The 72089-nt window shown below is 32.3% G+C and overlaps 1 protein-coding gene, 3 long non-coding RNA genes and 1 other non-coding gene across 45 annotated transcripts; all 5 read left to right on the forward strand.

Annotated features, from left to right (window-relative positions):
* Positions 1-1535: 1535 nt before the first annotated feature.
* Positions 1536-4938, forward strand: LOC127899403 (uncharacterized). The gene is made up of 5 exons (XM_052432776.1): positions 1536-2945; positions 3046-3674; positions 3755-3856; positions 4123-4228; positions 4318-4938. Exons 1-5 carry the CDS (start codon positions 1536-1538, stop codon positions 4936-4938), a joined length of 2868 nt encoding a protein of 955 aa, XP_052288736.1.
* A 9765-nt stretch (positions 4939-14703) lies between these two features.
* Positions 14704-36919, forward strand: LOC112495580 (uncharacterized). 2 transcript variants are annotated; one of them, XR_008051034.1, is made up of 9 exons: positions 14704-14990; positions 15072-15292; positions 15580-15666; positions 17525-17630; positions 18891-19074; positions 20159-20384; positions 36295-36407; positions 36533-36580; positions 36720-36919. It is a non-coding gene; the product is annotated as an uncharacterized LOC112495580 (long non-coding RNA). The 2 variants fall into 2 exon arrangements; XR_008051035.1 differs by having other exon boundaries at positions 18891-19018; positions 36720-36918.
* LOC102631093 (uncharacterized) lies at positions 26960-34726 on the forward strand. Of its 40 annotated transcripts, none has more exons than XR_008051003.1 (11): positions 26966-27338; positions 28420-28539; positions 28637-28840; positions 29118-29707; positions 29796-29885; positions 30355-31065; positions 31628-32198; positions 32361-32482; positions 32836-32975; positions 33218-33884; positions 34112-34726. It is a non-coding gene; the product is annotated as an uncharacterized LOC102631093 (long non-coding RNA). The 40 variants fall into 40 exon arrangements; XR_008051006.1 differs by having other exon boundaries at positions 26967-27338; positions 29118-29885; positions 30355-30428; positions 30956-31065; XR_008051012.1 differs by lacking the exon at positions 29796-29885 and having other exon boundaries at positions 26968-27338; positions 30355-30428; positions 30956-31065.
* Positions 36920-52500: 15581 nt separating the features above from the next.
* On the forward strand, positions 52501-55416 carry LOC127899149 (uncharacterized). Its single transcript, XR_008051033.1, has 2 exons — positions 52501-53786; positions 54037-55416. It is a non-coding gene; the product is annotated as an uncharacterized LOC127899149 (long non-coding RNA).
* MIR3952 (microRNA MIR3952) lies at positions 52819-52981 on the forward strand. The gene has a single exon (NR_129338.1). It is a non-coding gene; the product is annotated as a microRNA MIR3952 (primary transcript).
* Positions 55417-72089: the final 16673 nt, after the last annotated feature.

The following is a 72089-nucleotide window of genomic DNA, read 5'->3' on the forward strand; positions in this document are numbered from 1 at the left end:
GTACAATATAAGCATGTTGTTAAAAAATTCATTTTCGACAACATTCTAAAAGGCACGTTGCTATCGAGAATGTAGCACAACATTTTTTAGTTTGTTGTCAATTGTTTTCAACCATGACATAATTTGCCATAGGTGAAAAATGTTTATATTTATAATTTCTCTATAGTAATAATAAAGCCTTTTCAAATTAAAAAAACTAGTTATAAAAAAGTAACCAACCAATTTTAAATAATAAGTGGTTATTCATATAATTTTTGAATCTATCCTATTAAATCATTAATTTATTTTTGTATAAAATGTAAATAATTTTTTTACCACAAATAATTTTTTTAAATAAAAAATGACATAAATACATTCAAATCTATTTATTATTTTCAACTAATGAAAATCTCTTTTGTCAGCCCAAAAAAAAAAGGGCACAAATCAAAAAACTCTACATTATCAATTAATAAAAAATAATATCTTAATTACTAATAAGACAAAACGTTAGCACTTGGTAAAGTTACCTGATCTTACTTTTTCACTTTCTCACTTTCTCACTTTCCAACATTATCTTTCTCTTTACTTGTCTTCTTCCTCTTGGTGAAAATCCCTCAACTATTCCTTCCCTTTCGTGACTGTCAAGAAGAAATAAGGTTTGGGTCTTCTTTTGTTCAACACACATTCTCTCTATTGGAACTTAAATTGAGTTACTCTTTAATTTTTTATCTAAAATTCCAGGTGTATACGTTGTGGTCCCAAGAAGAAGAAGCTTTTGATTGTGGTCCAGAACAAAGAAGACAACATCCTTGAAATTGAAAAGGTTTATATATATTTCATTCTTTATTGTTTTTTTGCAAGTAAAATAACATGAAAAGGTGTCTCTTTTACTCTTTGTCAATAATGGGTATCGTTAGTTTTACTCTTAGTCAAAGATGTCTCTTTTACTCTTAGATAATTGTTTGTTTATAAAAAATAATAATAGTAATAATACACTATTCGTCTGTTTTCTTCTTACAAAATAAATAAATTTTTTTCTTATTTACTTTTGTATTGACATTTAAACTAGTAAATAATATAGAAGATATTCAATTTAAAAAATAACAATTATACAAAGTCTTATGAAAATAAAATAGAAAGAGTCATGTGTAACTTTGTTCTTGTCTTGAATATATTGTTATGTAACTTTTTATATTTTCAACTTACTATTTGCTCATGTAAACAGGTTTTAATAGTTGCTCGAAAATGGATAAAGGGTGGGTTCACCTATCAAGGTATTATTTTGCCTTATTTCTAAATATTATTTTTCATTTTTCCTCTTTAAAAAAAAAAACAATTTGTTTGTACGAAATTAGTGAAATTCAATTAACTTTCCAGTTCGGTAAAATCTTTATTGTAGACACACAGAGGATTATAGGTTGGGAGTACGTAACTTTGTCAATAATGCACGTGCTTGTTTGGGAAACTTAGATGTTATAGTATGTCCCTGTAGATATTGTAAGAATTTACAACGCCATCATTTTGATATAGTCTACGAGCACTTGGTTATTAAGGGCATGGATCCGACTTATACAAATTGGGTCCTTCATGGGGAGAGTTCTACTGCAACAATGCAATACAGGGGTGAGGGGAATACATACACATCAAATCAATACATAGATTTTGAAATGACAGAAACTTATGGGATGTATAAAGATCAAGCATGTTTTCAAGAAGCAAATGCTACAGAGAATACATATGTAGAAAGAGAGGAACTTCAAAATTTAGTTAGAGATGCTGAGACTCCATTGTACCCAGGCTGTACAAACTACTCTAAAATGTCAGCAACTGTAGTGCTATTCAAGCATAAAGTTACCCACGGGTTATCTGACAGTAGTTTTAATGAGATGCTTCAAATTTTTTGTGATATGTTACCACCAGAAAATACACTTCCAGATTCTTTTTATTCAACAAAAAAATTGTTGAAGGCATTTGAACTTGGGTACGAGAAGATACATGCTTGTATAAATGATTGCTGTCTATTTAGAAAAGACTTGGAACATGCAAATACATGTCTTAAATGTGGTTCTTCTCGCTGGAAAGTTGATGAACGAACTAATAAAATTCATCAAGGCATACCTGCAAAAGTCTTGCGCTATTTTCCAATAATACCAAGACTTAAGAGGATGTTTGGGATCACAGAATTGGCAAAACAACTTAGATGGCACCAAAGTCATAAAAGCCAAGACGGTAAGATGAGACATCCAGTTGATTCTCTTGCATGGGAGACCATAAATAGAAAATGGCCATCATTTGCATTAGATCCTCGAAATATCAGATTTGGTCTTGCTACTGATGGTTTCAATCCTTTTCAAGATCTTAGCACGAGTTATAGTTGTTGGCCTGTCATTTTATCTATGTACAACTTGCCTCCATGGTTGTGCAAGTCCAAGGAAAACTTAATGTTGACTTTATTAATCCCTGGGCCAAAACAGCCCGGTAATGACATAGATGTTTACTTGGCACCACTTGTAGAAGAATTAAATGAGTTGTGGGTAAATGGAGTTAGGATGTATGATGCTGTGGAGAAATCAACATTTAATTTGAAAGCAATCTTGATGTGGACGATCAATGATTTTCCAGCTTATGCAAACACATCAGGATGGTCTACAAAAGGAAAGTTGGCATGTCCTGTATGTCGTACAAACACATATTCAGAGTGGTTACCACATAGTAGGAAACATGTGTACATGGGTCATAGACGGTTTCTTCCTCGTAAACATAGTTTTCGAAACAAGTGCAAATGGTTCAATGGACATGTTGAAGAAAAAGGTAAACCTAAATTGTTCACTGGTGAAGATATATATAAAGAAGTTAAAGATCTTGTAAATGATTGGGGAAAGAGGAGCAAAAAAAGAAAATGGAGCACAAATGAATCTCAATTATGGAAAAAGAAATCTATATTTTTTGAATTGCCATACTGGAAGGTGAGCTGTCATTAAATATGTTCTGTGATAAATTTTTGGTGCTTTACTTTCTTGATTAAAATTTAAAATCTTAACAAACTTTACTTTTTAATTTTTGCAGGACTTGGTTTTGCGTCACAACTTGGATGTAATGCATATTGAAAAGAACATTTGTGATAGCATAATTGGTACGCTTTTGAACATGAAAGGTAAGTCTAAAGATGGCCTTAATTCTCGCCTAGACCTTATACACTTGGACATTAGGAAGGATTTACATCCTAAAAAAGAGCAGAATTTTTATTGCTTACCAGCTGCTTCACATACACTTTCTAAGGAAGAAAAAGAACTTTTTTGCAAGCAGCTTGCTGATATAAAGTTACCTGATGGTTATGGTTCAAACATTACCAACTGTATTTCAGTGAAAGAACACAAGATAACTGGCCTAAAGTCTAATGATTGCCATATTTTAATACAACAACTTTTACCTGTAGCTTTGAGAGGAATTTTACCAAAAGGTCCAAGAAAAGCAATTCTTCGTTTGTGTGCCTTTTTCAAAGAATTATGTAGTAGAGTTTTGGATAGAAATAGATTAGAAAAGCTAGAGGAAGAAGTGGTTGAGACCCTATGTATGTTGGAGAGATTCTTTCCACCGTCATTCTTTGATATTATGGTTCATTTAACAATTCATCTTGGACGCGAAGCTCGTCTATGTGGACCTGTACAATATCGTTGGATGTATCATATTGAAAGGTAACTATTTAACTATACAGTTTATTATCATTAAAATAGAATTAATTATAAATCATTAATCTAGTTACTTTTTGTCCTAGGCATATGAAGATCCTAAAAGGATATGTTAGAAATCGTGCACGGGCTGAAGGGTGCATAGCTGAGCGGTACCTTGCTGAAGAGTATGCAATGTTTTGTGGCAAGTATGTAAAAAAGGCTGCTCAAATAGGATCCAAACATGGACGCAATGAGGAATTTGAGAACAAATTTTTATTAGAAGGGCGTCCAATATCAGGAGGTAAATTAATAACTCTTTTGGATGAGATGTTAAAGATTGCCCATCGTTGTATCCTATTCAACAGTTCAGAAGTCCAGCCTTATATAGAGTAAGGTTTTTAGTCATATCTATTACTAACATTTTGAATTAATATTTAATAGTTAAGTTTAATATTTTTATCTTTATTTTCAGAGAGCACTTGGAAGAATTAAAAGGTTCAGATAGACGATTTGAAAAGAATGAAAAATTGCTACAAAAGAAACATGTGGAAACATTTAATGTCTGGTTGCATGAAAAGGTTATCAAATATTTATTTTAAATTATTTTGGAACATAATATTTTATATAATTATTTAACTTATTCTATCAATTCTTATTGTTTTAACAGATTAAGGTTATGGAGAATCACATTAATGTGTCAAATATTTTGAAATGGCTTTCACGTGGACCAAGAGTACAATCAATGTCATATTCTGGATTTGTAATAAACGGCCTTCGATTTCACACGAAGGATGCAGAGAAATCAAGACAAAATAGTGGTGTTTCACTCGAAGCAACTACAATTTGTAGAGCTAGTGCAAAAGACAATACACAAGTGATTGGAAAAGTCACTTACTATGGGGTTTTGAGAGAGATTATAGTTCTTGATTACCATACTTTTCAACTCCCCATTTTTAGATGTGATTGGGCAAATATTGTAAATGGTGTCAGAGATGATGATGGTTTCACCTTGGTTAACCTTCATGAGGGGCAAAGCCAATTTGAAAAAGACCCATTTATTTTAGCATCGCAAGCTAATCAAGTATTTTATTCTAGGGAAACAAATTCTTCAAATTGGTATGTTGTTTTGAAAGCACCATCACGAGGATTTCAAGATTTACAATTATATGATGAAAGTGATAATGAGCCACCTATGTCAATTGAAGTGGGAGAACTTGAAATACAAGATGACAATGAGGATGCACCAAATAAAAGAACTGATGTTGATGATATAATTTGTGATGTGTAACTTTTTGTTTTAAGTGCTATGTTATTCTATTTCTTTCTTATAATAATTTTATGTGATATTGATTTGTCAACTCGTACAGCTGTAATATTTTGGTTTTACTTAAAGTATTGTTCATATAATATGTGTACTGCAGTTTTTTGTTTTGTTTAATCTATGCTTACTATTATAATAAGATATATAATTGTTTTCTTGTATTTTGTAGCAAGCATTAACAGTGGGAGAAGATGACAGGTGCAGAGGTAAGTGAATTCGTTACTTATTTTAATACATTAATTATTTTATTCATACTGTATTTCACAATATTACCTAAATATCAAGTTTTCATTATACAGTCATCTAAAAAAGCTGAAAAAAGAGCCAAAAAAACACTCGAGAAGAAAATGTAAGGCTAACAATTAACAGTCATGAGAACGTCGAAACATCTACACCTAGCACTAACAATGGCAAACGAAAAAGAGGCCCTACTACACTGGCAGTGATTCGAGATCATACTCCCTTACTTGTTGAATTCAATGAAAGAGGTCAACCAGTGGGAGTTAATTCAGAGAAGTACGCCACTTTTGCTGGAGTTGCAGCAAGAGAGCATGTGCCTATTGTGATCAAAGATTGGCGTCTAGTTCCTTCAAAAACTAAAGAAGATCTTTGGTCATTGATTAAGGTATATTTTGTATTCATATTAATAATAATTTATTGTTTTAACTACTAAGATGCTTCTTTATTTTACAGCAAAGATTTATTGTAAATGAATCCCAAAAGCACTTAGCACTTCGAAATCTAGGAGATCGATGGAGACAATACAAATCAGAGATAACAATAAAGATTAAGGAAGCGAACAAGAAAACGAATAGGTCACGTGCCCTTGCTCTTATTCGGCCGAAAATGTTATATTTGATGAAGATTGGGAAGCTTTTGTGAAACATAGATTGTCTCCAGAGTTTGAAGTAAGTAATTATATCTATTATTTATGTTAAGATAAATTCATATCAATACAAGACTTTATCTTTACATGATAGGAAATAAGCAAGAAGTTTCGAAATATGCGAAATGAACAAGAAGAGGTACATACAATGGGTCGAAGAGGCTATGCTCGTACAGAGCATAATATGGTAAGATACAAAAAATAATTTTGCTGTATTTTTATTGATTTTGCTATAATTTACAATTTCTATTCTTTTTATTGTAGAAAAAGAAATGTTCAGATCCAACAAAAATAACAAGGGTAGATGTATGGCTTGAGGGACATCGTAAAAAGAACGGTGAGCCTGCTAATGAAGCAGTTGGAAGAAGAATGGTTCGCAACTCTTGAAACCAAATCATATATTTATTACTTCTGTGACTTTTATTTTTCCATGTAACTAATATATAAATAATTTATGCTTTAGGAAAAGGTTGTAGAGTATCAAGAAATAGATAATAATCCGAATGAGAACATAGACATAAGAAATGATGCTGTTGCAAAAGCTTATGGTTCTGAAAAACGTGGACGAGTTCGGGCACGTGGATTTGGGGTTACTCCTACTGTGGAGAATTTGCATAATCGATCTACTCAAAAAGTGAGAGAACTTGAAAGCCAGTTGCATACTCAATCTCAAAGAGTGGAGATACTTGAACAAAAGTTTGAACAAATGACTGCTTTTATGTTAAAACAGGTAAATCATTTACTATTTTTATTTTTTTTAAAACTAAAAAAAATAAGATAAAGTATATATGCATCAACAATATTAGGTAATATAAAATCATTTTTATTTTACTTTCACTTCAATATAGTTACTTTTAATTTTACAGAATCTTGGTAGACCTGATGATGTGATGAGCGCTCATGAATGCACTCCTCGAGTAAGTTTCTTTTGTTCCTACCATATCCCACTTCTGTAGTTTGTGATAAGTTTTGCTATTTTATTTTATTTTATTTTTGATACTTGTAGTCACAACAAGGAAGTGGTACAATGCATGAAAATCTTGAGCTAGAAAATGCAAGCTGTCAACTATTGCATTGGTACTCAGATGATCCAGTTGAGGTTGTGGCTGAGGGGAAGGTTGCATCAACTGATCCTAAGGCAAGAGTCCATCACGTGCCTCTTGGTAGGGATTGTTGGAAAGTTTGGGTGGAGTCAATTACTCTTGGTAAGGAAGATGTTGAATTGTACAAGATGACTGATGAAGCTCGAACAATCAATGAAGCTTTGGGGAGTACTGTTGCTTGGCCTAGGAGTTGCATCAAATTAATTTAAACAAAGTAATAGTTGTGATTCATCTTGCTATGATATTTTATTGATCAACAAATATATATGTACACATGCATACACATACACACACATATATAGTTAATTTATGTTTTTATAAAATGCTACTTATTTTCTTTTCCTTGAACTTTGTTGTGCAGGAATTAATTTTGTTTTGCTGGAGGTTTCCTTGGGGGTATTGAGCTTTAAAGAAACTTTTTTTGTAAAGATCACTCAAAGATGTTTTAACTTATGTTTTGGTTGTTCATATCTCATTTTGTTGTTTTATATGTATTTAAGATTTTAGAAACTATTGTGATAATAATACTTCAAATGTATTAACTTTATGCTTGAATACATTTTTAATGAAATTATATTTTGGAAATGTGTTATTACTGTGCATATGTTTGTGTAGGACAAAAGTATACAGTGATAAAACTAATGTATGAAATAAGAAAAAAAGGTGCATTTAACAACTTGCAAATTAACAATAGGCAATGTTTAATTGTCTTAAATATTACAACTAGCAACAAGCATTCACTGTTGTCGAATGTTAGAAACAACAACGAGCATGTATTGTTGTTGAATGTTAAAAACAGCAACGAGTACGCTATTGTTGTTAAATGTTACAAATAACAACGAGCATGTATTGTTGTTGTATAGAAAATGACAACATCAAAAAGTTTGTGGTGAAAAGTGTTGAAACGTGAGACATCAGCTACGAAAATAGAGCGTGGTTACATGACAAATGACCACAGGCAAGGTTGCATTTTGCTACGTGAATTGTCCGTTGTCAAAGGTCATGGACATTCAACAACATCAACATCAACAACGTGCAAGTCCTCGTTGTTGTATGTAATTAACAACGTATTTAAATCGTTGCCGTATCCTTTTTTTCTTGTAGTGCCTTTTTGGTGGTTTGAATCTGTGTTCTCATGTATAGAACTCTAGCTCTTGTTCTTGCACCATATTGATTGGCAAGGGTTGTCCATACTTCACATGAAGTAGAACAATTCACCACAGTGCCAAGCACACCTTCACTGAGTGATGAGAGCAACCAGCTCAGAAGAATGTGGTCTTGTTTCTTCCAGATTTGGTATTCTGGATTTGTGGTGGTGATAGTAGTTTGATTAGGTCCAGGATTAGTGAAGCACCTGGGGGGACAAATATGGCTCCCATTTATGAAGCCTTCGAGCTCATTTGCTCTTATGCTGGAAATCACTTGTGATTTCCAGAGCATAAAATTGTTCTGTGTTAGCTTGATAGGATTGGTGAACACATATGTATTGCTGGTGATGTGTTGGGTAGGAGATGCATTCACTATGGTCATATTTCTGGTGTTGTTGTTTGGATTCTGGTCATCAACATTTTCTGGTTGATTTTGATTCAAGTTTTGGTCGTCTGGATTTTCCAGTGTTTGATTCATGTTTGTTTATGAATTTCTGCTGCTTTCCATAGCTTAAAGTTGCTCTGATACCAACTTAAATTCTTAATGAATTGCTTGAATATGCAAGCAGCAGAGAAACAAACGTGCCTTTCTTTTATTAAAAGAAGCTTAAAAAATAAAATACAATTGTTTCAAATATTTATACATAAACTAAAGACAACGGTTGCTGGCTCAAGGAGCTGCTGAAAATGAATAAGACAAAGAATGACAGCTGCACAGCCAATCATTGAAAACATTCTAGAAATTTCCAGCTTGCAGAGTTCACATGTTGATATTCTTCACCATAACAGTTTTGCCAGCTCATAGGATACACCTCACCTTCCTCATCAGCTGCTCTTTGGAAATGGTTGCTCAGGTGGCATGCCAGCAGGGCCTTGGAATCAAGTGCTGGTTCTTCACAACCTGAATTCTCAACAGGTGCATCATATTCATGTATGTTGTTCTGTGGTTTATGTATTAGCATTTGTAAATAACTCTAGAGTATTCTAATTAATGGATCTATCTTTCAAGAGCTACATTTGGCATATGAAGTTTATTGAATGAAAGCAAATCAGGAGTTGGTCTTAAAAGCATGTTGTTCAAGGAATACTATACAGACAGTAAAATTATTTGAGACAATTCGTACGGCTTCCCTTTGAGTGAAAAATGATCTTTCATTCGTTTTAGCATGTGTTTCATAATTCTCTCTCTTTTTTGGCCCTTCTCCTATTTTGGTTCCACATATTGGGAATTAGTTGTTGATTTGATGAAAAAGGAATTTGCTTTATTTGGATCCTAAGAGGCGGCAATCATGATCCTAATTCAATTTTTAGATTTCTTCAAAGAGTGCAGAGTAGGGCTCCATCAAAGTAATAAATTATTAAATGGATAACTTAACTAAGGCCTTAGCCGCCTTACCTTGACTCCTCCATTTAGTCATTTTCTCTTAATTATTAAATTATTAATTTTAGGTGGTGCGGACCAACGTTAGATCAATTTCTTGGCATGCATGATCTGAGAGATAGTGATGGCAATAGGGCGGGTTCAAGGTGGGGTTTATGATCCCCAAACCCATCCCATACACGAAAAAATTTTAATTGAGGATAATTTGGGTATATTCCCAAAAGTTTCAGAATTGAGTGGGGATTAAAACGGGAGTCGATCCCTATTTAATTTTTATTTAAAAAAAAAAGAAAGAATACTTTCTAAAGAAAAATGAATAATTTGTTTAATATTTGAGTCTCTTTTTTTTAAAAAAAAATTATATTTGTGGACATACAAATTTAAAAATAAAATTACATCAAATTTGAACAACCTCCAAATAAATGAAAACATAATTATTCCCAGTCTTTAACATAATTACAAATGATCAAATTTTACAAGAGAAATCAAAATAATGTTAAGCATCAACCATAAACTTGTAGTAGCTTCTCCGTAACCATCACCATTGATGCACATTCTAAGATTCTTCATAAACTTATAACAAGATAAACAAAGAAAGAAAATAAAAACATGTTTTAACAATTTCAACTAAATACTTGACAAAATAATATAAATTAAAACTATATACCTCTACAGCCTCTACGTTTGTTTCAATCTCTAATTCCTCATCAGGAAGTTTGGCATAGGCCGGAGAGGTAGATGCCACAACTAATTAAAAAAAAACACAAATAAAAACCAAAATCAAGTTAGTTATTAGTTAAGTTAAATAAATAAAAATATAAACCATATACCTCTGCAAAAGAGCATGTATCCAGCTTTGACTACACATCCAAGCTTGAGTAAATAGAGAAATTTAAAATTTAAAATTTAAAATTTAATACTATATATATATATATATAAATGTACATAATTTAAAAAAAATTAAAAATTAAAATAATAATATTCCGATTAATATAACTAGACATCAAGATTAAAAATATAAAATAAACTATATTAATAATATTCCGATGAATATAACCAACCATAAAAATTAAAAATTTATCTTGTCAGCCATGGATATAACCGATAAACTCTTATAAAACAAGGACTTTTTAATACTACTCCAATGAATATAGCCAGCCATCTAATTTGATAACCATGGTTTGTACTATTAATCAAACATTCATTTAAATAAATCAAAAATTAAGTTTTAAGGCCAAATTTAGATTGCCATTTAACTGCAATGCACAATTCTTTAATCACAGTGTAGTCAACTAGTCATCACAACTCAGCTTAACTCTGCTCTACCACATTCACTCCCTCTAAATTCCATATAAACAAGCAGAATCCACTAAATTTGACCTAAAATGTAAAATCAACAAATACCCAATACCACAAAAATATAAAAATAATCAATAATAAGTAGTCAACAAACACAATCACATCAATAAAAATCCTTAAATTTCAACATCACATTAGTAAAGATCCTTAAATTTCAATCAGAAGCTTCTAAGCACAACACCTTAAAAAGTCAAATTCATGAATTTAAGCATAAAAACTGGCAATGCTATAAAGCTAAAATAGAAAAGTAGCAAATATCCAAAAACATTTTACCAAAAAAATTAACCAAAAGTTTCTAAATTTCAAATAAAACTCACCAATAGAAGGGCAATAATAGACAATCAATTACACTAGCCACATGATGTGAAGACTTGAAGAAATAAACCCCTTTTCTTTTTGGCACATGGAACCTGTAATTACAAGCAAATAAAAACTATTGACACTACCAAGGATGGGAAACTTGCAAATTACAGAGTGATAAAGCAAAGAGTAGCGGAAACCGCATTACTGGAGTAAATAAAGAAATTGACACCGATGTCGCAAAGTAGCACCAAACGGTGTTGGATAGCTTAATAGTGGGAATTGGCGTCGGCTTGGAGGTGATGTAACAGCCGGGAAAGGAAGCTCTGGTGGAGACTTGGAAGTGGCGATGGGACTGATAGTGTCTTTAGTATTTTTTTTTAATTATGTTGAGTATTTTTTTAATTATTTGATTAAATTAAAATACATTTTGATTTAATAAATATTTTGGGCCCCCGAACCCAAACCCAAAATATATTTAGGGATTGGGTTTATCCCTAACATAGACCCATTTTTAATTTTAAAACTTTGTTGGAGGCCCATACCCGACCTAAATTGATCGGGGCCCATACCTGAATCATTTAAACCTAAATCCATATCCGTGGAGAATGTTGCCATCACTAATCTTGTTCGTTGGATGCTCCGGTACGTGTATGAAATGCCCATATCGGTACTGATTCTGAACAATCATTTTCTTAATTGATTGATATATATTTACAAAATTGAAAATTTAATGTTTTTATTTAATCAATATATCTATCGAAACACCAAAAATATTCTCCTCTTAAAATCTAAACATATTAGGTCTTATCATGTGCAAATTTAAAAATAAAAAAAGGTCATTTGTAGGCACGCTCATTTTTTTTCCCGTGCAGTTGCGGTTTAATAGTTAATTAAAATGACTATAAAACTGTATGGTTTAATTGTGAATTGAAAGTTTACTCTATTAAATCACATAATTTAAAAGCGTATCCGCATAAAAAAAAAATAATGAAGATGCCGGTATGTGTGTGTGTGTGTGTGTGTGTGTGTATTAGTTGTCTGATATTATATATAATTAACCTCCTTGCTGATAGGCAATGTCAAAATTATATCTCATCCACTCCCTTCTAATATAAAATGGTAAATTACTCATGTAATTGTTTTGAAAAAACAAATTAAGGCAGCCAATAATCGTTTGAAAATAAATTGGTAGGCTTAATTTCGTCCAACTTCATTAATTGATGCAAAAGAGTACAACAAAGAGCAATCTTGACAAAGTGCGTTGAACACGACATGCGTTATTTATTTTCAACAATATTTTCAAGCCTAATTAGGGGTGGGCACGGTTCGGTTCGGTTCGAAATTAAGTAGAACCGATTTAAATCGGTTATTTTATAAAAAGAACCGAATAAGAACCGAATTCAATAAGAACCGAACTCAAACGGTTCTTTTCGGATCGGTTCGGTTCGGTTCGGTTCGGTTTTTTCGGTTCTGGGCCTATTTTTAATTTTTAATTTTTTAGCCCATTGGGCCTCATGAATGTACTAATTTTTTTCAACAATTAATTTATCCTAATTTTATTACAAATATTAACAATAAATACAAAGTATTCAAAACACATTTTATCACTAATATCTTACTAACTATTAATAAGATACTCCCAAAATATGAAATATTAAAATTTCAAAATACATAACCAAACTCCAATACTCCATCTATATAAACATAATCATAATGTTATAAAGAGAAATAACACATGTTTTATTTGAATAAAATCATGTTTGATTTGAATAAAATTATTAACACATGTTTGATTTGAATAAAATCAAAAAATAATTCGGTTTTTCGGTTCAGCTAAGTGAACCGAATACCGAACCGACATTTCGGTTTTTTTTACAAACGGTATATTCGGTTTTTTTAAAAAATAAAAACCAAACCGAATTAGAAAAAACCGTCGGTTCGGTTCGGTTTTTTTAACACTACGGTTTTTTTGCCCACCCCTAAGCCTAATACTGGACGGGACATATTTTGCACGATAAAAATAAATTAGGCTAATGTTAAGTTACGAACACGTAACTTATAATTCTTTCACATAAATAGTGAGTAAGTCCATATCATTCACTATTTATGTGAGAAGATTATAAGTTACATGCATGTAATTTAGGGGGATTCAATAAATTAAGCCAATTGTGAAAAAACAAAATGCACAAGCCAACTTTCATTTGCTAAAGCTAAAAGGCCGACCAAGTTTATATTATGGGATTTCGACTTCCGGATCCTTTCTAGGCTTTGGGAGCACATTCCCCCCCACAAATTCGAATTCTAGGACAACTGACTAAAGAGCTCTGTTTACATTCTTCTCTTTATTATTATTTTGTTTAATAATGAATGAAGTGGAGCTTTCTGGGTCGTTAGAATGGAGAATTATTTCTCTCCTAATTTTTTTTTTAATTCTCTGAAGTCAGTCTCTTCTCTGCATCATTTGAGTTAATCTTTGATCTCCTTAATTTTTGTTAAGGAGGAGGAAAAATGTCATTTTTCAAGTAAATTCTGTATAAAACAAAGCACCTAAGAAAATTCGTTACCACGGGAGGCTGGTATGGTATGAGACCACAAGAAGCAAATTCGTTCAGATTGATTCCACGCTGCTGCTACAGTCTTCTTCGCTATGATTCTAATCTGGTCTTCTCTTCATTTCTCTTTGAATAAGAGACGAATTAGGAACATGACACGCGTCCTCTCAAGTGATGACGTGTTGTTTGACGATTGTGTTTTATTTACTTCAAATTAAAAAATTTAAAGGACGAGAAATAGTGGTGTGAAGGGGCAGCTGCGCGTTTACTAAGTTCAACGAATCGAATACAAACAGAGAAGAAAGTTCAGTTGAGGGAGCTGAGCTTCGAATGACACAAACCAAAATGCGATAATATATCAATTTTCAACCCTCGTCCTGCTCTGCAACAACTTTACGTGCCAGTCCTTTTCCCGCTCTTTCATCTCACTTGTCTCGTTTCGTTGGTACGTGTTCTCCGTTTATCTCGTCGCTAGTAGTCTCCATTAATTAATATTAACATTAGTAATAATGAAATAACATCTCAAACAGACTATTGTTATTATTGAATTATTTTATAAATTTAACTCGTAAATGATATACGTATTTAAAATGTTGACTGCTGTGTTTAATAATATATTCATTTCAGTAGTTTTACTTAGTTCAGCAAGCGTGCATGCGTTATTTATTTAATTAATTGTTAATTGCGTTTTTTCATTTCTTCTTCTTCTTCTCCTTTTTCGGTCATTTTAGTTTTCGAGCGGATGGATTATATTCTGCTAAGAAGTTCTCGAGCTGTGATTGTGCAAATTTTTTTTCCCTTTCAATTTAATTCAATTAGTTCCAGCTGGATTGGCTTCTGGGATATAATCAGTCAATTGATTTGCTATCTCCAGAGTTTTGCTGCGATATAAATTATAAAAAGAGACAGACAGGTGTGTAGCGTGTACAAACAAACGTACTTGAAGGAATTTATTGAATTGACTTTAAGAACACAACTGCGATCGTGTTTTTTTTTTCTGAAAAAAAAAAAAAAAAAAAAAAACAAAATGAACTTATTGTCTCTGTGATGTGAAAATCCAGCTCCTGAGAGCCGGAATAAAGTGTAAAACGGATTATTTAGTTTACTTTTGCAGTGGTAGATACTCATTTTGCCATGTGTTTGCTTTTTCTTTCAGCAGACGTTGGTATACCTGGTTATTCTTGATTCAACATCTATACATAGCCACTTCCGATGGGATGGGGAAACATTTACCGGAGACGCATGAGTGTACTCTCAATGGCTATATTAATTTACCTTGACTATAAGGTATTAAGTTTCTTGTTTATTGCTCATTGTCTTGACTTCAAATGAATGGCAATCTCATTTCCATTGCCGCTTTTACTGCAGGCTGTACAGCAAAGAGAGAAATGGATAAACAAGTCTAAGATATATGGCAGAGGGCTCATGAGCGCAATCCTAAGCGCGTTCTCAATTTAATAATAAAGTTGGAAGGCTTGTGGGTGAAACTTGGACACTACCTATGCACACGAGCTGATGTACTTCCTGAAGCTTACATATCTCTTCTGAAGCAGTTGCAGGACTCTCTTCCTCCTCGTCCTGTACAGGAGGTAGTAGTTTGTCTGGCTATTAACTTTGGAGGTCAACCAATAGTATGTGTGTGACTGAGAGAGAGAGAGGGGTTTCAATTCATCTTAGTATTGGGTTCTAATAATTGGTTGAGGAGAAAAATGAACCTTATTCATCAAATATGGAAGTGGCTGCATGATAATCTTTTTGTGCTTTTCTCTCCCCCTTCCTCCCCCCTTCCCCCGAGTGTGGGTGCATGCATGTTTTTCCTGCATCTTATGAGTATCTAATTACTTTGTCTTGCTAAGTGGTAAGTTCTGTTGTGCAGGTTTCTCAGACCATAGAAAGGGAATTGGGGGAATCCATGGGTGATATATTCATGGATTTTGTTGAAACTGCTTCGGCGACAGCATCAGTAAGATCCTCAAACTGTAGTTGGTAGTATTACACTAGTATGAGATCTTTGATTTAATTTTTCTCAGAAGGCATGGTAAAAATCAGTACCTTATTGGGGGAATCCATGGGAAATGGACTTAGATTTCCATCACTCCCATATGGATGTTCCGAAAGAAATAGCCTGTTTCGTTTCAGCTGCAGTGACTCAATTTTAAGTGGTTTGTGTTGATCTGAATTTTAAATTTCTTTTTCTGTCAGCTGGGTACATATTATGTTGTATATAAAGAGTCGTCCATTTTAACATGGACAAAATTGTTGTTTTGTCTAACATATTGATAGCTTAAGCATTAGTATGAACTTGAGGTGGCAGTTTTTGAAATATATATATATATATATATATAAAATTTGTCTCGAGTCTCTCTCGACATTCTTTCTTCTAATTTTGATCATTGGATCATAATCCTGACATCTGTGTTCATAATATAACTTTGTGCATTACTTCATTTTTTGGCACCTTTGGATTCCTTGTTTCTTGAATCAAAACTTAATTGCAGGTTCAATTCTGGACTTCTTTTAATAGTTTGCAAACCAAATGTAGTTTTGGAATCAAACTTAATTGCAGGTTCTATTCTTGACTTGTTCTATTGAGAGGGCAATCACTTACAACTTCTCATAGTTTGGTAAACAAATGTGGTTTGGAAGTTCATAAACTTGCTGTGTAACCTGTCTAGTATGTTTGGATGATACAAATTTCAATGACAAAAAACAAAAGTAAAATTTGTTACAATTTATACATACAATTACAATCTAAAATTTGTTGAGACTCTAGATGCATTTCTTTAGTAGTACAACTTAGAATTCTGACGAATCTGCTAAGCAGTAGCTCGGAAAATTAATCTGGAGATATCTACCCTTAATTATTTAGTTAGATTGAATTAAAAAAATCGAATAGATCATAAGAAAGCTAATCCTCAACACAAGTTTATGGGCCAAGTCAAGAAGAATACATCAGTAAAAGAGTGCAGGCAGCATCAAGTATAAAACATATGGTAAGAGACAGACTGTAACAAACAAAACTACCAGTAAAAGATCACCACTTTCATTTACCATGCATCTTAATCTTCTCTGATTCTTCAACCCGCTTAAACCCTCAAAACCCTCAAGACTGTGAAAGGCAAAGACAGTAACTTCAACCATTATTAAAGCAACTTCTTCTCAACCGAAAACCAACAGCACAAATGCTCAAAAACCCACTTGTAGAAACTGCCGAAGAGGATCATCATATGGCAGTCCAAGAAGGTCAGCTCTCAAGAAAACATTCACGCAAAAGCAATTCACCTTCACTGCACCCATCTCCAGTAACCCGCATGTGAAGATTATTGGCGGAGGCATGGCGGTTCTGGCTTGTGCTTTGAGGTTGGATAAAAGAGGTGTCAAGTCCAATGTTTTTGACATGGTTGCCTTTTCTTTTGTACTTTTGTGTTTTTGATGTGGGTTATGTTTGTATTTGATGAGAGTATATGCTTGTTTAATGGTAATTGAAAAAAATTGATTTAAAACAGTCTAGCATTTGTTGTTTTACATTGAATACTGTTTTCGTGAAAAGGGTTTTGTATATTGTTCATTGCCTGTAGCTATTGTGATAGACAGTGCGTATGTACCTTTGGCAAGCTCAACTCTTTTTGGAATGCATTATTGATTTGATTATAAGCATGTTTAGAATTGGGTTGTAGTGATTTTTAAGCTGTAGTTGTTGAGGAATGAAATTAAAACATTAGCTGCTAAATAAAGTGGGGGTTTATCAAATATTTTGGTCAACCACATCCATGTAATTATTTTTTATTTTTTCTTCTTAACAATGTGCTTTGCTGTATCAGGGGAATCCTGATTTGGAAGGAAGAATGGGAACTAGAATGATTGGTCGTTAACCACTGATATTTGATCATGCTGCTCAATTCTTTACTGTGAATGATTCTCGGTTTGGTGAGTTGGTTGATGGTTAGTCGCAGAGAGGTCTGGTATGACCGTGGGAAGGTGTGATTGGAGAGTTGAAGTAGGTAGATGTAGCAAAATGAATAAACGAATCAAATTTGAATCGAATCATAAATGAATTAGGTCAGAACTCTGCTAACTCAAATTCGTTTTGTTTATTAAACAAATTAAAATCTCAGGATTTAGATTTGATTTATTTATTAAACGAATATTCGGTTCGATTCGTTTAATTCATTTAGTAGAATTAATAAACGAATTGAATCGAATTTAGATTAGTTTAGTATTCATTTATCCTACAACGAATTCATAATGAATCGAACTGGATATGAATTCGTTTACAAAAATATAATTAATAAACAGAAATTAACAAAATAAATTATAAAAAAGACCACAAATTTAGAATCCTATAAAATACAAACTTATTATTATTATTTATTATTACTATATTACCTTCAAACTTTAAAAAATTTTCATGTATATATTTAAGGATAAATAAGTAATTTAATTAAACGAATGGATCATATTCAATTCATTTATGTTCCATTTATTGAACAAATACTAAATGAATAAACGAATCAATATCCTCAAGCCTAGATTCGATTCTCTAATTAGTGAATCGAATCAAATTCACCCATTTATAACGATTCATTTTTTTTTCAAAACCAAACCCATTTAACTAGCATCGAATTGAATGGAAAATTCATTCCATTTCCTTCTTTACCTCCAAAATAAATTGGTGTTAATGGAATGCACCCTCTTGCTGACTCTTTATTGGCCTTGGTAACAAATCTTTGTTTCGCTTTTGTGTTCCTTTCTTGTCGATTCTACCATGCTTCTTTGCATCAAAAGGGGAAAATTGTCTAATTAAATCACAATGGTAAGAAACTGAAGTATTGTTTTGAAGTTTGCTGGAAGGTAGTGTTGCTGCTTGGGTATTCCAAGTCCCAAAATCTTAATATTTTTCAGGTTTGACAGGAGAAGGAAGATAAGAGTGTATGAAACTAAAAGCTACAATTATATGGTCACATGATTTCAATTGCTTTGGTTGCATTGCTAGACTTAATGAAGCAGTGCTGATAATGATCATAACTGAGGAAAAGAATAACCAGCATGAACATTTTGCACCACTGTACTATGGATTATTAACTTGATTTGGACTTAGTTATTGCAACATTTACACAGTATATCATTACTTTTAAATTATGTAAATCATTCATACCATGGCTAAATATGTTTTGATGCTTGTTGCAGACCTCCAAGGTTAATGTAGTGAGAACTTGCTGGATAAGTAATCTTGAGCCATTTAATGGGATGTGGTACTTGGGAGAGAATGGGAAAACCGCATGGGCAGTTTGATGTGGTTATTACTGCTCATAATGGTGATTCAGTGCGGCCAGCCTTTCTCTTTCTCTCTGTGTGTGAATGTTATAGTCAGGTAGTCGTTTGCATTACGAAAATGAAGGTTATTGTTTCTCGCAGTTGCATGAATGTTACGATGCGCTTTGCTATTGGAAAATAGGAAAAAAGGAAAAAAGATATCTGATTTTACATTCTACCTTACAATGGATTAGGAATGGTGAAGAATCTCATTTGGTACTGGGAAACCCTTCCAAAATGCAAAATCCTGTATAGTTTGTTGATATTTTTTTTTATTTTGTGGGATACTAGAACTTCAGAAAGATTGGAAATTCATAAAATTTAATACAGATTTTTTCACTCTAAATTTTGAGAAAATGATAGCTAGATTACAACTAAGATTAATAGCAACTCTTAGCTATAAACAACTAGAAGGCTGGTACTAAATGCCAATTTTGAAATAGAACATGAAGCCGTAAGCTCCCCAAGCAGTGGCAGGAGCCCGGGGCTCTGATTGTGTGCCCGTTGAAGAATGAGCCGGCGAATCCTAAGCAGTGGCCTGGTTAGGGAAAGCCACCGAAGTTAGTCTCCATTGGGCAATTGTCACCGCTTATGGACCCAAACATGGGTGATCTATCCATGACCAGGATGAAGCTTGGGCGAAACTGAGTGGGTTAGAATAATATGAGCTGACTTTCAATCTATGCCATTCATTCAATGACTTTGGATATGTCCACAACTCATCATCTTGATAATGTCCTATCATTGTCTGGTAAACTTCTCTTATGAGTATTAAATAGGTTGTTATGAAAGAATTGAAATCATCTTTATAAATGTAACGACCAGATAGGGTTCTAGACCTAGAAGATGAGGTTATGTTTGTTTCCTTTCTGTTTCTTATTGATTGTAGACTGTTTATTGCCTGTGTCTGCTGTTCACATTTTGGCTTTGTGTTGTGTGTAATAGTTCCCTGATGTAATAGGAGGAAAATTTGCAAATTGGCTGCTTGGTTCATCTGGCTTACCTCTAATAGCTAGACAAACGAAGTTATACATACTTTGAAATATTAAGTTTTTTTGTATTATTATCTAGCCTATCTTTATTCAGTATCGGCCATTTATAAATTATTTCAAAGATTCGTGATGCATTTTCCTGGTTTGCAGAAGCTGGAACTAAGTTTTATATGGGCCCTTCTTGTCGCATCTGAGGATCCCCTTCCACCAGGCAGTGCAGTGCAGTGACTTTGGAGGAGCCTTTGTTAGAGGTGTTGATTCTGTCTCATGGATGGCAAATAACTCAACGAAGCTTTTGAGTTCTCAAAGTGATGGTTCTCATTGTTGGACCTTCTTCAGCACTACAGCTTACAGGGAAGGAAACAAGGTTCCACTGGTCAGTTTGTTTGTAAATGCATGTCTTGTTTAAATACTTATGATTATATGCTGGCATTGTCACACTTTTCTAACCAATAGGCTAGGCCTCTAGTTGAATCCATTCATCCTTCAGCTTGCAATCTCAAGCTATTGAAACATGTTTTTTTTTTTTTTTTTCACATATTTATATAGAGTTTGCAATAAGATTAGCTTTATCTCCCCTTTTATACTTGAATCAATATGACATTTCAAATTTTACAGCAAAATTCTGTGCTGCGTTGATATGTATATGTTGCAATTTAGGCTTTCTGCAAGATTTTTATGATTGTTTTCATATGGCAACTGCAACAGCATAGAAGGTGAAAACAGGTATGCTCGAGGGTGTTGAAGCCGTTGCTTGGCCTGCCGATAGGTTCTCTTCGGAAGCCCATTTGTACTTGAGTCCAATTATGGTAAGGATCCACTTTTATGGACATGACCTTACAATTTCATTTATATCACGTCCCATTTGGATCCCTTGTGACCTACTTGGGCAGCTACCATTTGCTGTTGCTGTTGCTGTTGCTTTACAATGATTGGTTCACTTGGACAATCACCAAGTATAATATTAATACATAGGTAACAAACAAGATTAGGCTCAACTGGAGCTCTTCAAACTAGTGAGACTTGAGTTTTTTTGGTTTCTGAGTTTGTCAACCACAGCCGTGTTGGAAATATTGAGGTTCTTTTTACTGTGCTTTGCTGTATCAGGGGAATATGGCTCGGGAGGACAAATGGGATAAGACCCTGCAAACCAAATATATGAGGCAAGCCCAAGAACAAATGAGAGCCATAGTCTCTTTGTTTGCATTTGGGAAATAGTACACGAAACAATAGTCTCTTCGTTTGCATATTTTTCCAACTTGCTGTAATTTGTATATACATTGTGGGGTTTAAAAAGTTCTCAAACTGAAAAAAGAAATCATGCGTTGATTTAATTGTATATGTCTTTGTTCGTCTTTTATTGTAATTCTGATTAAGATTAAATTTGTAAATCAAATAAATTACTGTGTGTTAAATATTTGTTTTTCCTTTTTCCAATTTTAAGGATGGAACTTTGATTACTTATAGAATGACAATCACATAGGCATACCAAATAAATTACTGTAGTTTATCTAATACAACTTTGTATTTATTTAGTGCAAACTTTGTGATTGATGTAATCTACATCATTATGTAAGAAATCTCTTATCTTTAAGAATAAGTAATAAAGTATTGGACAGCAATGCTTAAATCTTAATTGAGTCAGAGTCCCCCCAGGTACTCAACATTCTACTCACATGAACGTATGGGTGGGGGTACATTCAATAAAACTACATAGGTCTTTTCATTGTTAGCGCGGGAATTTATATGATTATGCTATTTAATTTTTTATAATTACTATTTCAAGTATAAATGTGAAATTTGATCGTTAGGATACGGGTCACAGCAACTTTGGTATTGTTTGTTGGGTGGAAGAAAAAAGTTGTATGGTAAGTACATACACTTAGTATATTATTATTGCTATTTGAATGCCATTGCTAGATTAATGGCAATGACATTGAAAAAATTTCTTTTGGGCCTACAGGAACAGGCTATCCTTGTAATTGTCCTATTTCCTTAACGGATGTGTCTTTTAAGTTATGCATTTGGCATATGAAGTTTATTGAGAGAAAGCAAATGATCAGGAGCTGGTCTTAAAAGCATTTTGTTCAAGGAATGCAATACAAACTGTAATATGATTTGAGACAATTCATAGAGCTTTCCTTGAGTGAAAAAAATTCATATGCTTTTTCAGTTTATTCAAAGAATTATGAGAATAACCTCGGGTATGTTAATTGAAAAATACCCAAACCGGACAATTCACATTCATACCATGCAACCCAGGTTCGTTAATTTTAAATTCCAATTAAATGTTCTAAACTATCTTCATCTATTTTAGCATGTGTTTCATAATTCACGCTTTCTTCTTCTTCTTCTACCTTTTTTTTATTTTTAATTTTTTTCCCTTCTTAGCTTCCATTGGGTTATTGATGTGGTGAAAAAGGAATTATTTTGATCGGATCCTAAAGCACAATCCTAATCCTAATTTAGAGCAGATCCTTAAAGCGTATGTTTCCTTTCCGTATGTTTCCTTTCCATTCCAAACCGTTTCTATTTTCCGTTTCTTCAAATATTTTAGATTACTGATCAATATAGTAGTTTTTCATGCCATGCCACGACACTGTTCATAGTATAGATCTAAGATGAGATTTATGGAGATTTATGTAGCCATCGTGACACTTACTGTATATGCAACTTAGGGTAGCACAATCCTTTTTGGACTGCATTCTTGATATGATTATTGCCATGTTTGTAATTGAGGAGTTGTGACTTTTAAATTAGTGAGGAATGGAATTAAAAATTTAATTGCTAAATAAAATTGGGTGCTTATCAAATATCTTAGCTATTATGCATTCAAAATTATACAGAAGCATAGTAGATAGAAATGCACCCGAAGTACCTGCAGATCCTGCCTCCAAAAGAGGACTCAACTCGAGTTATCCAAAGTTGTGAAACTTGAATTTTTTTTTTGTTTTGTTTCAAATTTCAGTGCTAAGTTAGTCAACCACATGAATGTAACTATTATTTATTGCTAATTTACTATTATTATCATTATTGCCATTATTTTCCTTTTAAAACGGTGCCTTTGCTATATATTATCAGGGGAATTATGGGAACCAGAAAATGATTGGTACTGATTCAAAAAGTCCCAAAATCGTCACAGTTTTGAGGTTTAATCCCACAAGAAAGATCATAAGCTAAAATTACATGGTCACATGATTTCGTGTCTATTTGGTATGGTTTATTTAATGGTTCTAAGTGCTTATTTAATCTCATAAGCTCTTATCATAATTTTTGTTGTTGTTTTATTATTTTTCTAATATAGCTTTTGAAGCTTAAATAAGTTATTTTGCATCTACCAGTAAAAGCTCAAATTTTGGGTTTTTGAGAGTAGAGATTGAAAAACTTTTTTTAAATGTTAAAATATTTTAAAATATCCCCTACTTATTTGACAATCTTATTTTATTCTTTTTATAATATAACTTTAAAAAATTTGTCTATTAAAATAATTTCATAAATTTTTAATAAAAGTTTTTATTGACAATCAAACAACTAAATTTGTTTGGCTAAAAGCTCTATTTATAAAAGTTATACTAGTAAAAACTCTACTTAAATAAGCTCTGTTTTCAAAGTTATACCAAACAGAGCCTTTAATTGCTTAGGCTGGGAGCATCTCCAAAAGCCTCTATAAATTTTACTATTTAAATACCTATTTGCTTACCTATGTGGCAAATAGAAGGGTGAAAAAATATGATATTTTCCAAAAGACTCTTCAAATAGAAATAAGTTAATATTATTTTAATCATATAATTAGTTTTTTAAAGGAAAAGTCAATAGCAATTAAAACACTCCTCTCTCTTTCTTCAATGAAAAGTAATAAAATATAAATTGAAGAGGGAGAAATTAACTCTCCAAATTTGAAGAGAGAAAATCAATTATTATTTGAAGAATCTTAATTGGAGTGTCTTTTGGAGCTTTAAATATTGATGTGGCTCTTCAAATAAGTAATAAAATCTTATTTGAAAAGCCTTTTGGTGATGCTCTTTAATTAAAATTCTTCAAATAAAAAATGATTATTTCTCTTCAAAGTTGAAGAATTATTTTCTCCCTCTTCAATTTATATTTTATTACTTTTTAATTGCCATTGACTTTTCTTTTAAAAAAATAATTATTTAATTAAAATAATATTAACTTATTTTTATTTAAATTTTTTTTAAAGAATAATATTTTTTTTTATTTTTTTATTTGTCACATAAATAAATAAATAGATATTTAAAAAGTGTAATTTATAGAAATTTTTAGAGATGTTCTGATAATGAAATGGCGGCTGGGATAAAAAGACAACTAACAAGAACATTTCTCACCACTGTATTATGACTACAATTCTTGCACAGTAAAAAGCTTATTTATTTTGGGAGTCCCTATGTTACATTTAATATAATATACACAACCCACAAGAACCACACAAATTATGGAATCTACATAATTATGTAGTTCTTGTGGGTTGTGTATGTTACATTAAATGTAACATAGCAAAATCCTATTTGAGAATAAATGCCACAATAATATTTTGCTTATTTACCAAGGCACAGATGAACTTTAAATTCAAAGATGGCAATTCAAAAGCAATAATATTCCAGCAGCTAATACGATAAAAGTCTATGGTTAGCATTAACATCGTGACACGGGGTACAGATACACGCTTACCATTGTTTTGAGTTGGCAATGGTGGAAGTGTTGGAATGGCTGGTGCAAAACTTCGCGGGTCCCTTCAATTTTTCAGACGGGGAAAATTGTGGATAATTCATCAACACGTGTAATTTAAACAGCTTAAAAAAATATTAATATTATCATTTGATATAATTATGAAACGTCAAAAAGTGTAATTAGAAAATTTTGCTAAAGTAGAGAAAGAGAATCAAATATCACAAACCTCCATTAGTTTAGTACTTTATATGTGCATTGCTTGAAGTTTTATCAAGTAAATCTCTTTCACTTATTAAACGTTAATTTTAAGTATTAATTAATAAACTAATAATGCTTAATTAAAAAAAAAACTAAGGGATAGCCGTGAAAGATTAATTGATTAGAGTATGTTCTTAAATTCAACTAAAAGGTCAATAGTGGCTATAAAGTACAAATATATAATTTAATAAATGCTTTTTTTTTTCAATTAACAAAAAGTTAAGATTGGTTCATATTAAATTCGTTATTATTAATCTATACTCTAATGGACTCATGTCGTGAGATATTAAAATTTATATACCATTAGAAGACAATGTCATTGCCAATAAAGAATCGGCGGGGAAAGAATCGGCCAATAAAAACAATGTGATTGCCATGGCTACCTATCGCTATCGGCGGGGAAAGAATCGGCCAATAAAGACAATGTGATTGCCATGGCTGTCTATCGCTATGGGCGGGGAAAGAATCGCCCAATAAAGACAATGTCATTGCTATGGCTATCTATCGCTATCGGCGGGGAAAGAATCGGCCAATAAAGACAATGTCATTGCCATGGCTATATATCGCTATCGGCCCCAGTAAAGAAGCCATGGCTATCTATCACTATCGGCGGGTAAAGAATCGGCCAATAAAGACAATGTCATTCCCATGGCTATCTATCGCTATCGGCCCCAATAAAGAAGCCATGGCTATCTATTGCTATCGGCGGGGAAAGAATCGGCCAATAAAGACAATGTCATTCCCATGGCTATTTAAACCCTTCTCTTCAGTTCTTCAGTTGAAACCTCAAAGAAATGCAGGAACCCTTCAATTCAAACCTCAAAAAAATGTGCCTCGGAAATAACCCATATCAGTGCTCTGTGTTCTGGTACGAGGATGAAAACCTCGCTCACTTCAAGTACCCTCTTCCATCAGGGGCGAAGCAAGAGAATGTGAAGGTTGAGATCGATGAAGATGGGAACTTGCTTACAGTATTCCTAAGCTTCCCAAAGAAAAAGGAAGGAGACACCACCACCCCCATAATCTCAATGAAATTCAACTTGCCAGCAGGTCTTGACCTGGCTGGGTTTAAGACTGCAATCGATGATGCCGGCGTTCTAGCTGTTACCTTCACTAAACTGAAGCCACAGAAGCCAGAGAAGAAAAAGCCGATGCCAAGCCCACAGAAGATACTGGGTTGGTTGCTTAAAGCTGTGCCTATTTGTTCCCTGATAGATTCCAATGTGTGTCATGAGATGAGTTCGGGAGGCTACTAATAAGCTGATGTCAAGTTGTTATTTGCTTCGCGTTCATGTTTCTTGTTCTCCTGTTTACGTATTACCGTTTGAAAATAACTCTGGACTGTAGAGTTCTAACTCTGGACATGAAAACCTCGCGTTCATGTTTCGCGTTCATTTCTCATAAAAAATGATAAATGTTGTTGACTGAAAAATAAATGTTATTTTATTTTATTAGTGTTGAATGAAAAAAAAAATGTTCCACTTTCGTGCATACGTATGCAGTAAGACAGCCCCAAGATATCGGAATAAAATGTCTGCTTTCAAAATTCTATACTATTAATGCATACGTATGTAATAAGATATCCAAATTTCTTCTTAATTTTGTCTCTTTTTCTTTTCTTTCTTTAAGTTTATTACCAAATTAAAATTTGTTAAGAAGGGAAAAAAAAATCCAAAAGAAGGTGACGGCTGCTTGGGGGCGAAGACGATAAAAGAAGGAGAATAAAAAAATTAATTTTTATTAAGTCAGTTATATAATATTAGATTACTCATTTTATTTTTATCCTTCCGATTCTACTATTTAAATCCAACCTATTGAACTATTCAAATCCAACGACTCACACGTTCGCATAATGTCCCTAATGTTTGGTAACTTAACATTGTCTTTTTTTTTTTTTTTTTTAATTGTTAGCGTTGGCACATTTTTTTATTTAAAAAAAATTGAGTGCACTGGTAATGGGTTGGGCCAAATGGTCCAGCCATAGCCTCACGTTTCTCCTTTATATCCTCCCATTTCAACGCATTAGAGAGTAAAGACAACCTTTGAAGACAAGAACAAGGTAGCAAAGAAAATAAAATGACCCCATGTCCATAGAAATCTACATTAAATTCTCAGGATTCTGCAGTTGGACATAAACAAATATTTCAAGATCACAGCAACTTCTGCAACTCATTCCTTGAGCTTCGAGCTGGCCATCGTATAAATACCTCGGTAATAAGTTACAACAAAGATTTACCTTCACTAAACTGAAGCCAGAGAAAAAGCCGGTGTCAAGATCAAAGAAGATGCTGCGAGGTTTGGCTAAAGCTGTGCCTGTTTATTTCTTGATAGTTTACATCATAACTGATGAGCTAAGTTGAGGAGACTACTAATTAGCTGGTGTCAGGTAAGATATTTGCTAACATCATGTTTATTAATTTGATGAAAAAGGAATTTGCTGTATTTGGATCCTAAGAGGGGGCAATCCTGATCCTGATTCATTTTTCAGATTTCTTCAAAAAGAATATTTCGGTAAAAGAGTGCAGAGTAGGTCACCATCAAAGTTTAAAACATAGAATAAGAAACAAGGTTATAACAAACGAACCTACTAGTAAACGACGACCACTTTCATTTTCCTCTGCAGCTTCATCTTCTCTGATTCTTTGTTAGGATCCCACATCGATTAGATATGGGACTACTTGGTAGTTTATTAATCCCAAGGCACCCTCCCTTAGAGGTCAGTTTTCGAGATTAAGTTCTACCTTGTGGGTTTGTAACAATTTGTATGTTCGGAAATGTTTAGTGTGCTTTGCCATTGGAGAGAATCAGTGAGCTTGAAGTAGGTGGCCAATTTGCTCTTTTTTTTTTTCCTTCACCTCCAAAATACATTTGTGTTAATGGGATGCTCTCTATTGCTGACTTTTTATTGGCCCATGTAACAAATGTTTTTCCTTTTTTTTCCTTTTATGTTTTTTTATTGTTGATTCTATCATGCTTCTTTGCTTGAAAAATGGGCAAATTGTCTAACTAAGTCAATGGTAAGAATCTGCAGAATTATTTTGAACTTTGCTGGAAGGTAGTGTTGAAACTTGGTTATTCAAATTCCGAAAATCATTATAGTTTTGAAGTTTGACCAGAGAAGGAACATAAGAGTATTTCAAATTAAAACCACAATTACGTGATCACATTCTAATACCACAATTACATGATCACTTCATTTCAGTTGCTTAGGCTATATGGTTGACTTAATGAAATAATGACCATAATGATCATAACTGAGGAAAAGAAGAACAAGCATGAACATTCTGCACCACTGTATTATGAATATAATTCCTTCAAAGTAAAAGGCTCTATATATCGAATATTAATGTTGAATTAGAGTTAGTTATATACAACGTCTTAGATGGTATGCAATTATTATTAAATTATGTAAATCAGTTCCTTTGTCCTTCATGCTATGGGTAAATACATTTTCATGCTTGTTGCAGACCTCTATGGTTAATGTAGTGGGACCTTGCTGGATCTTGAGCCATTTAATGGGATATGGCACTTGAGCAAGAATGGAAACCTCGTGGACAGTGTGATGTAATTATTATTGCTTGTAAATGGTGATACAATGCTGCTATCCTTGCTCTTTCTTTCTCAGCAGCATTTTATAGTCTTAAAATTTTGCATTAAGAAAATGAATGTTTTTGTTAATTGCAGTGGAAAAATGTTGAATGGGCTTCGCTATTGGGGGAGGAAAAAAAAAATCGATTTTACATTCCATCATTAGCTTGGATTCAGGAGTTGCAAAGGTTCAAGTTTTGTACAGCAATACAGGACAACCCTCTGCAAATCCAAACCCCTGTGAATGGGATCCCACTTCATGACAATTCTTGCGGGTTTTGAGTTGGAATACTCTGGCAGGTTAGAAGTTGTGCCAATTAATTATCTATAGAATTCATGTTATGTTACATTATATGACTATATAGTGTGGGATACTAGGATATCAAAAAGAGCTCAAAATTTCATACAGATTTTCTCCCTAAATTTGGTGAAAAACTGATGGATAGATTTCAACTAAGCTTCATAGCAATTTGTAGGTGTAAACATCTAGAAGGCTGGGACTAAATGCCATTTGATTAGGTTAGAATAATATGTGCTGAGCTTTTAATCTATGTCATTCATTCAATTGCTTTTTCAGATGTCCACAATTCATCATGTTTCCATGCTTCATGCTGCATTTATCCAGTTTGTAGAGGCTGGAACTAAGTTCTATATGGACACTTCTTGTGGCATCTGAGGATCCCCGTCTGCTAGGTAGTGTAGCAACATTTAAGGAATCTTTGTTAAAGGCGTTGATTCTGTCTCATGGATGGCAAATAACTCAGCGAAGCTTTTAAGTTTTGAAGTGATGGTCCTCATTGTTGGACCTTATTCAGCACTCTAGCTTATGGGAAACGAAACAAGGTTCCAAAGGTCTGTTTGTACATAAATGTGTGTCTTGTTTAAAATACTTGTTTTCACATGATTATATGATAGCATTGACACACCTTTTTTATCAATTGCCTAGACCTGTTGAATCCATTCATACTTCAGCTTGAAATCTGAGCAATTGAAACAAGGTTGTAATGAGTTCAATTTTGGACTATCCTTGTAGTTGTCTTATTTCCCTAATGGATGTATCTTTTAAGTGCTGTATTAGGCATACAAAGTTTATTAAATGAAAGCAAATCCGGAGTTGGTCTTAAATTGGTCGTAAAAGCATGTTGTTCAAGGAATGCAATACAAACGGTAAGTTTATTTGAGACAATTCATAGGGCTTCCCTTGAGTCAAAAATAGTCATATTACCATTTCAACTGACATGATATGTTCTTCCAGTTTATTCAAAGAATTATGATAAGAATCTCGGGCACGTTAATTGAAAAATGTCTAAAATGGACTGTTCAAATTCATGCCATAGAATCCCAAGTATGTTAATTTTAAACTCCAATTAAATGTTCCAATCTTTCTTCATTCATTTAAGCATGTGTTCCGTGATTCATGCTTTCTTCTTCCCCTTTTAATTTTTCCTCTTGTTCTGTTTTAGCTTCCATAATATTGGTAAGTAGTTGTTAATGATTTTGGAAAAAGGACTTGCTTTATTTGGATCCTAAGAGTGGCAGTCCTGATCGTAATTATGTTCTCTTTTCCATTTGATACCATTCATATTTATAGGTTTCTTCAATATATTTAAGAGATAACTACTGCAGTTATTTCATACAATGTCATGACACTGTTCACTACGTAGGATCTGTAGTAAGGAAAATATGAAATTATAGATCTAAGATGAGATTTGTGGAGGTAAAACCAACTACCTTACCTAAGTGCAGTGTGGCTATTACTTTAACTAAAACAAATGAGATTTGTCACTAATTTTTTAGTTTTTAACTGTGAATAGACCCGTAACAACTGGGAAATGTGGAGTATGGCCATTATGTCATGCGCCCTCTCGCTGACTCTTTATTAGCCCAGGTGACAAATCTTTGTTTTGCTTTTGTGTTCCTTTCTTGTTGATTCTATCATGCTTCTTTATATTAAAAGGGGAAAACTATCTAATTAAATCACAATGGTAATAAACCGAAGTATTGTTTTGAAGTTTGCTGGAAGGTAGTGTTGCTGCTTGGGTATTCAAAGTCCCAAAATCATTATACCTTTGAGGTTTGACCAGAGAAGGAAGATAAGAGTATATGAAACTAAAAGCTACAATTACATGGTCACATCATTTTAATTGCTTAGGCTGCATGGCTACACTTAATGAAATGTGCCAATAATGATCATACCTGAGGAAAAGAATAACCAGCACGAACATTTCGCATCGCTGTATGATGTCTACAATTCCTGTGAAGTAACAGGCTCTATACATGGATAATGGATTATTAATAGTGAGTTGGAGTTAGTTATATACAACATCTTACGTTGTATACCTTTATTTTTAAATTATGTAAATAAATTCATTTGACCTTCATGCCCTGGCTTAATGCATTTGATGCTTATTGCAGACCTCTATGGTTCTGGATAAGTAATCTTGAGCCATTTAATGGGATGTGGCACTTGAGCCTGAATGGGAAACCTCGTGGGCAGTTTGATGTGGTTATTGTTGCTCATAATGGTGATTCAGTGCTGCTATCCTTACTCGTTATCTCTTGTGTGTGGATGTTATAGTCTTACATTTGCATTCCAAAAATGCAGGTTATTGTTTTTTGCGGTTGCATGAATGTGAAAATTGTCTTTGCTATTGGGAAAAAGTAAAATATTTCTTATTTTACTCTCTATCATTATAGTGGATTAGGAATGGCAAATAATCTGGTTTGGTGCAGGGAAACCCTGCCCAAATCCAGACTCCTATGGAAAGGGTCCCTCTGCCTAACCATCCTGGAATACCCTGGCGGGCTAGAATGCGTATAGCATTACATTGTATGACTTTATAGTTTGCTGAGTTCTTATGTTTTTTGGGATATTAGGACTTGCAGACTTTTCACTGTAAATTTTTTAGAAAATAATGGCTAGATTACAAGTAAGATTAAGAGCAACTTGTAAATTTAGACAACTGGAAGACTGATATTGAATGGCTATTAGTTAGGTTAGAATAAGATGAGCTGAACTTTCAATCTATGTCATTCATTCACTGGCTTTAGATCTCTCCACAACTCATCATGTTGAGTATTACGTAGGTTGTTATGGAAGAGTTGAAAATATCTATATAAATTTAACAACCAGATTAGGTTTCTTGATCCAGAAGTCGAGGTTATGTTTGTTTCCTTAATCTTTCTACGGTTAATTGCCTATGTCTCTTTCTGTTTACATTTTGGCCTAGCTTTGTAATTATAGTTCCTTCATGTAATGATAGGAAATGTGCAAATCAGTTGCTTGGTTCATCTGGCTTACCTCAAATAGCTAGACAAATGAAGGCATATGCTTTGAAAGATACAGTTTTTTAATATTATCTACCCTATGTTTTATTCAGTATCAGCCATTTCTAATTATTTTGAAGATTCATGATGTATTTTCCTGGTGTGTAGAGGTTGGAACTAAGTTCTATATGGGCCCTTCTTGCTGCATTTGAGGACCTCCTCCCACTAGGCAGTGCATCAACTTTGAAGGTGCCTTTGCTACAGGTGTTGACTGTCTGTCTCATGGATGGCAAATAACTCAGCAAAACTTTTGAGTTCTCAGAGTGATGCTCCTCACTGTTGGACTTCTTCAACGCTGCAGCTTTATGGAAAACGAAACAAGATTCCACAAGTCAGTTCATAATAAATGTGTGTCTTGTTTAAAGTACTTGCTTAACCTGTTACATCATCATTATATGCTAGCATTGGCACACTTTGGTGCTGTGTAGATACATATATGTTGCAATTTAGGCTTTCTGCAAGATTTTTTATGATTGTTTTGATCATTTATTAGGAAATTATCCCAACTGCAACAGCAGAGAAGGTGAAAACGGGTATGCTCGAGGGTGTTGAGGCTGCACTTGGCCTACCAAAAAGTTCACTTCAGAAGCCTGTTTATACTTGAGTCCAATTATGGTAAGACTCCACTTTTAAGGACATGACCTTGTAATTTCATTTTTATCTTGTCCATTTGGATCCTTGTGACCTACTTGGGCTGTAACTATTTGCTGTTGGTGTTGCTTTAGAATGAGTGGTTTATTTGGACAAACTTAACAAGTTTTTGTGAGGACTTGTTTATAGTCCTAGTTCTATTTTCCTGTTATGCTCATTTGAAAAACAAGATGGAACATGTCATTCCAATTTATTAAATATATAAAACAACTTGAGAATTTCATAGTTAAGAAAATAGTTCCTCTGTGATGAATTTGGTATTTATCTTTTTTTTTTGGTTTTTTTTGGGGGGGGGGGGGGTGGGGGGGGGAATGTAGGCGTGCAGCTAGTCCAACTAATACTCCAAGTGTTCCATGTATCCTTTGATCCTCAAGGAAGGGCCAGTATATGTGGCGGTTGGCTGTTGGCTTCAAGTGTAGAGTCAGCTGCCTTAGGTGGCATGGCTCTTGCCAATCATGTAAGCAAGAATATGATTTTCTTTTGCTTATTGGTTTTATTTTGTGCATATAACTGTATATTTCATGATTGACATAAAGTAAATAAATAAATAAATCTAACGCAACCTTTTTGTCCCTCTATGGACATCTAAATATAAATTTGTGGATTGGCTTCAATCAGATTGAAATATCAGACAAGTTTAACAACGTAAGCTTGAAGCTTTGATTATTCTTATATAAATAATGTAATTGGTCTACGTAGATTGCAGACAATTTAGGAAGTGGTGGAGTTCATCCTGAGGAACTTGCTGTCGGTTTATACAATGAGTTTCAGCCACTTGAAGGACATGATATTGGACAATTTCCGGGTTTTGGAGTCCACGGGAAAAGAGGAAGTTCAAGCATATCAACTTACTTCTTGAATCCCTAAGCAGGCCACAAAAATTTCTAGTGTTTGTCAAGGTATGCTTCTATTGATACACTGTCTGTGGCTTTCTGTTTTTCACTTGGGTTACTGTGATGTTTATTCTCTTGTTTTTATAGCTAGGATTAAGAAGTTTGTTCACTAGGTGCTGTTGTCCTCATAGTTGCTAAGCAAGTATCCTGAAGTTCTTTTTGTGTACCATCCATTACGAAACATAATGAGTGCAGATTCAGAGTAAAGGGGACTCTTCGGGCAGCTACATCTTTACTGAAAACTTCTTTTCAGTAGCATAGATGACAGGAATCTTGGTATTTCCCGGGCTTTCATGGAATAAAAATTTCTAATAACCGAAACTCTTTTCAGTTCTCCACAAATCAAATTTGAATATGAAGCCAAATATCAGATGCAGATTTACGGGCTTCGTTCAGAGCGACAAAGTTCAATGGTATCAGTTGTATGGGTTCAAGTGATCAGAGCTTCATCCAGCTCAAGTACACATAACAGAGTATGAAAAATATCCAAACTTACTGTTAAAAGTTCTCAAGTTCCAGATTTGACCCGTAGTCACATTCAAGTTTATACATGACTTCTGATATACGAAATGGCAATATTATTCAGTTCCAGAAAAGTTACATGCAGAGGATCTGAGTTTTATTTTAATTGAATGGGTTCAAGCTGCAATATATTATATATATATTTTATAATTAATGGAGTTTGCATTCCTCATTACAGGATAAAAAAGAAAGATTAATTCTCAGTTGGAAAAGCATTGAAACAAGCTTCTCATGCTCATAATCAGCTTCCCAGTTGCTCGCCACGGTATCTTTTCCATATACACGTGTTGATAAAATTATTTCTTGGTTATATAACCTGGATAAATAGCTGTTCGTTGGCAACACAAGCAACAAAATTACACAAATTAATTCCAACAAAAATAATATTTTTACACGAGATATTTGGTTGAGAGAAGAGGGTTAATTAGATGTTTGCTATTGAGATCACAAGTTTGAAATGAGCACAGGCAATTGAACAAGCTGTTACACAGACCATCCAGCTGAAGAAATCGACGACTCTTCGGCATTCGTATGCAAGCTTGAAAACCACTGTCCTTCTGCTAAATTAACTTGATAGCTAGCAACCAAGACAAGGAGGGGAACCCGGCACATTTGCAGTTTCTAGTTTTTCATGCTTGCCATCTTTTCTTTTGATTGAAATGAGTTGAGATTTATTAAAGGCTTTATCTTAGTATGCAAATAATGGTTTGAAAACAGATTATATGTTATTACAAGTTAATTTTTCTGATAACAATTGTTTGAATAAGATTCTTGTTGTAGTATAATTATTAAACATGATCTTATAATTAATGATTCATACATTAAGTAAAATAGAAACCAGGATTTGAAAACTACCATGTTAGTAAAATCACTTGGAAGCAAAAGCTTAGAATTATCAGATGGTGTGAAAACGGGGAAGTTCTATGAAGAGAGATGATATTTTCTGAAGTTCAACTGAAATGATTGCAAGATTTAATCCAACAATGCAAGAATATATTTGACATATTAAAACTTATGAAAAATTCTTTATCATTTTCTTGGAGGTAATCAAAGTATTTTTCAATTATACTTTATTGTACTCCAAATGTAAGACGAAAAAGAAATCTGTGGTTATTTCCAGAATGGCAGAATATACTATTTTGAATAAAAGTATATCATTAGAACAAGAAGGAGAACTAAGGACATTTTATTTTGAGAGCTACCTGATAGAGTGCTCCATTCTTGACCGAGTACAGGCCTTCGTCGTCATGCCACAGAATCTGATCTTCTTTGAGGAAATGAATGCTTTGATGGAAGAATAACTTGAGCAAGAAAAAGGCCAACACGGAAGAGAGATGAAGAAAATCTCCAATTATGCAAATATGTTCTGATTGGCCTGTAAGATAACTAACCAAACTAATCACTACTTTCAATCTCAATCAAATTCCAAAAACAATCTATTTTCTATTCAAACTCAGGTGGTGATCGGCTAAATAAAGTTGCTTGAAAACTACTCGAACAAAGCTCTGGGGATATAGTACATTGTTTGTTAAAATTGAATATGTAGACAGAAATATAAAAGCATCATTGTTTGTTGAAATTGAATATGTAGACAGAAATATAAAAGCATCATTGTTTGTTGAAATTGAATATGTAGACAGAAATATAAAAGCATCTTGTTGAAATTTGTTCGAGATGTAGTGATTGATTTGGTATAACATATGTATCCATGACCAGGATGAAGCTTGGTCGAAATTAAGAAGGTTAGAATAATATGAGCTGACTTTCAATCTATGCCATTGATTCAATGACTTTAGATATGTCCACAACTCGTCTTGCTGATAATGTCCTATCTGTGACTTGTAAAATTTCTCTTATGAGTATTACATAAGCTGTTATGAAAGAGCCTTTGTTAGAGGAGTTGATTCTGCCTCATGGATGGCAAATAACTCAGCGACGCTTTTGAGTCCTCAAAGTGATGGTTCTCATTGTTGGACCTTCTTCAGCACTGCAGCTTACGGGACAGGAAACAAGGTTCCACAGGTCAGTTTGTTTGTAAATGTGTGTCTTGTTTAAATACTTATGATTATATGCTGGCATTGTGACACTTTTTCAACCAATAGGCTAGGCCTCTAGTTGAATCCATTCATCCTTCAGCTTGAGATCCCAAGCTATTGAAACATGGTTGCAATAAGTTCCCTTTTTTTTTCCCCCCACTTATTTATATAGAGTTTGAAATAAGATTAGCTTTATCTTCTCTTTTATACTTGAATCAATATGACATTTCAACTTTTATAGCAAAATTTTGTGCTGCGTTGATATGTATATGTTGCAATTTAGGCTTTCTGCAAGAATTTTATGATTGTTTTTGTCATTTATCAGGAAAGTATCGCAACTGCAACAGCATAGAAGGTAAAAACAGATATGCTCGAGGTTGTTGAGGCTACGTTCGGCCTGCCACGTCGGAAGTCCATTTATACTAGAGTCCAATTATGGTAAGGCTCCACTTTTATGGACATGACCCTGTAATTTCATTTAGATCATGTCCCATTTGGATCCCCTGTGACCTACTTGGGCAGTAACTATTGGCAGTAACTGTTTGCTGTTGCTGTTGCTTTAGAATGATTGGTTGACTTGGACAAGCATCAAGCATAATATTAATACGAAGGTAAGAAACAAGATTAGGCTCAGCTCGAGTTCTTCAAACTAGTGACACTTGAATTTTTTTTTTTTTTGGTTTCTGAGTTTGTCAACCACAGCGATGTTGGAAATATTCAGGTTCTTTTTACTGTGCTTTGTTGTATCAGGGGAATATGGCTCGGGAGGACAAATGGGATAAGACCCTGCAAACCAATTATATGAGTAAAGCCCAAGAACAAATGAGAGCCATAGTCTCTTTGTTTGCATTTGGGAAATAGTACATGAAACAATAGTCTCTTCGTTTGCATTTTTTTTTCCAACTCGCTGTAATTTTTATTTATATTGTGGGGTGTAAAAAGTTCTTCAACTAAATAAAGGAAAAAAAGAAATCATGTGTTGATTTAATTGTATATGTCTTTGTTCGTCTTTGATTGTAATTCTAAGGAAAATTTTATGATGTCGCAATTAAAAATACAGTATCAATACCGTAATTATTATGAACCGTTACATTATATCAACAGTTTACAATAATTATAAAATAATAATAATTTTTAATTAAATTACATCTAACCGGTTATAAGCCGGTTAAGTACTTTTTTAAAATAAAAATTTACCGGTATAACTTTAAAGGAAAAAAGAAGATTTACGTTTTGAAGAAATAAAAAAATATAAAGGGAAAACTCGTTCACATTGAAATCCCTAATTAACGAATTCCAAAAGAAACCTACTGTTGCGTTAGCTTCCGTTCAGGTGCACCGGCGATACGTCTGCAAATTGCAGCCATTAAGTTGATTTTCTGTCTTGTTGAGATTTGCCAAGATTATGGACAGTTATTGGCAAGATTATGGACAATTGTTCTACTGCAGTAATGGACGTAATTTGTTAGTCAACTTTCTCTTATAAGCAATTTCATTTTCTATTGTGTACAGCTAGCAATCAATCTCTTCTTTTTAGCCTTTTAGTTAGCTGACGCTTTTGTATATAAATGGTGTATAACAATAATAATAGAGAGATCTTTTCCCCTTTTTTTTACATGGTATTAGAGCATTACGGTCTTGGGAGAATATTTTCTTAGCTTTCCTTTAGTCACAAATGACGAAAGCTACTTCATCGAAAACAAAAACCAATGTTATTATCGATCCTTCGGATCCATTTTATCTTCATTCCTCGGATCATCCAGGAATTAGTTTGGTCACCAAGCCATTGAATGGTGATAATTACGCCACTTGGAGTCGGTCAATGAGTATTGCTCTAAGTACGAAAAACAAAACAGGTTTCGTTGACGGTTCAATCGATAAGCCACCGGCAGCCGATGAAAAACATGCCTTATGGCAAAGATGTAATGATATGGTATTATCTTGGATCCTTAATTCTATTGATCCTAATCTTGGTGATAGTGTATTGTATACAGAATCTGCAGCAGAGGTATGGGCCGATCTAAAGGAGAGATTTTCTCAAAATAATGCCCCAAGGATCTTTCAAATTGAAAGAGACATTGCTTCTTTACATCAAGGGACCATGTCCGTGGAAGCATATTACTCCAAACTGAAGGGCTTGTGGGATGAGCTCTCATCTTACAATGACATGTCTATTTGCACCTGTGGGGCAATTAAGGGAAATGAAGAACGAGAACAACGAGGGAAGGTAATGCAATTCCTTATGGGTTTAAATGATACATATTCTGCTATACGTGGTCAAATTCTCCTTATACAACCACTTCCTACAATTAGAAAAATTTATAATTTGATTCTCCAAGAAGAAAAACAACGTGATGTGGCTGTGTCTAGAGAAATCTTGTTGGCAGCAACACAAACCAGCAACAATGATAGCAGTTCGCATAACAAAGGGAGAGGAAAATTGCATTGCAGCCACTGCAACAGAGATAACCATACAATTGAGAAGTGTTTTCACTTGCATAGCTTCCCCCTTGGTCACAAATTTCACAAGAAGGGTGAGAAATCTAGAAATAAATCAGGGCCTACAGTTAACAACTCACAACTTGAAACGCCAAGTTTCACGCAAGAGCAATACCAACAAATCATGGCTCTCTTGAATAATGGTAATGCTCAACCTAAGGCAAATGTAGCAGGTCAGCTTTCCCCTTTTTGTCTTTCATCCCATATTAGCTCCTCTCATTCGAATAAATGGATAATAGATAGTGGTGCAACTCACCATATCACATCTACTCTTGATTTGTTATCTGAAGTAAGTCATTCTCCACACACCTCTGTTATACTACCCAACGGAAACAAGGTTCAAATAGACTCAATAGGCTCAACTAACTTTGGTTCTGATTTTTCTCTCTCAAATGTTTTCCATGTACCCTCGTTCTGTGTCAACTTGTTGTCTGTTAGCAAAATGACAAAGTCCTTGAATTGTTCAATCATTTTTTTTGCTGACTTTTGCATCTTACAGGACTTGGCAACGAAGAGGACGATTAGTCTGGGGAGACAACATGACGGTCTTTATTATTTTTCTCCAAACATTACACCTTCGCCTAATTTGCTCACTCCTCAAGTCAACCAGACATCTTCGCAACCAGATTTGTGGCACAAACGTCTCGGACACCCTTCCATCCACCCAATGAAACATCTTGCAGATTTAGTACCTGAAATTTCTTTCTCTTCAAATAAAGTTTGTGATATTTGCCCTTTGGCTAAACAAACAAGGTTACCTTTTGGTTTAAGTATTATTTCTACTAAAAAACCTTTTGAGTTAATTCATTGCGATATTTGGGGACCTTTTTGAGTATGTTCTCTTTTAGGTGCTTATTATTTTTTGACTGTTGTGGGTGATTACTCCAGACATACATGGATTTATCCTATGCGGTTTAAATCAGACACACAAAATTTTTTAAAATCTTTCTGTGCTTTTGTTTCTACACAATTCAATTATAAAGTTAAAAGGTTTCACACAGATAATGGTAAAGAATTTACTTCCATGCATAACTTCTTTAAGGATGAAGGAATCCTTTATGAGCATAGTTGTGTTTCCACACCTCAACAAAATGGTGTACTAGAACGCAAACATCGACATATTTTGAATGTAGCCCGAGCCTTGAGATTTCAATCTTATTTGCCTCTAACCTTTTGGGGTGAAAGTGTTATTACTGCAGTTTATCTTATTAATCGCATACCTACACCCTTACTCTCTCGAAAAACGCCATTTGAAATTCTACATAAAAAGCCACATACTTATGACCATTTGCGTGTGTTTGGATGTTTATGTTTTGCTACTAATGTCGAACCTCAACATAAGTTCGATCATCGTGCCTGTAAATGCATTTTTGTTGGGTATCCTTCGAGTCAAAAGGCTTACAAAGTTTATGATCTAGAAACTAAGAAGATTTTTTCGAGTCGAGATGTTATTTTTCATGAGAATGTATTCCCTTTTACAAACTCCAAATGTGATATCAATCATAATTTACAAGTTTTGCCTTTATCTATACCAGACCATGATGCTCAGTTAATTCCCATCGTTCCACAAGAAGACAATACATCTAATGAATCTCAACCTGTACCTTTACATAACCAGCCCACTCAACATATGCTAAGAAGATCTGATCGAATCCGAAAACCTTCCACTTGGCTCCGTGACTTTCATTGCTCACAGGCCACTCTGTTGTCCCCCAGCTCAATGTCATCTTTTGTGCTTCAGTCTCGGCAAGGTACATGTTATCCTTTAGTTAATTTTGTCTCTTATAATAATCTTTCCTCTTCTCATCACGCCTTTGTTGCATCTATCTCTAGTTCTGTTGAACCTAACACATTTGCCCAGGCTGAGCATGATCCCAAGTGGCGTGAGGCCATGAATTTGGAAATCGAAGCTCTTGAAGTCAATGGTACTTGAACTCTTACTACATTGCCCAAAGGGAAGAAACCAATTGGTTGTAAGTGGGTCTATAAAATAAAGTATCGTTCTGATGGCACAATAGAATGATACAAAGCTCGACTGGTAGCTAAGGGATACACTTAGATTGAAGGGATGGATTATCAAGAAACATTTTCCCCAGTTGCCAAACTTATTACTGTGCGATGCATTTTGGTTATTGCTGCTGCTAGAAATTGGCCTCTCCATCAACTAGATGTTCAAAATGCCTTCCTTCATGGTGATCTAGCTGAAGAGGTATACATGCTTCCGCCACCAGGTTATAGTCGACAGGGGGAGAACTTGGTTTGTCGACTTAATAAGTCACTCTATGGATTGAAGCAAGCTTCACGTAACTGGTATTCCAAGTTTTCTTGTGCCATTCGCAAAGCCGGCTTCAAGCAATCTATGGCTGACTACTCTCTTTTTACTAGAGTGCATGGAGACTCATTCACAGCAGTATTGATTTACGTTGATGACATGATAATAACAGGAAATGATCCAGCTGCAATAACAACTTTAAAAAAGTTCCTTGATGAACATTTTAGAATCAAGGATCTTGGAAAGCCAAAGTATTTTTTGGGAATAGAGGTGGCTCGTTCCAAGAAAGGCATTTGCATCTCCCAGCGTAAATATGTATTAGATATACTTGATGATATGGGACTCCTGGGAGCAGCACCAGCTTCTTTTCCTATGGAACAAAACTTGAAGTTTACGCCATCAAGTGGTGACCTTCTCAAAGACCCATCAAAATATAGAAGACTTGTTGGCCGTCTCATTTACCTCACAATCACAAGGCCTGATATTAATTATTCTGTACATCTTCTTAGTCAGTTTATGAATCAACCCCGCAAGCCACATTTAGATGCGGCAATTCGAGTCCTTCGATACTTGAAAGGAACACCGGGACAAGGACTATTTTTTCCAGCAGAAAATAATTTGAAGTTAATAGGTTATAGTGATGTAGATTGGGGAAGTTGTCCTACCACAAGGAGATCAGTCACTGGATACTGCGTATTTCTTGGTCCATCTCTCATCTCTTGGAAAACCAAAAAGCAAACAACGATTTCACGATCTTCAGTAGAAGCAGAATATAGAGCCATGGCAGCCATTACTTATGAGCTCACTTGGTTGAGATACCTCTTCAAAGATTTGCAAGTTAATTTCGTGATCCCTGCTAAGCTCTATTGTGATAACCAAGCAGCATTACACATCGCAGCAAATCTAGTGTTTCACGAACGAACAAAACATATTGAGATGGATTGTCACATGGTCAGAGAAAAGATTCAATCTGGGCATATTGCTACTGCTTTCACTTCATCACAAACTCAAGTTGCAGATTTATTAACCAAGCCTCTTGGAAAAGCCTTATTTCATACTCATCTTCGCAAGTTGGGCATCATTAACATCCATGCTCCAACTTGAGGGTGAGTGTTGAGATTTGCCAAGATTATGGACAGTTATTGGCAAGATTATGGACAGTTGTTCTGCTGCAGTAATGGACGTAATTTGTTAGTCAACTTTCTCTTATAAGCAATTTCCTTTTCTATTGTGTACAGCTAGCAATCAATCTCTTCTTTTTAGCCTTTTAGTTAGCTGACGCTTTTGTATATAAATGGTGTATAACAATAATAATAGAGAGATCTTTTCCCCTTTTTTTTACATGTTCAAATTGCTGAGTCGCTGTCGTCGCTGCCTCTATCTTGGTTTGGCCGTCGTCCCTGTGTAAGGTAAGTTTAATCCTCTGTCTCGCCGAATTGCTAAGCAATTTCGTTTTCTTTCATGGTCATAATTTGTTCACGGAATTGAATCTAAGAATTAAGAAGTTGCTGCAAAGTGTTTGGGTTTGCATAGTTTTCTTTCATGGTCATAATTTCTGCATTTGTTCACAGAATTAAGTTCCTGTGCAAAGTGTTTGGGTTTCTTGGCTAACGCAATTTTGTTTTCCTCCAATACTCTTTTCCTGCCAATCATTGCTTTGGAAGTTGCTTGAAGCGAAAACAGAGGTGAAAAAGAAGCAAAAAATAATATATGGATAAATTAAATTAAGAAATATAGAGCATGCACTAGACTTTGATATGATTTTTTCCTGTTATTACAAGTAATATGGATAAATTAGATTAATTGATTTATTTTGCAGGTAATATGGTTGCTTGAATACAGTAATATGTCCTATTCTGAAAACACATATTGTCGAATTATGTAATGTTCATTTGGTTCGTATCTTATAAGAATCTTAGCTGGACACTTATGAAATTGATGAAAGAAATTAGATGTAGCTGCTTGAGTTCACTACGGGCTAAGCATGGGGAAGGAAAGAGGGAATAAGTTTCCCAGTTGTAGTTTTAGTGCAATGGTCCATCTCTTAGAGATATATTTGTGTATATATAAATGGCAATTGAAACTGAAATTGTTGGTGATTTTTTTTTTGTGTTTCTGTTTGTTTTATATTTCACTTCGAGGAGAAGATTTGTTGCGGCGGGTTGTAATTTGCTTTCACAATTTGTGATGATCAGGTAGTTAGAGATATTTTATTTATTGTTGATCAATTATTATCGTTACTTAGGACACATAATTAATTCATACTCTCCTATAAGAATATCATTCAATCTGAGGGTCATAAGAAAGATTCAATTCATATTGGAGTGCCGGTCTAATTTCACGAAACATTAATTTTTTATATGTATCTTATTTTAGTTTCGGTCTAACTATTATTCCACTGTAATATATAGGTCAATTAATAAATCTATCTTGTTATCCATTAGAATGTTATTTTTTTTTTAGCCTAAATATATATGTTTAGGATGATTTTTGAATATGGGTGAATGATAAGAGCTAAAGGAACTCCTTGCGCATATTTTATTGCCTTGTGTGTGAGCTCTGTATAACTTGCATCAAGATGTCCTCCCGTAAAAGCACACTGACGGAAAAGCTTATGAGCATCAGCATATACTAATTCCTTCATTCGATATATTTGACTTAAGCTCCGAGTGTGGGTGAATGATATACAGTACTATATGAGTTATGCTAACTGTTGTGACCTTGATTTTGTATTATTGTGTGCATTGATTTTGGTTTATAAACAAATGTGTGGTGGCTCATGGATGGATGTATGGATGGGGATAATAAATAAATGAAAATATACATCAGACACAAGTAGATAAACTAAGGGTAAGGGATCAAAATTCTGAAACTGGAAGTGGGTTTTTGTCTCAAATATAATTGACGTGACAGAGAATTATGTGAAGTTGCAGATAAATTTTGGGTTTGATATGCTTTTGTTTATGGCCAAATTTTCTGCTGTATTTGGGATGATTTGCTGCTGTTTTTGGTTAAATTTTTCTTGTATTTTGGGCTTCATTTGCTGCTGTTTTTAGGTTAAATTTTCTGCTATTTCTAGGTAAATTGGCTGCTATTTTTCAGTTTATTTTTTGTTATTTTAAGATAAATTTATTGCTGTTTTGGGTTATATTTTTTGCTATTTTCAGGTAATTTTTTCTAGTGTTTTGGGCTTCATTTGCTGCTGGTTCTGGGCTAAATATTTTTCTGTTTCTGGGTAAATATACTGCTATTTTTCAGTTAATTTTTTTGCTATTTTTAGATAAATTTTTTGTTGTATTTGGGATGATTTGCTGCTGTTTTTGGTTAATTTTTTTTGGTATTTTTGGCTTAATTTACTGCTATTTTTAGGTTAAATTTTTTGCTATTTTTGGGTAGATTGGTTGCTGTATTTCAATTTATTTTTTTGTTATTTATAGATAAATTTACTACTGTTTTGGGTTTTTTTTGCTATTTTTAGGTAATTTTTTCTGGTGTTTTGGGCTTCATTTGCTGCTGGTTCTGGGCTAAATATTTTGTTATTTTTGGGAAAATATACTGCTATTTTTCAGTTAAATTTTTTACTGTTTTTGGATAAATTTTATGCAGTTTTTGGGATGATTTGTTGCTGTTTTTGGTTAAATTTTTATGGCATTTTGGGCTTCATTTGCTGCTGTTTTTAGCTTAAATTTTTTATTGTTTCTGGGTAAATTGGCTGCTGTATTTTAATTTATTGTATTTCAGGTTATTTTTCTATTGTTTTTAGATAAATTTACTGTTGTTTTTGGGTTATATTTTTTGCTGTTTCTAGGTAAGTATTTTTAGTGTTTTGGGCTTCATTTGGTGCTGTTTTTAGGTTAAATATTTTGTTGTTTCTGGGTAAATATATTGCTGTTTTTGGATAAATTTACTGATGTATTTGGGATAATTGGCTGCCGTTTTTGGTTAATTTTTCTGGTGTTTTGGGCTTCATTTGCTGATGTTATTATGTTAAAGTTTTTGCTGTTTCTGGATAAATTGGCTGCCGTTTTTCAGTTAAATTGTCTGCTGTTTTTAGATAAATTTATTGCTGTTTTTAGGTTAAATTTTTTGCTGTGTTCAGGTAAATTTTTCTAGTGTTTGGGCTTCATTTGCTGCTGTTTTTAGGTTAAATTTTCTGTTACTTCTGGGTAAATTTGCTGCTGGTTTACAGTTAAATTTTTTCCTATTTCTGGATAAATTTATTGCTATTTTTGTGTTACATTTTCTGCTGTTTCTGGGTAAATTTGTTGATGTTTAGATAAATTTATGACTGTTTTTGGGCTAAATTTTCTGCTGTTTCCATGTAAATTTTTGGTGTTTTGGGCTTCATTTGCTGCTGTATTTTGGTTAAATTTTCTGCTGTGGTAAAATTTGCTACTATTTTTAAGTTAAATTTTTTGTTGTTTTTGGATAAATTTATTGCTGTTTTTGGGTTAAATTTTCTGTTGTTTTACAGGATCCAAAAGTTGTGATATTTGACATTTCTTTTTGTGCCTAAATCTTCATGTATAGGTTTGTGTAAACTTGAAAATGGCTGAAATGATACAAATATACCCACTTCAAGGTCTAAAACATGATACTGCAATGGTGTTTCAACAGAAGATCAGGTACCTGTCTCTGGAAATGCTTCAATGAACATCTTCATTTCCTCCCCACCAAGGCCAGATAAGAGGCATATCCATGGCAATGACTCTACAACCTGAGGAACGAAATACACTTTGTAATCTAAATAAAGAAAGAAAATTGAATACAAGATAAATCTTAACAAGAGTCATCATATCAGATGAAAGATTCTTAGTCTATAAGCTTCTAAAACCTTAAGAGGTTGAACTTTCCTGCTAAAGTCTTCCCAGGTCATAAAAAACTTAAGATGGCAGTATATTAATAGTAGCTGAAAGATAGACAGATTAGCTCACAAGCATGGCTGCAAAATACATCACAGCCCCATTCAAAAGCAAAAAAGACCCAATTATATTGTCCGGTTTTGTATGCTTTGTTCTTTTACAAGCTCATCAAATTGGGCAAATTAATGTCTAAATAGTCCAATTTCCCTATGCTTTGTTCATTTATAAGCCCATCAAATTGATCAAGGCAGTACTTGTCTCTCCATCAGCATACAATATCTAAACACATAGTATGTTCAAACAAAGATGGAAAATAAGAAAAATTGAGTTTTTAGACAGGCAAGAAAAAAAAATTTCAATAGTATATTATTGCCAGCAAATAAATTTTAAACCAAAAAGTTCACGCAGGGAATTATGTTCTTGGAAAACACAATACTCTTATTCTGCTCCAAAAGACATTACCAAACACATTTGTCAAAACTATTCTTGAAAATCATTAGAAAACACAATTTTCAAATATTCTAAGTCTAAGCTTCTTGTCTTCATTCTCGATAATAATTTGTGAAAAAAATAAAAATTCTAAAATGATTTTCCAAATTGCTTACCTCGCATGATGCGCTCCAAACCGATCTGCAAAGTTTTGGAGTTGGAAGACAATTTTAGGGATAAAACTAGCGGATGCTTTTGGTGCTCTTCTTGGTTTCTTTCATAGCCTTACCATCACCAGAATCTGAACGACAATCTGCATGTTATCTCTTCGACAATCTACATTCCCAACTATTTGGATTGTGATTGACGGTTTCACGGTTCATGAGCCAGCAGATTCAGGTTCGGATTTGGCGAATCTTGGCTTAAAATTTAGGAGAACTGAGACAGAAATTCACATTTGGGAATGAACATTAGGGGTGGACAGGGCAGTGCTTTTTGTTTTGATTTTTTTTCTTCTACAGTGACATTGAGAGTCAATGAGAAATGTTTTTTTTTTCAGCCTTTTATTTTCAAAAGAGGGGAAAAAATCGATAGTATAAAAAAAAGTTTTTTTTTTTACTTTTTTGCTGTTGATGCTGCCATAATTGTTATAATATTGAATTTTTTTAATAAATAATAACTATAAAAATATTTTAATAAATTATTATAAATTTTAATTAGGTAATATTAAATAAATAAATTATAATAAAAGATTAATAAATTATAATTATAATAATATTATAATAAATAATAATGAAATAATTTCATACTGATAATAATAACAATAAAATTATAAATATAATAATATTTTTACTAAATAATAATATAATAAAATAATAATAATAATAACTTATTATTATAATAATTATTATAAATTTTGAACACAATAATATTTTCATAAATAATAATCATATAACAAAATCATGAAATTAATAAATAATAACAATAATGAATTAGTAATCATAATTATAATACTATTTTAATAAATATTATGATGATGATGATGATTATTATTATTATTATTATTATTATTATTACCACCAATTGACAATAATCAACAAAGGGCATTTAAGTAAATTATGATAATTCATTCTGATTCCAAGACAAATTAAACGCATCGATGGAAATGAATCTCATTCCGACTTTAATTTCTACAGCTCAAATAAATAACTTATTCTTATTCACATTCTTGATTCTGATTGTAGCCCGTTCCGATTACTGATTAGTAAATGCACCATGAGCAAATTATTGTGGTTTAATTGGGTCTGTTTTTTTCAAACCTAATTAATAATTAGTTTGGGTTGGATAAATTATAATTAACCAGTCTAACCCAACCAAATCTACTATAATAATAATAATAATAATAATAATAATAAGGATAATGATAATGTGTTAATTCTCAGTTGCAAAATTATAAAGACTTAAATGGCTTATCTAATTTTTTATTCTTTTTAATCTTTTAATAGAAGAGGCTATTTCATTCTTGCATTTGCTGCTCTAGACTACAATTCCTAAACCAAAATCACACTCTCTTATAAGTAAATTTATTATTTTATAAGATTAATATAAAAGTAAGTTGGTTTTAATTTCTTTTTATTTTTTAGTGAATACTTAACGGCACATAATTATATATCACTTTCATTTTATTTTTGTATATGATGCTAGCTAATTATCTAAAAAGTCTGAATTTAGAATTGGAAAAGGAGATGCATGAGAAATAAAGTCTATATGCTTTTTGTGGAAATTTTCTTAATTTAAAGATAGTTAATTTATTAACTTTCTTTATCGTACACTAGATAGTGAATGAAAATTTCATGTTATAAAAGATTTATATTTGATTTTAATAAGTTTCATTCCAAGTTTCATATCATTTTCACTGTTCAATTTAAAATTTTGATTTAACCTTCAACCTAATCAACTTAACCAAACGATATAAGGTTTGAGTAGAATTGGGTTAAATAAGTTCATTTAGTAAAGTTGGGTGGATTTTATCTCAACTCATTAAAAAGTAGACCATGTTAGAATTTCACTAACCCTATCAAACCCAACTCATGCCCACCCTTATATTATTCTATCTAAATCATAAAATGCCAATAATCCAACTCTTTAACCATTTTCACATTGGATTTAAGTTGAGCCAATTGACCTAAACTACATAACTTAAATTCCAACTAAATGTGAAATAAGACAAAAAATTTCTAAACCACACGTATGACTCGTAGATTGAAGGTAAAACGGATAAATTAGCGTTAGAGTGGTAAATTGGTCTACAAAATTAAAAAAATAGAAAAAAAAATTTGTAAATTGACATTAAGTATGAAATGAAATAAAAGATTTGTAATTCACACTTGGAAATAGTAAAAAAAGGGAAAATGAGTAAATTAAAGTTGGAGTGGTAAATTAGAAGAAAAAATTGCAAACAAAATAAAAACTTAGAAAAATCACATAAATCTTGTAAAATGACATTAAGTGTGAGATAAAACAAACAATTTGTAAATCACACGTAAGACTAATAAATTGATGGAAAAAGAGAGTAAATTAATGTTAGAGTTGTAAATTGCAAGAAGAACTTGTAAACAAAACAAAAATTTAGAAAAATGAGGTAGAACTTGTAAATTGACATTAAGTGTAAAATGAAACAAAAAATGTGTAAGCCATACATAAAATTAGTAAATTGATGGGAAAATGAGTAAATTAACAATGGAGTTGTAAATTACAAGAAAAAAGTGTACATAAAACAAAATATTGAAAAAATGACTTAAAATTTGTAAATTAACATTAAGTGTAAAATGAAACAAAAAATGTGTAAATCATACATAAAACTAGTAAATTGATGAAAAAATGAGTAAATTAATGATGGAGTTGTAAATTACAAGAAAAAAGTGTACAGAAAATAAAATCTTGAAAAAGTGACTTAAAATTTGTAAATTAACATTAAATGTAAAATGAAACAAAAAATGTGTAAACCATACATAAAATCAGTAAATTGATGGAAAAGCGGGTAAACTAATAATAGAGTTGTAAATTAGAAGAAAAAAGTGTAAACAAATCAAAAACTTGAAAAAATGACTTAGAACTTGTAAATTAACATTAAGTGTAAAATGAAACAAAAAATGTGTAAATCAAAAATAAAATTAGTAAATTAATGAAAAAAATGGTAAATTAATGATGGAGTTGTAATTTACAAGAAAAACTTGTAAACAAAACAAAAACTTATAAAAATGACATAGAACTTGTAAATTGACATTAAGTGTGAAATGAAACAAAAAATGTATAAATCACACATAAAACTAGTAAATTGATGAAAAAAGGGTAAATTAATGATGAACTTATAAATTAGAAGAAAAAACTGTAAAGAAAATAAAAACTTGGAAAATGACTTAGAACTTGTAAATTGACATTAAGTGTAAAATGAAACAAAAAATGTGCAAACCACACATAAAAGTAGTAAATTGATGAAAAAGAGGTAAATTGATGGTGAACTTGTAAATTATAAGAAAAAAGTGTAAGAAAAAAATGAAAACTTGGAAAAATGACTTAAAACTTGTAAATTGACATTAAGTGTAAAATGAAACAAAAAATATGTAAACCACGCATAAAAGTAGTAAATTAATGGAAGAAAGAGTAAATTAATGATGGAGTTGTAAATTAAAAGAAAAAAGTGTAAAGAAAACAAAAACTTGGAAAAATGACTTAAAACTTGTAAATTGACATTAAGTATAAAATGAAACAAAAAATGTGCAAACCACACATAAAAGTAGTAAATTGATGAAAAAGAGGTAAATTGATGGTGAACTTGTAAATTATAAGAAAAAAGTGTAAAAAAAAATGAAAACTTGGAAAAATGACTTAAAACTTGTAAATTGACATTAAGTATAAAATGAAATAAAAAATGTGTAAATCACACATAAAACTAGTAAATTGATGGAAAAGATGGTAAATTAATGATGGAGTTGTAAATTACAATAAGAAATTGTAAACAAAACAAAAATTTGGAAAAAATGATATAAAACTTGTAAATTAACATTAAGTGTGAAATAAAACAAAAAATGTGTAAATCACATACAAAACTAGTAAATTGATGGGAATATGGGTAAATTAATGTTGGAGTTGTAAATTGCAAGAAGAACTTGTAAACAAAACAAAAACTTAAAAAAATGACATAGAACTTGTAAATTGACATTAAGTGTGAAATGAAACAAAAACTTTGTAAACCACACATAAAAGTAGTAAATTAATGGAAAAAATGGTAAATTAATGATGAAGTTGTAATTTGCAAGAAGAACTTATAAACAAAACAAAAACTTATAAAAATGACACAGAACTTGTAAATTGACATTAAGTATGAAATGAAACAAAAAATGTATAAATCACACATAAAACTAATAAATTGATGGAAAATGGGTAAATTAATATTAGAGTTGTAAATTGCAAGAAGAACTTATAAACAAAACAAAAACTTAGAAAAATAACATAGAACTTGTAAATTGACATTAAGTGTGAAATGAAATAAAAAAATTGTAAACCACACATAAAACTAGAAAATTAATGGAAAAAATGGTAAATTAATGTTGGAGTTGTAATTTGTAAGAAGAACTTGTAAACAAAACAAAAACTTAGAAATATGACATACAACTAGTAAATTGATATTACATGTGGAATGAAACAAAAAATATGTAAATCACACATAAAACTAATAAATTAATGAAAAAATGGGTAAATTAATGGAGTTGTAATTTGCAAGAAGAACTTGTAAACAAAATAAAAACTTATAAAAATGACATAGAACTTGTAAATTGACATTAAGTGTGAAACAAAATAAAAATGTATAAATCACACCTAAAACTAGTACATTGATTGAAAAATTGGTAAATTAATGTTGGAGTTGTAAATTACAAGAAGAACTTGTAAACAAAACAAAAACTTAGAAAAATGACATAAAACTTGTAAATTGATATTAAGTGTGAAATGAAACAATAAATTTGTAAATCACACATAAAACTAATAAATTAATGAAAAAAATGGTAAATTAATGTTGGAGTTGTAATTTGCACGAAGAACTTGTAAACAAAACAAAAACTTAGAAAAATGATATAGAACTAGTAAATTGACATTAATTGTGAAATGAAACAAAAAATGTATATATCACAAATAATACTAGTAAATTGATGGAAAAATGGGTAAATTAATGGAGTTGTAATTTGCAAGAAGAACTTGTAAATAAAACAAAAATTTAGAAAAATGATATATAACTTGTAAATTGATACTAAGTGTGAAATGAAATAAAAAATGTGTCAATCACACATAAAACTAGTAAATTAATGGAAAAATAAGTAAATTAATGTTAGAGTTGTAAATTGAAAGAAGAACTTGTAAACAAAACAAAAACTTGTAAATGTTGCATAAAACTTGTAAATCTACATTAACTTGTAAATGCTTCATAAAACTTGTAAATCACACATAAAATTAGTAAATGTAACCTAGAACTTGAACAAAAAAGAGTAATTACCTACTACTTAGGTAACAGGTTACCTATTTATTTAAAATTAATGGTAGAAATTTTTTATTTAAATCTAACGATTCACGCCCATTACGGCATCAATGCCGTAAATTTAATTACGGCATTATAGAATGATCCGTAATTCTAATTAAGATTAAATTTATAAACTGCATTGAGGAATTACAATAAAAGACGAACAAAGACATATACAATTATGATAAATTTATTTATCAGGACTTTTGAGAAGAACGAGAAGAAGCTCACATCTACAGAGGGGTGCCATTTGTCCCACCTCATCGAAGGGATGTTAAAGATTTTTAATGGGCTAAGACAACATGGCCCTGCTTAGATATTTTGGGCTTTTACCAACAAGTTCCTGATCACACCCCTCAAACCTCCTTATCAAACCTTTTTTTTTTCAAAAAATAAAAATAAAATCACTAAATAACTAAATACAATTTAATTTCTTTCTTTATTTTTAAATAAAAAGTTAATTAAATATTTAAATAAATTGTTATTTTAACAAATATTTTATTCCTACCCCATTTTATAATTATTTTTGATTTCAATAAAAAATATATTTTGAGAAAATTATAAGAATTTAAAATTATAAAAATAAAAATTATAAATATATTTTAAGATTTTAGGATTTGTATGTAATTTATGAATAAAAACCTTAAAAATATACAATTTTTTTTAAAATAAAAAATTTCATAGAAAGATGGTTAACTTTAATATATGTACGTGTATTACTTGTATTAAAGGTATTTTAGACAATGGTAAATTTTGAATTAATTTTTTTAAAATTGATTATTTTTAAATTATTTTTATTTTTTAAAATTTTAAATTATTTTTATTTTATTTTATTTTATTATAAGTAAATTAAGATTTTTAAAAGGTAAGGAAAATTATATTTAAATAGTCGGGGAATAATTAGAAATTAACTCAAAAATAACATTAAAAATGCTCCGCCCTTACAACCAATTGTTTACTCGTCTCGGCAACCTAGGGTTGGTTCGTCACCGGAAATAAGCTAGATCTAGACTCTCTGTGTTATGGGTGCAGGCTGAAAACAGAGGGGACGAAGAAAGAGGATCTGATTCCGACGGTTTGGATTCAATGTGATGAGTTCCTTATGATAAGCAAGCTGAAGAGAGCTGAAGAAGGAGGCAAGATCAAGATCTCGAGGAAATTCAGCGATGGATGAAGCGAGGGTTCTAACTCTCACTTTTTAAAAAAACTTATGCATATTCTTTCATGTGCTGTAGATAGGCCCTTCAACCTCGGAAACCTCACCATGGACTGGGAGCGAAGGAAGTGGGATCTGATGGTTGGCATTGTAGGTGGCAAGCTGCAAAAGAAAGATGACGTTTTCAAAGTTGAAGGGCCTTTCTAGAGCACTGGAATCCATTCATACTTCAGCTTGAAATCCCAAAACACAAGGCCTTTTGTGCATATTTGTTTAGACTTTGCACTAAGATTGGCTTTATTTTTCCCTTTTGGACTTGAATCAGTATAACATTTCAATGTTACAGCACACTTTGGTGCAGAATATGTAGATCTGTATGGTTTGCAAATGAGGCTTTCTGCAAAGACTGTTATGAATTTTTTTTTTAAATCATTTATTAGGAAATTTTCCCAACAGCAACACCAGAAAAGGTGAAAACAGGTATGCTTGAGGTTGTTATAGCTGCCGCTTGGCCTACTGAAATGTTCATTTAGTCCAATTATGCTAAGACTCCACTTTTATGGGCATTATCTTGTAATTTCATTTTTATCACGTCCCGTTTGGATCTCCGTGACCTACTTGGCCTGTAGCTATTTGCTGTTGGTGTTGCTTTTGAATTAGTGGCTGATTTGGACGCGCTTAACAAGTTATTGTGTGGACTCTAGTTATATTTTTTTGTTATGCTTGTCTGAGAAAAGAGATGGAACATGTCGTTCCAATTTATTGAATATTTAAAATAACTTGAGAATTTCATAACTAAGAAAATTCAAGGTTCCTTTTTGAATTTTTTTTTGGGGTTTTTTTGTTTGGTGGGAGGGGGGGGGGAATTGGGGCCAAGGGGATGTGTAGGGATGCAGCTCTTCCGTCTAACACTCCAAAGTATTTCTTGTATCTTGGATCCTCGCGGAAGGACTGGTATTTGTGGCGATTGGCTGTTGGGTTCAAGTTTTGAGTCAGCTGCCTTAAGTGGCCAGCTCATGCCAAGCATGTAAGCAAGAATGTGATTTTCTTTTGCTTATTTGGTTTCTTTTTTGTGCATAGAAATATATATTTCATGATTGATAATTAACATCAAATAATAAAATCTGTAACAACATGTTTACCCCTGTATATGGACATCTAAATATAAATAGTATATTGGCTTCAGCTCTGTTTGAAATATCAGACAATTTTCAATCGTAAGCTTGAAGCATGATTATTCATATATAAATACTGTAATTGGTCTATCTTGATTGTAGATTATTTAGGAAGTTGTGGAGTTCATTTTGAGGAGTTTGCTGTTGGTTTACAAACAAGTTTTCTGCCACTCGAAGGACATGATATTGGGCAATTTCTAGGTTTAGAGTCTATGGAAAAAGACGAAGCTCAAGCATATCAACCTATCATTTGAATCATTAAGCAGGCCATGAAAATTTCTACAGTTGTTAAGGTATGCTTCTATCTACACACTGTTTATGGATTTATGATTTTTACTTTGGTTGCCCCATATTTAATTCTCTTGCTTTTATAGCTTGGAGTATTAGATTGCAGTGATTGATGAGAGTGAATGCTTGTTTAATGATAATTGAAACAATTTGCTATCAACAGTGTAGCATGTGTTAATCGTTGAATATTGTTTTTGTGACAACGATTTTGTGTATCATTAATTGCATGTAGCCATTGTGATGCTTAGTTTATATGAAAATTAGGCTAGCCCAATCTTTTTTGGATTTTTTGTTATGATTATCTCCATGTTTGTGATTGAGGTGTTGTGACTTTTAATTTATTGAGGAATGGAATTAAAACATTAACTGCTTAATAAAAATGGGTGTTTATCAAATATCTTAGCTAAAATGCTGTCAAAATTATACCGCCACCAAAATAGGACTCAACTCGAGTTATTCAAACTCTTGAAACTTGAATTTTGTGTATCTGAACTGGGTGCTCAGTTAGTCAATCGCATCCATGTAATGATTCGCATTTATTTATTTATGTTACTATGCTTTGCTGTACCTGGGGAATCATGGCTTGGGAGGAAGAATCGGAACCAGAATGATATGTCCTCAACCTCTGATATTTGGTCATGCTGCTCATTTCATTGCTGCGAATGATTCTCAGTTTCGTCCATTGGTTGACTGGAAGGTGGAATCAGTGTTGGCATGCGCATACGGGATCATCAATATTGACAGATCACCATTCCCGCTTGTGCTAACCGTTCGATTGACATACTTTTACCATGGAGGGTTGAGATTTCGCCACGCCACCATGCGTGGAATACACTCACTGCATTGGGTCATACACCCAACCATTCTTGTCTTATTAGGAAGCAATCTTGTTTGTTCATTGTATTGATCCGATGTTCCACATTTAGCCACGTTTCCCCTTTCACTCAGCGAACGTTGTTGACCACATCTGAACCGTTGGATCGAGCATCAAGTTTTCCTCAATGCATGCTCACCATGATTATTACGGTCACAGGATTTTAAAATGGAAGTTTTGTCTTCGGATTGAATTGAAAAGGTCGCGTGATTTGGCTGAAATAATAAAATTTCTTCCCTTTTCCTTTTTTCTTTTTCAATTTCTGGCTTTTGTATGTAACTTTTGTAAATTAATTAACAAAATATGTGCTTTATTTTCCACTATCTGTGGTTAATTTTATCAAGGTAGGGTGAGGTGAAGCTCTTCATAGAAAGATATGATTTAGTTAAGTTTTATTTTTTTTAATTGGGGAAAAAAGATGGTAAACTTTAATATATTTATTTGTATTAATTACACTAGAGGTCTTTTAGAAAATGGTAAATTTTTATAAATTGATTATCTTCAAACTTTTTTTTTATTTGAAAATTTTAAACTGTTTTTATTTTATTTTATTTTATTATAAAAAAAGGAGTAAATTAAGATTTTTAAAAGGTAAACAGAATTATATTTAAATAGTCCAGGAATAATTAGAAATTAACTCAAAAATAACATTAAAAATGCTCCGCCCTTATTACCACTAAGTCTATGCGTGTTTTTGTGTTTGTGTGTGTGTATACAGATCCATTGTTACTCATCTTCGACAGCCTAGGGTTGGTTCGTCATCGGAAATAAGCTAGATCTAGACTCTCTGTGTTATGGGTGCAGGCTGAAAACAGCGGGGACGGAGAATGAATTTTCCCTTTTTAACTTGAATCAATGTAACATTTCAATGTCATCGCATGCTTTGGTGCAACATTTGTAGATAGGTATACGTTGCAAATCAGGCTTTCTGCAAGACTGGAATGAATTCTTTTTTATCATTTATTAGGAAAATTTCCCAACTGCAACAGCAGAAAAGGTTGAAATAGGTATGCTTGAGCTTGTTGTAGTTAGGGGTGGCAAAGCGAATAAATGAATCGAATCCGAATTGAATCGTAAACGAATTGGGTTAAAATTTTATTGAGTGAGATTCGATTCGTTTAATAAATGAATCGAAATCTCAGAATTTGAATTCGCTTCGTTTATTAAACGAATATTCGGTTCGATTCGTTTAATAGAATTAATAAACAAATATAATCGAATTCGGATTCGTTTACTATTTGTTTATTCTTACGAATTCATAATGAATCGAATTGAATTTAGATTCGTTTACAATTCATCTGTAAACTACAATATTAACCTTCAAATTTTAAAAAAATTTCAAATAAATTTAAGGACAAAAAAGTAATTTAATTAAACGAATGGACCATATTCAATTCGTTTATAACTCATTTATTAAATTGAAACGAATAAACGAATCAATATCTTTAAACCTGAATATGATTTGTTTAATTAGCAAATCGATTGAACTCATCCATTTATTAAACGAATCAATTTTTTCAAATGCAAATCTATTTAATTTGTATAGAATCAAATCGAATAAATGAAGCCTAAGTCAGATTGCCACCGCGAGTCGGAGCTGCGCTTGGCTTTAGAAGTTGGCTTTAGAAGCCCCTTTTTTTCTCAAGAGTCCAATTATGCTATGACTCCACTTTTATGGGCATTACCGTTTAATTTCCTTATTTTTTTAATCGTGTCCCATTTGGATCATTGTGACCTACATGGGCTGTACCTATTTGTGGTTTATGTTGCCTTTGATTTCGTGGTTGATTTGGACAAGCTTAATAAGTTACTGTGTGGACTCTAGTTTTATTTTCTTGTCATGCTCGTTTGAGAAACGAGATGGAACATGTCATTCCAATTTATTGAATATTTAAAATAACTTAGAGAATTTCATAATTAAGAATATTCAAGATTTCTTTTTCATGATTTATGTAATTTTTTCCTTCTTTTGGGGGGATGTGTAGAGATGCAGCTCTTCCTCACTAGTGCTCCAAGTATTCCGTGTCGCGGAAGGGCTGGTATATGTGGCGATTGGCTGTTGGGTTCAAGTTTTGAGTCAGCTGCCTTAAGTGGCCGGCTCATGCCAATCATGTAAGCAAGAATATGATTTTCTTTTGCTTATTTGGTTTTACTTTTGTGCATAGAAATATATATTTCATGATCGATAATTAATACCAAATAATAAAATCTGTAACACAACATTTATCTATACCCCTATATACGGACATCTAAATATAAACTAGTAAATTGGCTTCAATTCTGTTTGAAATATCAGACAAGTTTCAATCATGAGCTTCAAGCATGATTATTCATATATAAATACTGTAATTGGTCTCTGTAGATTGTAGATTATTTAGGAAGTCATGGAGTTTGTTCTGAGGAGTTTGATGTTGGTTTGCAAACAAGTTTTCTGCCACTCGAAGGACATGATATTGGGCAATTTCTAGGTTTAGAGGCTATGGAAAAAGACGAAGCTCAAGCATATCAACCTACCATTTTAATCATTAAGCAGGCATGAAAAATGCTTGCTGCGTCTATTACAGTTCTTTTTACAAAATGGCTTTCAATGTAAATTGTTAATTTTTTTTAATAGAATTAAAACCATTCTGTATGTATCATATGTAGCCTTTAAAGATTATTACGACCTTTATTGCTTTAAGCCCCACTTCTTGCCGCTGTTAGCGATAAGTTGAAAACAGTAATGGTTCCTTTTTATCCACGTTACACATAACACTCATTCAAGAATCTAGAGATTACTTAACCGTGTTGTAATTCAAGAGTAGTGTCCAACTTGGCCTAGTGGCAGCTTCTTAAAGCAAGAGTTTGGCCCAGAGGATTGTTGCTCTCCACCAGATGCGTTTGGACTTAAGCTGAATTCGCTTTTGTTGCCAAGTTCCAATGAAAAAATGTAACTAAAAAAAAAAAACCCCATGATTGAATCTTTGTGGAAAAATGATCTGGATGCAATGCTGTTGCGTAGTGTGGTTTAGTTAATTATCCACAACAAAAGAGTTATAAAAATATGTTACGTGTCCCATTACTTATTGAATCATTTTTTGGCATCCACACTTATTATAGAATAACTAATTTTTTTTATAATGGTTATTCAAACAGTAAAAAATGCCAAAATTTTTGAGTAAAATGGTCGTTGTTATTGTTTTTTTTCCTTTTAAAACGGTGCCTTTGCTATATGAGGGGAATCATGGGAACCAGAATGATTGGTACTGATTCAAGGTCCCATAATGATCACAGTTACAAGGAAGATAAGAACCTAAAATTAATTACATGGTCACGTGATTGCAGTTGCATGGGCTGCATGGCGGCCGACCGCTGTACCATGACTGCAATTCCTGCACAGTAACAAGCAAGCTGTTTTACATATATATATGCCACGTTGACAATTAGCTTATTTAGACAAACATCTTATCAAGGCACAAACGAACTTGAACGTAAAGCAATAATATCCCAGCAACTAATTGTCTTAAAATAATTATTGTAATTCTTCAGAATACACAACCACAATTTTGAAGTTTTGAAAGAAATTAAGCGACGAATGCACCGAAAGCTTTCCTCCCTAACCCCAATTGATTACTTACGTAACCGTGCATGTTTGGCCCACCTTCAGTGCATCTTTTTTTGATTTTGGCTACCTTATCACGAAACACAAATGGAAGGGGACTCTGACTTAAGTCTCAATTGACGAAACAGTAGTGCTAAACAAACAAATATTGGGGACTCTGACACATATGTGAGGTGAGGAAATATTACAACATTTAGACTAGGAATGTAAACAAATGAATAAATAAATATATTACTGGATTTAAGAAAATGAAGCCGGTGGCGAGTACAAAGGAGCTCTTATGTGTTGATTCCCTAATATCGTGTGCACTTCCTCATATACAATAAATTTTGAATTTTTTGTTGTTGTTATCTATGTCATAATTGTTATAACATTAATTTTTTTTCAAATAAGGATAAAATTGATAGATTTATGATTTTATTATAACACACACAGTCAAATATACATCTAAAATATATGTAGAACCACTACCACCTTATATATATATAAAAAAAAAAAAGTGTTTACAACAGGTTATCAAGGCATACCATTAGTACTAAATTATGTAAATCAAGTTTCTTTTCCTTCATGCCATGTCCTTTACGGGTCGGCTGATTCGGTTTTGGTGCTTGTTGTCGATGAGCATATAATATATACATATTTTACTCTTAATTATATAATTACTAATTATTATTATTTGTTATTTTTAATTAATTAAATTATTTTGTTGAATGAGGAATTAATTAGAGATTATGGATAAAAAAGTATAAAAAATTTTAATTTAGAAAGAAATAAAAATTAAATTAGAAGATAAAATTACAGTCGAGAATTAATGAAAGTCAAGAAACCAAAATTCAAAGTCAACTTCCTTAATAATGAACGGTGGGCATGCATTTAGAAGACAAACATTTGGTGATGGCAATTGCATTTGCATGACATTATATATTATGGAAAGTAATTTAAAGGGACCTGTGACTTGGCTTTCAAAGGTGGACATAAACTGATGGATTATGGTATTGACAAATAATGATGACATAAAATAGTAAAATTGACTTTAGAATTGGAAATAGAATCCCGATTGAATTGGGCCAATTAATGCATATGGAATCCTTTTCATAATTGGTGGCCATGGTGGAAGTGTGGCTGGTGCTTGCAAAAGATGCAGCTGCCATACTCATTTCAAAAACTTTCCGATCCAATGAGTTCTACAGGAGGATTTATAAATTAAGTAATATAATTTTGTATATTTTTAAAATAAAAACTTTAATTGCGCACCACTTGAGTTCTTATCCAAAACTACCTTTCCTGGTAAAGCCAAAGCATTTTGTGTTTTCTTACACGGCAAAATATTTTTTTTTTTAATTTTTGAAAGGAAAAAACCTTCATTTCACAAAAGAAAATAAGTACAGCAAATGAGGAGGGAATGAACCCATCCACACAACAGTTTCAAGTCTCTCTAAAGCTAACAAAACATTGTTTGTTACATAAACAGTTCACGGCAAGAAGAGCAGCCATTTTTGACTTTTTGGAAGGGAATAATATTGGAATAAGCTTTCGAATTTACCGATTACGAATTACGATGGCTTTCTAAGCAAATGGGATCTGAGATGGACCGATGGTTAAGTTGAGGGGAAAATTACAGATAGATTCCATCTTCAAATATAAGTTAAAAATATTTGAAGTTTTAAACTTAATTTTAAATAGATTGTGATACTTTATTCTTTTTAAATTTAAAAACGTTATATTTAATTTCTTATACTAACAATTTAAATTATTTTACGATAAAAAATCCATATTATCTCTGATCAATTTAAGTGATTTTACAAAGAGTAACATCCATCAAAACGATTTTTTGTGTATGTGATATGATAATATTATCCTTTATAAATTAAGTGAAGGTAGTTCCATTTGATTCCATCACATCCTGGATTATCTGTCACTTTTATTTACATAAAAAATATACATTCTCTCATTGACAACATATAAAATAAGCTTCACCAAGTCTTTAAAAACTGTATTGCCTACGTTGTTTATGTTTTTCAGTTTTTAAGCCAAGAAAAATGAAAGAGAATTAAAGATTACATAATTAGGTAATTAACTCAAATTATTAAAGACAATATTGTCATAACACCTGCATTCATTTTCATGGATGTCTACAGATTGTAAAATAACTTAAATTGATTAAGGTCAATAGGAACATTTCATTGTAAAATAACTTAAATTATTAGTGTATGGGGTTTAGTACAACATTTTTAAATTTAAAGGGTTAAGTGTCATAACCTATTGAATCTGAGTATAAATATTTCTAACTTATATTTGAGGAGGAATATGTAATTCTTCCTTTAGTTAAGTTTCTAATCAATTTACAAAATGACTTTCCATGTAAGTTATTAATTTTTCAGAATTAATGAAACCCAAGGAGAGATAATAACAATTTGTTCATTTACATTAAAAAAAAAAATGTATCCACCTAGTTTAAATTTACACATCCTTTATATGGCTGTTGTGTGTACAAAAGAATACAGACACACACACACAGAGAAAAAGAGGGAGGGAGGGAGACAAAAAGAGGAATAAAAAGAATATCTAAGTTACGAAAAATTAAAAATAATAACAAAATTGTTTTAAGGACTAACGATTAAAGAAACAGGGAAACAAATTTTTTCTTTTCATTCAATAATCAATACTATTGAAAAAAAAAATATTTAGACTAAGAATGTAAATAAATGAATAAAAAACGCATAACTGAATTTATGAAATGGAGCTGATGGAGTACTAAGGAGTTCTTTTATATATATGTGCGCGCGCGCACACACACACAGAATATAAAGCAAAATAAATGATATATCGACTACATCGGCAATTAAACAGAAACGAGTGAAGAATGATGATACAAGTACGTAAAAGAGAAATGATGAAGGATCAGCAACTCAGGCACAAACTGATGTACACAAGACTAGACTAGCTCAGCCCAGTAAGCAAAGCCGGACACTACAACAAAATTGAGATATATATAGCATCTAAAATGTGCTACTAAAAGTAAAGGTACCACTTTTAGAAGTGATATGTTAGTCCATGTTAATAAAAATATATCTTTTGGTAGCAGTTATGGAATGTTATAAATTACATTTTGTAGCATGAAATAAAAGTTATATATGTATTTTTAGTAGCTTGAGGTAGACGTTACTATTTCATAACTCGTAGCATTTATAAAATGCTACTAAATACCTTGCCATAGCATTTATAAATGCTATCAAATTCTAAGTCATAGCATAATAAAAATGCTACAATATTCTCTTATGATTTATAGCATTTTTTTATTGCTTAAAATTACAAATTTTGGTAGCATTTAAACATTGTTATTATATTTGGTAACAATGTATCATCGTTGTCATCATAAGTTTAAAGAAATTGCTAATTAGCTTGGATATTTATATCATTCATCTTGATAATAATACAAAACTTTCACAAATACAAGCTTATAATCCAAATGAACAAAAAGTACCATATATTATATCAAATATTGCATCAAGGTCATAAGTTGAAGATAAATATCAACTCCAAATAAAAATTATGCTTGACTATGAACAAGGGCAAAACTATGTTGCAACATGAGTTTGGTACCCCTTCTTTTTGTCTTTTTCAAAATCAACTACCATGGAGTCCTGTTATTTGTTATGAAAACAAAAAAGCTAAAAACTTTTAAATTTTTACACATTAGTCCTGCACCTACACTAGCATCATTTTTCTCACCCATTTTAATTAAAAGATAATTAAAATTATTTTCAATATAGAAATAGAATAATAATAATAAATTATTACTCTTATTTTTTAATTAATTACAAAAAGATATTTTACATTAAAAAATATAGACAATCACTGGTGAACACTGCTTCTTTACGTGCAATAACATTATTAACCAAAAGGGGTCATGAAGGGTACCATTAGACTTGAAATTGGATGATCTACGCAATGATAGCCTCAATACTAGAAAATGGTGATATGTAGAGTTGCACTCCCCTTCCAAAATAACTGCGACCATAACTACACCACAAAAACACAACAAGTTACATTGCACTACCACCTTTTTTCAATTTAGAGACCGTCATTTGGTTGTTAAAGGCAATGAACCTTGAAATGTCATTTAATCATAGGGTCTTACTACAGTTGTTTGCATTGGAAGGTGTCTCTATCGCCAATACATCCATTTATCCAGCAACATTGTCACCATTACACAGATATGAGAATTTTGAATCTGTTGATAATATTTGTTTTTCTATTCACTCACTTTTATTTCTTAGTGATGATGTCGTCATTGTTGTCATTGACGGTGCAATAAATTTTAGCAATGTTATTTTGATTTTTCATCTAATTTACAAAACTTAAATATTAATTATAATATTCAATTTTAGTCTCGTATGCTTAAAAAATACTAATATTTAAGTTCATGGATGGATATAAGATAAATCAAATCCAGAGTATTTTGGATGGATATTATCCAATCTATTTGGACCAAATACTTAGATATCCAACTTGAATGGATTTGTTTGCTCTTCCTAGTTGTCAAGTCGATTAATAAATTGGATTCGATTTTAAAACTCCTAATATAATAACCCAGTTCTAATACGATTAATTACTCAATTAATTATACTAATTGACTTATATTTTAATTGATATATATGTCCTGAATTGTCATCTCTATTGTTGTCCATGTGCGATGTTAGCAAGAGAGAAGAAAGAATAGAAAATACTTATTTTTATTTTATTTTTACTACAGAAATATTTAAATTATTTTCAAATACAGTAATTGTTTAGAATTTTTTTTTTTTACCCTTCTCTCAGGTAAGTTAATAAAAGATCTTAACCATATGGATAATGGATGTGTGCTAATGACTATTTAAACTGTTGGGGTGGAGTAACAAAAATTAATTTATTTAAGTGTGCAATTAAATTTATTCTTCTTATTTAAGAACAAAAACTCAACAAAAAATACAAAACTTATTGTTCAAACAAACAAAAATAATTTTACAAATTCATAAACTAACACTTTATATATTATTATTAGTGAATTAACATATTTTTACTACATAATTAAATAATTGATAGTATGTTAAAAAAAATATTATGTTACACAAAGAATAATAAAACATGAACTACATAGAATATGAAATTAATTCATTTTTGTAATTTGCACATTTTATCTGCTTGAGATAGTAAAGTCTCTTGTGCTTGAGGGCATCTCCAATGCTTAACACCATTTTGGTGTAACACCAACACTAAAAATGTACCTTTTTTCACACCAAATTACTATTTCATTTCCAACCCATTTACACCAAAAAGAATATTCTTCTTTTTATTCTTTTAATTCTCAAGAATTAATTCAATTAACACTAAATTTACTATTAATATAGATAATTAAGTAATAAGTAATATTATATCGATTAACAAAAAAATATAGAAAATTATTAAATTTGCATTTAATTAACTAAATTAGTACATTATGAAAATTAAACTTTACATTAATATAGAAAAATACAATAACAATAATAAAGAAGCCAATCGATGACTTTATGAAATTCTTAAAAAATGCAGTGAAGATAGGCAACAAAATTATCAAATTCAAATAATACGAGCCCAAAATGAGAAAACAAAATTGGAGATGGTCACATATCGTGAAGAAAACAAAATTTTACTTAAAGATTTAAATTCGCTAAGTGATCCAAGCTTACGTCAATATTTTCAAAATGAACAAATTAAGATTTTGCAGAGAAGATCTCAGCAAGGCCAAGCATCTCAAAATACTTCCAATAATATTGGCCAATATTTTAATGATATTGGAGGATCTAATAATGATCTCCTAAATTATTAAATAATTGTTCTAATTTATGCTAGTAGTAGTAGCTTTTTTAATTTGTGTTAATTTAATTTTATAATATGTAATCTAGTAATTAATGTTATTGGCATTTTATTTTTATTATTAATTTTTGTGTTGAATTTTTTTAAAATATTAGTATAATATTCAAAAATTAAAAAATGAAATAAAAATAATAATAATAACTTAAAATATTATATAAAATAGGACATATATGTAAATAAGAAAAAGTAATGAGGATATTTGAGATTTTTTTCCCTAGCACCAAATGAATAGTGTTGCACCATATTTGGTGCAATACTATTCATAACACCATTTTGGTGTTGGTTTTATGGTTACATTGGAGAAGCATTTTACACCAAAAATGGTGTAAAAAGTGATTTGGTGTTAGTTTTGGTGTCATATTGGAGATGGCCTGAGATAGTAAAATCTCTTGTATTGAAAAAAAAAAAAAAGTTACGGGGTTTGAATCCTATTCACATGGGTGAAAGAAAATTGGTTGCCATTATATTTATTTAAAAAAATCATATTTATAATTATCATTAATTGCAACTAGTAAATAACATACATGGTTTAACTACATAATAAATTAGTTAATTTATTAATTAATATGTAAATTTATTAATTTAAATATATATTAATAAATGTAAGAATAAGTCATTTAATTGGAAACCTAGTTCAATAGTGTAAAAAACAATTTACAATATTATGGACTTATATGTCATAATTTTAAAACTTTTGATTTTTCTTATTTTGCATGAACAATAAAAGCTCCAATAATCTCATCTAAGCCATTATACTACTGTAGTGTTAAATCTAATGGTAGATTTGAAAAAAAATAAAAAAAATGAGGTACCAAACTCCGTGGGTAACATAACTGGACCCACAAACAAATATGCTACTTTTAAAATAGGAAAACAATAAACAAAAACTAATGCTTTGTCTTCAAAATGTGGCCAAAACTTCTTCACTTGTATTTATCATCATGGCCTGCATTATTATAAATTGAGAAAATAAAAAGATAAGTATGTACTATCATAAAAGAAACAAATAAAGTGAAAATTTTGTGTAAGCATTTAGATATATGAACTTATTGCCATGAGTTTTGCATCTAAGAATTTTCAGCATAATGTTTAAATAATAGTAAAATTTTGGTCCTAAGAACTTTGTTAATTTTCGACTTGTAGCTCTGGATCATCGTAGTTGTAAGAGGGTAGCAACTCAAATATTGAACTAAAATAGAAAATGAAGCAAATTAAAGGCAATTTATTTTCAAGAACAACATATATAAGAAGGAGAGTTGTAGTAATTAATGGAAGACATTTATGGCATTTGATTCAAAATGTATCTCTTTTTTTATGCATCACCAAAATTGTCTTCTCACATGCAATACTCATTTGGCTAATTCAATTAAGCTCTACGGAGATAAAAAAAAAGCCTACCTCTATTTCCATAAACTTTTTTGGGAATACATGAATATTAACCGCCAATATTTAACTGTACTAATAATTGCTCAAAAATAAGTTTTAGACAATAGTATTTTCATTCTCATATGTGTAGTACAATAGTTTGCTTTTATATAGAGAAAGAGATGAATATACCAATCCCAAAATCATTCACTCCATGCAGGATTTGAAGTGCTGATAGCCTCTAAAACCTAAACTCAAACTAGCTTAAGTCCATGTCATAATCTTGCTTGATGTTCTCATCTTGAAATGATTGAACTAGATGGTATAGAAGTCCCAATAGTTCAAACAAAACCTCATATCCCATAATAGCCCAAAATTGATCCTGACAAATAAAAATGACAATGATCTACTACCCCAACCAATAAGTAGAAATCAAGTCACATCAATAATATGCAAATACAAATAACAGTTACACAAAGATAAGATGTCAATCTTCAATACAAACCCACAAGCACATCCAAATGTAAAGAATTCTAATCTAGTAAAGAGAGTTGGTGAAAATTGAAGAAGCAAAAAGAGAGTGATAATATGAAATTGACAGACACGAAGAGTTTTGCAACCAATTTAGGGGAGATATTAAAAGAAATAATAAAAAAAAAAACTTGAAATCAAAACCCGTAAATTACCTTTGGCAACCCATATTTGGGATGAAGCTTCTCAGCAAGGTATGGAATTGATTTGGGTGTACGATTTTTAATGTGAGATTTTGAAATAAAGAAACTGAATTGAGGGATTTTACGAAGTGTGGTGTCATTGGCTGGTTGAGAGAAATATTAAAAATAAAAAGCGTTTGTGGTTTTGTAGTCAAATAAGAGTTTTAGGTAACATATATATATATATATATGGAGGCTTATTCTTAATGTTTGGAGTTAGACAAAATTTTTTGGCGGTAGACAAATTTTTTCCGATTGAGTATTCTTGTCCTTTTTATAGCATTTTTCTGGTGCCACAGAACTTATAGCGTTTTTATAATGCTATATTATTCAATGTTATATGTAGCACATATAAATATGCTACTGCGTTAGATATTATTTAATATAATATTGTTTTATAGCATTTGTAGGTGCTACGATGTTAAAAATTAAATTTAGCTCTATCAAAAAAAAATTAAATTTAGCATTTTAAAAGTGCAACAAATTAAATGTGAAATACAATTAAAAAATTAAAAATATTATTCAATGACTAATTGTAGTTTTTTTTTTAAAATAAAATGCTACAATAGCATGATATTTGGCAACATTTAAAAAAAAAATGCTACCAAAATTGATATTTGTTGTAGTATATAACTAAAAAATTGAAACATAACCATAGCAGGCTAGGAGAAGCGCAGGGACACAATGATGCAAGTGTTGGCTGGTGGGCCACAGGTGTCTACAAAAGATGGGGCTACTCATCGTTACAAAACTTGACAAATTGATGAATGATAGGCTTTTGGTTAAGGCCGTTAAGTTTCCTCATCCGTTATAAAACGTGGCAAATTTTTATTGTTTGTTAAATAATATCTTTGATTTGCTTTATGTTAAATCCTTCGTCGATTCGATTATTATATGTAGGGTATGCCTACCTTACGATTAACTTCTCTCTGTATCATTACGTTAAATGTAAGCTAATGAGACTCACTACTATAAAGAGAATTGTATCTTACGTTAAACGTTATTCATTTGTCAATTCAATTAAACGTTAAATATTATTTATCATACATAATAAATAATTAAATTAGTAACCCAACATGTCTTATCCATTTACTCTTAATGATTAAATTATTGACTTTTAGCATTAATTTAGTTGGAGGGTACTGACCACCGCATGCATAGGCTTTAGATTTTTTAGCCTTGTGCCCATTGAACAAAGCGCAGAGGAAAAGCATGCCACTAGAAGCTAAAATCATGGATGGAGACAACGATAATCAGAGGAAAAAAGTAGCGTTGAAAATAATACTGAAATGGAGTTATATACAACATGTTATCAAGGCATACCATTATTACTAAATTATGTAAATCAAGTTTATATATATAGAGAGAGAGAGAGGTAATGATTATTTTGGAGCTGCTACAAGTTAGAGCACAAATTACAGTCGCACCCGTAAAATAATAAATTTTAATTTTATGGTTATAAAGACATGTTTTACATTTTTTTATACGTGTATAATGACATATATACATACACACAAATGACATATCTTGTAAATCATTATAAAAAGTACAGGACACAACTACATCTGCAATCAAACAGTAACGAGGGAAGAATGATTGCAGATGTAGATTATATATATAAAAGAACTCCTCAGTTTGTTTGATTTATATAAAAGAATTACACCTTTTTCGAATGCCTAAAAGAGGAATCACGAAAGATAGCTTTTTTCAGTGTCAATATAAAATAATTACGCTTTTACAAATGCCTAAAAGAAAAATCATGAAAGATCAGCATTTTTCAGTGTCTGTTTGTCCCGCTCGCACTGGCGCGCGCGCGTGTTACAGTATTCAACAAATTTCATAGAAATATAAAAGAAAAATCATGAATTATCAGCTTTTCTTAGGGGCTGTTGTTACACCATTCCCGCTAGCAGTGGTGTGTATTTACGCTCTCCAAATAGTAACCTTTCGATTAACATACTTTGACCATGGAGGGTTGAGATTTTGCTCGCCACTATTCGCAGAATGCACCTCACACCCAACCATCCTTGTCTTGACCCGATGCTCCAAGTTTTGCCACGTTTTTCCTTTACATGACCACATCTGAACCGTTGGATCGTGCATAAACTATTCCGGGACGCGCATTAGCGACTCCAGGACCAACTTTCCACTTCAGACACACACAATTTCCCTTTCACTCCCATGAGTGTCGTACGCAATATTTACTTGGCCACGACTCCCTCCCAAAATCCAAGAAACCCTAGCATTCAGCTCAGGCCTCAAAATGAGAAATAACCCATATCAGCTGCACTCTGTGTTCTGGGATGAGGATGCAAACCTCGTTCGCTTCAAGTACCCTCTTCCAATAGGGACGAACCAAGAGGATGTGACGATTGAGGTTGACGAAGATGGGAATTTGCTTACAATGAAAAGCAAGGTGGTAAGTTCACATAATGATCCTCTCTCTTCAGCTTTTAACTCGATGGTCATATCCGGATCTTCTCTCTTAAGCTTCCTGAGGAAAAACGAAGGAGACCCCGCCACCCCGATAATCTCGATGAAATTCAAGTTGCCAGCGGGTCTTAACCTGAATGGCTTCAAGACTGCAATGGATGATGCCGGCGTTCTAACTGTTACCTTCACTAAACTCAAGCCAGAGAAGAAAAAGCTGGTGTCAGTAGCAAAGAAGATGCTGGGATGTTTGGCTCATGCTGTGCCTGCTGCTTGTTTTCTGATGTGTGAGAAGATATGTGATGCGATTTGTTCAGGAGACTAATAATAAGCTGGTCTCAAATAGGTATTTGCTTTGTGTTCATGTATGTTGCTTCTGTCGTTTATCTGCTAGTGTCTGACATAAAGTCTGGACTCTGTGAGTCTAGACCATGTGTTCACTAATTACTGTTGCGGTATCTAAATGTGGAGTGAAAAATAAATGCTTTTTTTAAATGTTTGTTTTGCTTTTTTTTTTTTAACGTATGCAATAAGATATCCCTACTATAGAATCTGCAAGATAGCAAGATCTCTCTTTTTTTCTTTTTCTTTTTTTAAATTGTTAGCGTTGGAAATTTTCTTTAAGTGAAATAGAAGATCTTGTCTAATAAAAATGATGATGGCTGTATCTCCTTTTTTTTCAGAGAAATAGAAGAACTTTATCTAATAAAAATGATAAGTATTGAGTGAAAAATAAATGCTTTTTTTATTAGTGTTGAATGAAAAAGAAATGTTTGTTTTCCTGTTTCCGGCCGCCTCCCGCATCACCCCTCACCGCTGATCACTACCCAACCAGCCGGAAGCCCCTTTGCTAACCGTTACCGCCCCAAAACGTAAATCCAAGTTCACGGCTTCCCCATTAAAATCTAGCCGCCATCTCCTCCACCACCGTTGGTGGTGTTTTACAGCCGCTTGAACCGTCCTCTGTCACCTCACAGCCACTGTCCAGCCACATGGTTCACTAAACCCCGTTGACCACGCATCTCCCTTCAACGCGTGTCCGTCCAAAGCGACACAATAAAGCCTAGTTCGTTGCCATCTTCCCGTGGCGCCACCACTCTTCATGCCATTGCTGAACCTGATGTGCTGCCGGTGGTTCACTCTACATCATCCCAACAGCCGCCGCTTAGCCTCCCACTGCTGCTTTTGGCCTTCTGACTCCGAAAGCCTCCTACAATCCAAATCCGACTCTTCACCAAACCCTAGCTCGCTTTCTCTTGGCCAAACACAGACCCTAGCGGCTGCCCTCTTTCTTTGGCCGCTCACTCCTTCACCGGTGATGTTGGCTGCCCTCCTTTGTTTCCCTCACAGCCTCCGCACAGCCAACAAACATCCACCTCCCAACTTGGCGGCCATGATTCACGCTTCCTGCCTTCAACTAGACTACAACAGCGGAGAAGGTGATAACTGGTATAAGAATATGAATCTCTTTTGCTTATTTGGTTTTGTTTTGCACATAAAAGTCTATATTTTATGATTGATAATTTATATCAAATTAAAAAAAAAAATCTGTGACACAACCTTTATTTCCCTATATATGGATATGTAAATATGAATTAGAAAATTTTGTTCTTTTCAGTTTGAAATATCAGACAAATTTCAATCATAAGCTTCAAGCTTGATTATCCATATATAATTAATGTAATTGGTCTATGCAGATTAATTGCAGATATTTACTTAGTTAGGAAGTAATGGAGTTTATCCTGAGGAGTTTGCTTTTTGAATTACTCTTATTTATTAATTCTCTTGCTTTATAGCTAGAATTATTAGATTGGAGTCCGCATATCCCGCCACCAAAATAGGACTCCGCTCGAGTTATCCAGGCTTGTGAAACTTGAATTTTGTGTTTCAAAGTTTCGTGCTGAGTTAGCCAACCACGCCCATGTAAGTATTATTCATTACTACTATTATCATTATTGCATGTAAATTTTGCACCACCGTATTATGACTACAATTCCTGCAATGTAATTAGCTTGTTTATACATGCCGCATAAATATTGAAATGGAGTTAGGTGTAAGCAAGCATCTTATCAAGGCACAAATGAACTTAAATTCAAATATGGCATTAACATTGTGACATGGTGTATGGATACAAGCTTACCCTTTGTTCTAGATCTCTTTTGTTAATTTTTTTTTTCCATTGTAACGAAAATGATGTTTCCGATTTTTGTACTGGACTACGAACGTAATTATAGTTGCTATGGCCTTGTAGGCACGGTTGGCAGATTTGGTAGTTTTTAAGCCAACAAAAAAAAAATCAAAATTACATAAATTAGATAACTCAAATTATTAACGGCAATATTGTCATAACACCTGCATAATATTTCATTTTCATGGATGTCTAAGGTTTGTAAAATAACTTACATTGATGAGGGTCAATAAGAACTTTTTCTTGTAAAATAATTTAAAAAACTTAAACTATGAGTGTATCGGATAGGAAAATTCTATAATGTCGTAATGATAATTACGGTATCAATACAGTGACAAACATAAACATTGTAAATTACACATAAAATTACTAAATATAAAGTAAAACTAGTAAATTCATACAAGATTATTAATTATTTAAAAAATTAACATCGTTTCTGTAGAGTTTTAGTGAAAACTATTTTATTCATTTACAAAAAAATATTTTCTTTAATAAAAAAAATACTCATTAATTAAACAAAAAACTGTACTGAAAAAAGTGGAATATGTTTTATTGAATTTGTTTAACCATTAATTCTATATTTATTCTAGGACATTTGTATACTCTTTTCCTCCCATTTTCTAAAATAATATCTATTTATTACATAAGTGAATCAAGCACAATTATTTATCATGATATGGATCAAGCAAAACAAAATTAAAAAAAAATCTTATATTTCTAGACACATATACAATATATTAATGAAATTATATCTAATTTTGAGCCTTATACATACTTCATGTAGTTTCCAACTTTTTATCT

This window comes from Citrus sinensis, chromosome 8, assembly GCF_022201045.2.
Source record: "Citrus sinensis cultivar Valencia sweet orange chromosome 8, DVS_A1.0, whole genome shotgun sequence".
NCBI classification, from domain to species: domain Eukaryota; kingdom Viridiplantae; phylum Streptophyta; class Magnoliopsida; order Sapindales; family Rutaceae; genus Citrus; species Citrus sinensis.

Bases quoted from the DNA above. Each gene is read 5' to 3' on its own strand.
- LOC127899403 (XM_052432776.1), top strand. From the start codon at position 1,536: ATGGATCCGACTTATACAAATTGGGTCCTTCATGGGGAGAGTTCTACT. The intron at 2,946-3,045 runs GTGAGCTGTCAT...TAATTTTTGCAG, and splicing joins TTGAATTGCCATACTGGAAG to GACTTGGTTTTGCGTCACAA. The intron at 3,675-3,754 runs GTAACTATTTAA...TTTTTGTCCTAG, and splicing joins TGGATGTATCATATTGAAAG to GCATATGAAGATCCTAAAAG.